Source organism: Pleurodeles waltl, chromosome 4_1 (genome assembly GCF_031143425.1).
Source record: "Pleurodeles waltl isolate 20211129_DDA chromosome 4_1, aPleWal1.hap1.20221129, whole genome shotgun sequence".
Taxonomy (NCBI): Eukaryota; Metazoa; Chordata; class Amphibia; order Caudata; family Salamandridae; genus Pleurodeles; species Pleurodeles waltl.
Genome location: NC_090442.1, coordinates 585,805,218 through 585,877,306, shown reverse-complemented (window position 1 = coordinate 585,877,306; position 72,089 = coordinate 585,805,218). Strand labels below are relative to the sequence as shown.

Below are 72,089 nucleotides of genomic sequence, written 5' to 3'. Positions count from 1 at the left end.
ATTAAAACAAAAAAAATAAAACTGATAGCCTACACTGATGACATTTTAATCTTATCTGATGACCCTCAACAGTCCATTCAGGCTCTAATGGACGCAATTGAACAATATTCCCATGTATCTGGCTATAAATTAAACAGAAATAAATCAGAAGTGAAGTCACTAAACCCACTAGGCCCACGAGCGATTCAGGACTAACACGGCAACCGAATTATATAAAGTACTTCGGTTTAGAGTTTGGATCGGATCTAATTGACACCCTACAACATAATGAGCACCTAACTCTTCAAAAAGTCAAACAACTGCTAGAGGTTGGTCTCCAAAAATCATCACCTGGTGGGGTTGCATCGAAACAATAAAAATTATGATATCCCCCATAGTGAACTACTTAGTAAGTATGCTCACCTTAGCTCTCACTGATGACTTCCACCACAAAATAGATAAAATAATCAACAACTTTTTATGGAAAGGTAAGAAACCTATAATAGCCTTACACAAATTAAAACTCCAAATTTTGGGAGATCTTAACCTACCTAACTTTAGAACCTACCAGTCAGCATTTCTTGCCAAACCAGGATCTTACTGGCTCTCACCACTCTCAAACTATACTCCTCTATGGTTTGAGGTAGAAAAAGCAATACTGGGAAAGCTAGACCCGGCAACTCTACTAACTTCGACTGACAAACATATACAATACTCCGAATATAATTTCAGAAATAATAAAGGTGCACTACTCTACATTAATAATAAACTACAAGTTAAATTGAAATCCTCTAATGCCACTTCCCTTTGGCACAACCCAAATATCAAGTACAAAGGACAAACTCTCCCATTGGCAATCATGGATAAACAAGGGCATTTACTACCCCCAAACAACTAGGTACACCCTCCAGCTCTCTCACATTTGCAAATCTACAAAATATATATCATATTGAAGACAAGGAATTCTATAACTTCCTTAAACTTGACTTAGCATTTTCAAAAACTCACCCTCTCCACAAGGACCCTTCAATCCGCTCCTTACTCCTGAAATTATTCAAAGATGGCCACTAGGTTTCTAAACTATACCATTTCCTTCAACCATCAACTACCAACTCTCTGAAGACCCTAGTCTTTTAGAATAACCAATCCGGCTCGATTACAGACTCAGAATGGACAAAAATTTAGGGATCAGTGACTCTACACAAGGTTACCCCTATTCTTTCGCAGACCAAATTCTAGACACTACATAATATTTTCTTAACACCCTCTCGCCTACACACAGTACACATAGTGGATACTCCTACTTGTTGGAATTGTCAGAAAGAGATTGGAGACCTTCATCTGATTTTCTTTGTACACAGGTTCAAACATTTTGGTCTGTAGTCTTCCTTTTTATCTCCAAACTGTTCCAAATTAATCCAAAACACAATTTTTCATACTTGATTACTGGCTTCCAAGATACCAATATCAAGTCTGAATCAGATCACCTCCTCCTTGACCTTATGCTCACTGCAGCCATCAAGTCTGTTACAGTAAACTGGAAAGCCACACACAAAACCAATTTTAAATCTTGGCTGAACTGGTTAATTCAAATATGCGGAGCTGACAACACTGCTCTCCAGCATTCCGCATGGAAATCTCACTCACAACGTATGGGGCACCTTAAATAACTTTTTTGCTTCCAGCAAACCCCAGTGAACAACTTCTTTATGTTTCATTCCTAGTACCAAGAGATAAAACCTCTAACCTTCCAGCACACCAAATTATCTACTCCCCACAGAGACAAGACCTACATCTTACTCCATTTCTCACTTTCTCCCTTGCTTCTTTTACTCTTATCTAATGTACTTTTCCTTGCACTTAATTATCCAGACCATTAGTATTGTCCATGTATGCTTACAATGCCTTGTTCTACCTATTCATTATTCTACCATGGGTTATGACAAATTATGTATGTAATTCTGCAATATTACCTACCAATTCACTTCTCTGCTGTTTTTTTCTGTTAATATATAAAAGAATCAAATCTTTTCTGAACAAAAAAAAAAAACGAAAAAGTTTTCAGGTAAGTAATAATTTTCATTATCAAAAGTAGACAATGCAAATTTCAAAGGCAATGCAGAGTGGGGGGTGGGGGTGGGCGGTGGACTGGGCGTGTCTTCGGGGGTTAGGTTGTTCAACACCAAGGGTGCACCACCAGCAACACGGGGCTAGACAGGTGCAGAGGTCAAAGTTGGTGTCAGACACCCAATGGAATCCTACGGAGACTGGGGGAACTTGGAAGTGAGCGGTTTGCAGGTAAGTACCTGCTGCCTCATGGCAAGGCCCTGGAAGAGTTTGGATCAGCACCAGGGGACCACAGGTCAGCACCAAACACACCCTCAGAGGCACAGGGGCAGCCAGGAGTAAGGGGCAAACAGTGTTGACACCCACTGATTTTCAATGAGTACCACCAGGTTCACAAAGAGGCAGCAGGCTTGGTCCTAGGGGTCGACTGTAGAGCAACAACAGCTAGACTGGTAAGTTGAGGCTCCTCTGGATGTCAATAGATCCCCAAGACCAGGGGACTGACGGTGCAGGGGTACCTCTAGGTGTCAGGTACTTCACCGGATGCAGCTCGGTCAGGGGGGTCCTCTGGATTCAGGCTGCACCGGTTGTCGTGGTGGCCAGGAGGGGTCAAACCAGGGTGGACTCAAGGTTGGAACTGCCTGGGGACTCTCTGTTCAGGTGGGCCACCTGGACTCAGGCCAGGGGTGTTGGGTGCAGAGTAGGCGGGACTCGCAGATCCGGTGGACTCGAGTTCTTTGCCGACAGGGCTGCTGTCCTCTGGAGTTCTTTGTATTTAGGTTAGGTAGGCAGGCCTCTGGGCGTTTGTAGCTGTCACTGCTCCAGCAGGAGTCACAACCTTTTTTTAGTGGCAGAAGTCTTGAGGCTGCAGACAGGCAGGTACGGCTGGGGCAAAGTCAGTTGTCATCGGGAGTCTAGATTTAGGGGCGTTACAGGGGTCAGAGGGTAGTATCCATTGGCTACTGACCCCGAGGGTGGCTACATCCTTCCTATGCCCACTCCCTTTGGGGAGGCGGGCACATACCTAACACTATTGGCTAACTCCCTCCAAAACAAGATTGAAGGATTCTGCAAAGAGGTGGTCACCTCAGCTCTGCGCACCCTAGGGGTGGGCGTTCAACCTTATGCTTACTAATTTTCCCGCTGGACCGGCCCCCAAAAGTGGGGTTTGGTCCAGGGGCAGGCATCACCACTAGCTGGAGTGCCCTGAGGCAGCATAACAAAAGGCAGGAGCCTTTGAGGCTCGCCAAGTGTTGCTGTTCCCGCAGGGTGGAGGTGTGAAACACCTCCACCAAGAGCAGGCTTTGTCCCAGACTCGTGAGAGCACAAAGCTCTCACCCCATGGGGTCAAAAACTGGTTTGGTGGTGGCAGGCTGGCAAAACCCAGTCAGCCACACACTTGAGAGGTGGGTGAAATTCAAGGCATCTCTAAGATGCCTTCTGTTTGCACTTTACAATAAATCCAATGCTGGCATCAGTGTGGGTTTATTGAACTGAAGTTTGTTACCAAACTTCTCAGCTTTCACTGAAGCCACAATGGAGCTGTGGAGTTCGTAGTGACAATACCCCTGCCCATGTACTTAGTATGGATACATTGCACTTTGAACGTCTAAGACTGGACTTAGGCACTGTAGGGGCATATTGCTCATGCAGCTACGCCCTGTGCACTTTGCCTTAGGGCTGTAAGGCCTGATAGAGGGGTGACTTACCTATGCCAAAGGCAGTGTTTTGTAGGCATGCCACCCAGTAAGGGATACCATGTCAACTTAATCTTTTTCTCCCATTAGCACACTCAATCTGCAGTGACAGTGTGCATGTGTTTGGTGAGGAGACCTAGGGTTGCGTAATATATGCTTCAGACCTTAGAGACCTTCTCTGGGAAGAGGGCCCTTGGTACTTTTTATAAGAGACTTAGTTGTGGAAACAATGTACAGTTTTAGGGAAAGAACACAGGTGCTGGGGCATGGTTAGCAGGATCCCAGCCCACACTCAGTCACATTAGCATTGGATGTGAGGCAAAAAGTGGTGGTGGTTGTGAAGGAGCGAAAGGGTGGGGGTAAGGGGGCGTGCCAAAAGAGGCACTTTCCTACACTGTACTCCAGTTAGTTTTTTTGTTGTATTCTCCAATATTGCAGAGGGCAAGGTTTCTGTGTACATATTACCTTAGCTGCAGAATCTTTTAATGAAAAATGGGTGCCATCCTACTCCAAACAATGCATTTTTTTTAGAATGAGCCTACACGACAGTGCAGCTGCCTGGTTGCAAAAGATAACACAAGAGGGCTTCCAGCCTGCTCACTGCATACTATTTTCTGGCTTTATTCTTTACTCTCCGTTACCTCCTTATCATCAGTGGCTTGTCTTGTTCATCTTGTCTCTACCCCTCACCTACAGCCCTGGCAATTTACCTGTGCCTCCTATTGGTCATTTCAGAGAGATATTGTTTTCCCTTTGGTCTTAAACACTCCATGAGTGCATTTGTTTTCCAGCACTCCCTGGTCTATATATAATAAATCCTATTATCCAAGAACATGTAAGAACTGTGGTTCTTCAGTAGTAACTTTCTTTCATATTGAGTTCTGGGGAAGGATTTGCTGGCAGTGGCCATGATTTCCAGGTTCTCACTGTAATGTCATACTGGCAGGTTCTCTACGTTGAAGTCCAATAATTAGGAACAATGCAATGAATCTGAGCAATCACAAAGGGATGCAGTATTCCGGCCCGTACTTCCACTGAGAAGAGACATCCTGCAGGGGTAGTGGACATCATTCCTTCTACTTGTGTCAGGGAGCACACTTGTTCTCTCAGAACTGTGTGCTCTGATAGATAAGGGTGATCACAGGGATAAATACACAGTCATTGAGAACATGCCCATTTCTATGCAGCCCGTGAACAGTACATTTGGAACTTTCCAACAAATATTTGAAGTGGATTTACTGAGTTTCTGTGGAATATCACATTTCCAGAAAAGCAGTATAAGTTGAGTACTCCTAATATCTTCGTATTTTCCTATTATGCGGATATCCAGGACACCAAGTATTAAGAACATAAATTCTTTCTATAGTTCTACATATCCATGCCATATAAACCCCATCCCTCCATTTAATTAGCTCCTCGACAAATCTCTTTCATGTAACGTAGTGTGGATTAGAACCTGTCTCATGCTCTGACTTAATTGGATCTTTCTTTGCACCCGTTTATACCCCCATTACTGTCTTCTTTCAGGTTGGGAAGGTTATAGCAAAAGATTCCAGTTTTAAGTTATATGCCTCCTGGAAGCTGACCAACATAACCCCTGTAGTTAGGCCACCACTATTCAGTGAACACATACACATTATGTAAGGTCACTCTGGACCCACCTGGAGTGCATGCAGAACTAGGGTATGCCAACCAATGAAAAGACTGCATTTCATTACTGGAAAGAAGAGTTCTGAGGTAAATTCTGAGTCTTGGATACAAGGTGTTCTATTGTGTGCCTTTCTGCCAGTAAGGCAATGAGGCATTTGCAAAGCCTAAAGACCCTTCAAGAGCAATGTCATCCTGAGTGGCCTTACACAAGTGGTGTAAGCATACTCAAGGATGGTGAAAGTATTTGGCCTACAGACCTTTTTCTGGCCTTAAACCAGGTGTTTTCAAAAGTGACCTTATGTACATCATCCCTAAACCAAGACTGAAACGCCTTGCAGCTAAGGGCTCTTCTGGGATGAAAATCCCCACCTACTTCATGACCTCTAGAGACTAATTCCCTCTGTGGTCATGGAGGCCCCATGTCACAATTTCACTGAAAGTTCAAAAAGCCTCCTCCTCTCTAAAGGCGTTTTTAAATAAGAGGTTAAACCAGCCTCCCTTTACTGCAAGTTTTGGCGATTAAGTCTCAGTTCACATCAGTGACTCTTGCAACTGGCACCAAAACGTTGAGCCTAACCCCTTCTATGGAGAGTATCTTTCCTGGGGTGGTCAGGTAGCCCCCATCACCCTACTTATCTCAGAGGTTGGAACACCTGAAAAGCTTTCACGGGCTGAAACAAAGCATGAGGTTTCAGCTGTACTGTTTGGGGAGCATTCAGTGATTTGGTCACAACCTGCTTTGTACTGTTGGGGATCCACAACACTTAAGTAATGAAACAAGACTTTACGTTGAAGGGGCAATCAGGTTTAACCTTTCCTGGGCCACTGGCATTAGGACTTCAGCAACAAATGCCAGAGCTTCGCCATACCACAGATAAGGTTCCTGGTAGTTATATTGAATTCTCCAGTTATTAGCAGCTTCGATTCAACAGAATTTTCCCAGGATAAGCATGGGACATACAGGGGAGCTGTGAAGTGTTCAGTAGCTCATGATCAAGCTAATCTTTGGGCTAAATGTCTATAATTAGCCTGATATGGTGGGGGGTGCTCATTAGCTGGGGTGAAGAGGTACAGATAAGAGATCATCCACCATGAATTGACTCCTAAAGGAGACAAATCAATGGCACTAGGATATGCTCCCAAAACTCTTGTAGCTGCACCAGGAAAACCGATGCCAATTTATACTCTTCCAAGAAATGTACCAATAGAAAAGATGGCAGCACCATACTCCTTGATGCAGTTTGTCTACAATATTATGGGTAAATCCCGATTTCCTTCCTGCTTCCTCTTAACGTTTATGCCTATGGTCTTTTAAGAGGGGAGAGATTTAGATGTCTGCCTCCCATGCACCAAGGCTTTTTGTTCAACAACTTCTTAGCGCTGTCCCTCTCACATGCAACATGCTGGAGCATCTGCTGTTGTAAACTTAATATTAAATCATAGTTTGCGAGTACTGGAAAAGTGTTAACTTACAGAGCTGTGTAAGTTTACCTTTGTGAATCAGGCCTCAGTGTGGTTTTGTTAATTATAGGGTTTCATACTGTTAAATTGTTTTATTTTGGACTTTGGTGCAGCATTGATATGAACCGTCAATCATTTCAAGAAGGCTGATACTCTATCGCTGCTGGTGTGTGAAGCAATGGCTTTCTTTTTTCCCTCAAAAATCAATACAGTCGGAGATACAGCAGCTAGATGGTACGACAACTATAGTACAGCTATCATGTTGCAGTAATATATTTATGGGGATTTAGGCCTTCAATTCGTCATTTTACTTGCACGTTGGCACAAGACTGGCACCACCAGTAGATCACTCGAAGACGCCCCACATTGTGTCACTGCTGGTGTGTGGAGTAATGGACAGAACGCTTTAAAACAATTAATATGGTTAGAGAAATGCTAGGGAAATGGTGCCAGGTCACCTTATATTGGCTCTTCCCCCACATAAGCGTGGACTCAAACATAAATATACAGCATATCCCTGCGTATGTAAGCACTTTTTTGGATTACATATGTGCATCTAGATATGTGCATTCCTTTGTACAGATGTGTATAATTGTGTGTGTGTGTATATATATATATATATATATATATAGATATATGTGTGTGTGTGTGTGTTCGGCTTAACAAGTGTACATATGTTTATATTATTCTACGTTTAACATGTATATAGGTGACTACATAAATAAGTACATTTTTAATATCACTATAAAAATAATTCACAATTGGAATAAAAAATGTTTTACGTTATCTTAAAGTACAGCAACACTTGAAAGTGAGTTTATTCAATACAACTTAAATCTAAATATATTACCTTCCTTATGCATATATACCTTCCATTATGTATCTCTTCATTTACTCCTAATTCAGCATCTCCAATGCACTACCCTACATCTCTCTCCCTCTACCTCCTCTGACTCATCCCAAACCTCATTCTACCACTCTCTCCAATGCACTACCCTACTCCTCACCTTAACCCTTCCAATATATCCTCCACCTCCAATCTGACTCATTCCCTTTCTACTACTCAGATCCCCAAAATAACACTTTCTAGAGACTTTTCCCTCCTTTACCCCCTCCTTGCATCACCTCAAACATCTTTTACTACTTAGATCCTCCAAAAAAAAAAAAAAAAAAAGAAATGATGTTCTAAATCCTTCCGACTCTTCCACCTTTCCTTTCCTCATGCCAAACCTACTCCTACTGCTGTGATCTCCAATTAACCACTTTCTAAACCCTTCCCTCTTCTATCCCTCCACTATCCTTTTTTCAAGTCAACTAACAGACTCACAGGTACACAGCTCAAATTAACCTCATATTTCTCTATACCAATTCATCACTAATCCTTATTCGGTGTCCAGAGTAGCGTGCTTCTCACCGAAAAGCACTTTGACGCCTCGTCAGGAAGCCTGTAAGCGCTATATAAATGCACTTACAATTATATAAAGTTATGAAGGATCCCAATATGGCGCCTTACCGGGCATGCCAAGATGCTGCAAAGAAGTCCTGCCACAACTCAATGCTGGGATGACAACTAGTACGTTCTCTGAGCTTTACTTTATTGCCTTTTCTCAGTTTTACCCTACTATCTGTGCCAACCTCTCTTCAGTCTTGGAATTGAGACACCTATGTTATATGCTGTTTTGAAGTACTTTGATACTTTTCCAAGCTGGCCAGTGCCACATTAAATGGTGCAGGGACCGTATTGTAAAGAGTCTAAGACATCTAGTGACAAACTGCAATGCAGTTTGCTAAGCTTCGGCGAGTCATGATTTTGGGTGACAATTTTTTAAATATGATTATTATTATTTTTTTTTTACAAAAATGTGATTGAGCACTGTGGGCTAAGCTGAATTGGTGTGGTTGTTTTCTGACTTACAAAATGGCAGCCTCTTTTTCTAAAGTAACCTCTGCCTGGCTAATCGTCTGATAGTATTGAATAGCCTGTATATTAACAATATTGATTGTCTTGTTTGCGGTTTGCCTTTTCTGCTTTAAGCACCACTTGCCATGTGTGTGGGACAACAAATGTTATTTTCGAAAGGGTGATCGAGGAAAATCTGATAGTTAGGTTTTGAATACACATTAATTATTATTATTTTTATTTTTTAAACAGGGCTCGAGTGTTGAAGCCTTGTCAGCATGAGATGGCATTGAGTATTAACGTCCCTTTCATTTGAACAAGAACATTAGCCTTCATCTAGGATTAAAATGGTATATCATTTATTTACAGGAGATTACTTCACTAGTCAAAGACAGCTTGTGCATGAAAACAAGTAATAAAGAAATTAATACTTTACAATTTATACATAAAGTAAGCTTAGATTGGGTGACAGCTTAGGAAGAAATATATTTAAGATATCGGAGAAAGATTATTGATTTTGAAAATTTCATTTTAGAAGCTACACTTGAAAGCTTGGAGGGATGAGTCACACTTTCGTAAACATTAGTCTTTAATCAGGAACTAGTGTAGTTTTATTTGTTTTTTTATAGAATCGTAAGAATAAGGATTATCTGGTCTTTATGAAAAGGCTTGCATGTGTTTCAAGGAATGTTACTACGTGCAAACTGGAAAAGGGGTTTGATATGACTGCACTTTAAATAGACTTTCCTACTGTTTAGTGACTAGTAGGAACCTACTTTAACTTTTCATTTAGAATTTTAAAAAATAATAATAAATAATGAGGTCCACAGATCTTGGAATGTTTATAAGTTAAGAAATTTCTATGTATTGTATGTGTAGACTCTTTACATGTAGCTCTTGTGCCTAAATGTTGTTTGAAATGATCTTCATTTATTGCTTCTAACAGTCTAGGTTATCTTTGATTGTTTAATTAATGTTCATTTATAGACAGACATAAAGACGTCTTGTGGTACCTGGCATAAAACACATTGGCTGTATATATTATATTGATGCTACAAAGCTGAATAAAAGATTAGCTTTATAAAAGTAAACTGCCTTTGGATGATACAAGTGCATCTTTTAATGGACTGGACCTGGTTTTTGAATTTTGGATTGTAAAGTCTTTTGCAATATGAATTAAAAAGAAATTGTTACATGCTGGAACGGTTGACCAAATAAATGAGAACCTAGGATCTGGAACTACGTAGAGGGTGGCAATACATATCGAGCTTGTGTTATTTAGATGTTTAGAATTTAGTTTATTGGCAAAAAGGACACGATCAAATGGACAAAAAGGAAATACAGACGCAGACTACAACACATTTAAGAACAAAGTAAATTACATTTAGAAACCAGAAGGGAACAGCATAGAAACATTTTAGCTACAGATTGTTCCAATTCAACATTAGCCCAGATTCTATAAGAAAAGTATGCAAAGTGAATGAGAAACTCCTAAAGAGTGTCCTACAATTACAATATGTTGGCAGTACATTTTATTTCATTAAATTAATATTTTAATTTGAATGCCAGTGCTGTTCCATATCTGACAGAGAAATTACCTCAAGTTTACAGTGCCACACCAGAAGCCAGGACATCAGAATGGAAAAACAAAATCCAAAAACAGAAACCAGAAGGCAAGCCTTCTTAACCTATTTCCCATGGTATTGTACCTCAACATCAGAACAGCCAAAACCCTTCCACAATACAGAGCGGAAGTGTGGAGCCACTTCTTCAGAGAGCACTACGTATTCCCATACGATAAGATTCACTGCTACAAACATCCTGCTTCAATGTAAACCATCTTGAATTGTAAATTAGGTGTGGCTCCCTTGTTCAGTGTGCCACTGATCTAGCTTGGTTTGTATTCAATATCTATACATGCAATATATATATATATATATATATATAAATAAAAAGTTTAGGAGCCAAATGCCTAGCATGCAATGTAGAAAGCGGAGTGTGAACTAGTATGGAGAAAATATGGAGGGAAATTAAGTACTGCACTGTCTAGTTTCAAATCCTATTCTATGATGTTCAACTGTGAACTGTCACAGTCTTAGTTCATGCCTTAAGGAAGCAAACAAGGTCTTTCTTGGGGCACAATATAGGTGGGATGGACAGGGCAGATTCACAACATTAGTCGCTTGGTACTGAATTATTCCTTTGCTAGATGAGCAGTCTGATGATAAATATTATCTGCAGACTTTTGACTTCGATTCTCAGAGAGAGAAAGGTATAATACAACATCAATTTCACATTTAACATGTGCAGGGGCCCACGGATGGCAAAAAGGAAAAAAAGATTGGAGTCTAGTCTTGAAATAGACACCATGTACTACAGTGGGACAAAAAAAATGAATGCTTAGGTATATAAAAACCAAATAAAAAAAAGAAATCAGCGTTTAATACACACATTGTACATTTACACCTAAATTATAAGCAAACATTGGGATGCTATGAACACTAGAATATTCTTGTTCATGTGAAATAAGACCCAAAAATTAGCCAAAACTAATTGTGGCTTGAAGCCTAGACGGATAGCCATCATGCCCTGTATTCAAGTGAGGTGCGTTCCCTCCTTAACATGGGACTTCGCCAAAAAATACATTGAGAGCATTTTATTGGACAGTCAGATTTGTTTAGCAAGCCAAAGTACTGGTTTGGAGACAAAAGCATAATACATGTTTAATATTTCTACCTTATTAGAAATAGTAGGTATACATGTTTACTAAGTGAACTTTAATAAATAATAAAACTTAAGTATCTTTAAAAAAAAATAATAATAATAAGGCTTTTTACAAGGAAATTAGATATTAAAAGTTCCAGACACCTTTCTAAATAATTATAGGAATGCTTAGTACTTTCTTAAAGCAGAACATGTAAATGGCTACACTAACATAACAATGTGTTTTCTAGAAATCACGTAACACCTTTTTCTGCAGATAATGAACACGCTGTCAAATAAATGCAAGGTGACCATTTACTTATTAATTCAAACGTTCCAAATGTTGCATTTCCTATATGTTTATTGTTCCAATTAAGAAGAGCAATTCCCTTACCTCTCTACCAGTTAAATCTTACTGCTCTGAAATGGTAAGCTACCACAAAGTTCACTTCATCACAACCTAAGCGGACCATCAATAGGTCTGGTGTTCTAAATCACAGCTCAGCTCACAGTTTTAACCTGGAATGGTGAGACAATGGGAAATGTAATGAAACAACCCTGTTCATGTGAGGCACCAGTAACTGTCCATCGGAAAAGTCAGCATATTCAATGACGGATATCCCAGTCTCAGAAAAGCACTTTAAGTGAAAAAAAATAAGTAAATAAAAGCATCTCCAGCATTGTCCCAGGGTGCATGCAAAAGTGGACACTTATCGAACCCTCAAAACAGCATAGCTATTTGACATTATATATTAAAGATTAATTATTTGACTATGGAAAATTTCTAATGTAAGCTGGTCCCCTGAAAATTATGTCTACATTGTAGGATACGCGAATTGAACCTTACTCAGAGCAACTTATTTCAACCCTAATCGAGAGTGCAAAAGCAATAATAGTTTCAGATTTAATGTACTTCAATCAAAACAGGAATTCAAGAATGTTCTCGGTATCACTGTATTGAACTGTAACTTGAATGGATAAATATGATAAATTCAGCCACAACTATCACATTTTTGAAGCTATAAAGCAAGAAATGTAAATTAATACTCCGCTTATTTGATTGGCAGTTGTGCTAACAGTAGACGGAATGGAGCTTCAAAACATGCAGCAGCAAATTTCATGAGAGGAAATCAGGAAAATGCTGGGTTTGTTAAAGGGGTTAATGAGGTTGGGGTGGTTTAATGGTAGAATACCATCATAGGATTTTTTTCTAAAAAAAAAAAGTGGACTGTGTATATACGTATTTAAATTCAAATACTTCTGGGTGCAGGGTGGGAGGGACAAATTACAAAGGCTAATTTGTTAAAAGCTTGTTCAAGGTAAAACAAGCAAACCAAACAATATGTACTGCAGGGTATCGCATTATCATTGATCATCTATGCTCTGATGCACCTCAAATTCAAATTACTTATTTAGAACAAGAAAATTAATTTAACTCTTCTTTTTTTACAATAGCACAATGTGGTTGCAGACCTGGAACATCAGAAGCATACATACTTTTCCTGGCTTACCTACGCCAGTTCATTAACACTTACATGAGAACGGTAATGGGCACGTTAGAATCAACAAGACACAGTGATTAAGTTGTGGGTGCAGTGCAGAAGACTGTGAAGAGGAAAAACATTGACATCGTCGAATCTTATTTTAATGTTTAAATACTAAACATGTTTCAATCTTGCTTTAATGTTTAAATACAACTGTCACATAGACATAATGAAATAAACACAGCAAAATAAACTGTACAAAGGCAAAGTAGAATAACAAAAAATATTTTACTAAAACATTGGATTTTCCAGACAAGCCATAAAAAAATGATCAAGCTAATGTTAGGGAGAAATCTGCACTTGATAAAGAGTCAGTATTATTAGTGAATGTGATGTTTCTTTTAAAATGTTCCCACTTATTTTCGAACAATCAAGCTTGTTCATCTATAGCATCTAAGTTACAGACTTGCCAAAGGGCACATCCTAAGTGCTGGTTAGCTGCATGAAATAATGCAATTAGCATCACCATAATATTGGGGGCGGTGAAAGAGAAGTAATCCACAAAACTAAAACAAAAATATATTTCCTGCAGCTAACGCAAGCTACATTCATTCACAGTGCTTATACTCAAACCATGATGGGAGACACAAATGAAAGCAGAGACGGGATACGGTCCTTAACACATTAATAAGCCAGATGATACACTCAGCCTCTGCTCATGCTTTACAACAATGAATCAGGACAATACAGATTTGCTTATGTGCATTTAATCACAAGATGACTGATGATGTCTGGGCTTCTTTCTCATTCTGTAATGTTGTCTAAGACTGTGTCCATTAAATGCAAACGAAAAAAGGAAGAGGTCTTGGCAGAACAGGAAAAGTGATGCACACTTGATGTTCATGATGAAATTATAGGTTATTCGTGGCGTATAGCCTAGTCCACGCTCTGGCTGTTAGAAAAAGATAAAGCTAAAATCACACAACTGTACATCCACAATTAAAGTACAAATCAAATATTTAATATACAAATAGCACTTTTTAGAGTAGCATTTTTGTATAAGAATAACACCTCTTAACAAGCTGAATTAGAAGATACATAGGTCAACACCCACCCACTCCCTTTCCGTTTGAAGAACCCAAAAAGCAGACATTTATGTCCATACACAGTACAATCTGCTGAATATGTACTAGTCTTACTGCTCAGTTAACACACTTCAAATAAATAGGATTTATTTCAAAACACACAAAAGTAACTTATAATTTGACAACTTTTTTTCTTTTTGCATCAAAGGTAAAAACGTCACAACTTAGTGCCAAGTTTTCAGTCATATTCTCAAAAGTGTTGAAGTTTACAGGTAAAAAGTAAACAGGTCTTTGGTTCAACTGATAGATTCAAAATATTTAGTTTTTATTCATTTCAAGCCAATGAATGGCTATAAAAAGGTGTGAAGTCTGATAACGAACCTAAGCAAACCATAAAGCTTGATAAATTAAAAATTCATAAAGTTAGCCCTATAACAGCAAGTTACTCAACCAAAATCAGTTCAGATGCTATTTTATTTTAACTATTCCTTTATGTCAAACTAGAAATACTATTAATATCTGGTGCACCAGCCAGTTATGTTCATATCTCAGTGCAACTGAGGCTATTTTTTTTTTAAGTCTCACCTAAGACAGGGACACGCTGTCAGTTGTGAGACACATGGTTAGCTTACGTTGGCTTAGAGCTCGCCCATTGCTAACCACTGATTAGCTTTCTCACTCATTTGCTTCCTTCCTATCAGCTTCAGTTAGCTTTCCTTCCTCTTACGATGCTTACCCCTTCCAATGGGCATGGACCCATTACTTGTGTCCTTACACTGCTCCCTTTTAAAGGTGCTACCTTTTCGTTCTGGTTAGGCGTTTTACGAGTGTGCATGCATTTTCTAGGAGACAGTGGTGGACTCTGCTCTGCTGGCAGAGTTCGCAAAGTTTTTGCCACTCTGCTTGGAGAGCAGAGTTAGGCAAAAACTCTTTCATCTGCTGCAAGGCGAAGTTTACCAGCGCCCACACCATTCTAAATGCACAAAGAAAATTGGAATATCAGAGAAACCAGGCTCTAGCCAGTAACCAACTGGCGTAAGTCTGCCCACAGCCCATTGCAATCTTTACCAGTCCAAAAATCGCCACTCTTAAATTCCCACCCCAATGAATTTAGTCTACGTTCTCTGATTCAGTGCCATATGATCCAGCCATGTTCACCATAATTACAGGACAAGAGATCCCCCCGGATTCACTGAGCATTAACAAAAGGCAACATTATCGGCGATGCAACTTGCACAATATTTTAAAATAATATGTTGCAGCGTCAACCCCAAGATGGAACTGCCAGCGATATACATTCATCACCATTATTTTTCTCTTCAAGGACAAGAGTTGCAGTTTGAGGACAGATTTGCTATTCCATCTTGGAAGAAATAGAGAAGGGATAATTTGTGGAAAACCTCGCTGAACACCTGGGGCTGAGTATGACGAACTGTCTGAGCTAGGATGACTCTGGGTGGTTTCTGGAGGAAAGACTGCGTACTTTACACCCTTTGCCAACTCTTGTTTGTAACAGCCAGCAGTTAGATAACAAAATCAGGCTTCGCATACATCTCGAAGTTATGTTACAATGAGCACAATCCAAAAGATAGAGGCCTGACAATAGGGAAATATTTTACATGCAAACCTATGAAGGGCACCCAACACTGGAAGACAACGGATTAAGGAAACTAACATTACCCTTTACCTAATATTAATGAACCAGTGATTATGCTAGCAGGTCTCTGTGTGTGTGGATCAATAGATTTATTGGAAGATTCCAACCCTTTTACAAAATTTGACACTTCATCAAGAGAATGCCATTGGGACCAACCTTAGTGGCGTCCATTTTCCTAGGGGTGATGTCAATATTTTTTTAGTTATGTGCATTATTGTGTAAAATGTTTCTTGATATATCTGTTAAATCTAAGTTTCCACAAGAAACGTATGGCAGAAATTTGCAAAAGGTTACAAAAGCTTGGGCCTTCTTCTCGACTGGGATAGAGACCGTCATGGCATCTCATGTCAAGAGACAAGGAACTGGAGGGACTGCTCCCTCAAGGCCTTGGAGCATATGGCGCATCAATTGACACAAGTCAGAGTCGTGGTTGCGCTTGAAACACCAGAGGAAGTTCAGGCGTGGGTTGGTCACCTACATTTGCCAGCAACAGGCACCACAGGACTTAAAACCAGCCCTTCTTATTGACATCCCTGTCACAGCAGGAGACAATGTCTCAGAAAAAAGCTTTGACAAAAGGTTGAAAAAGGTCAGTCCAAAAGTAACAGGGGAATAGCTCTTCTACGATGTCTGTTGATTGGTGTGGAAAGAAAAGAATGGACATCAGTATGGGGATAATTCTAAGATAAGGAACCTGCGGCTATAAGTTTGTATCAGATGAGAATATTAGACAGGCATTTAGCATGGACTTATAATGGAAGCGAAACTGAAGAGATAGTTTCATTTACTTGAAAGAAAAGAACCTGTGCCCATGTTATGCACACACTAGTTCTAAATGAAGAAAGAGCAAAGTGGAGCGAACCAAGGATAGCTGATCAAGACATGGTTAAGCAATGACAATTCAGAAAACAGATTATGGTTACAAAAGTGGGTGTCTAAGTTCAGAAAGCGAATCAGAATTGTGAAAGTTCTTCTCCGTAGTATGCAGAGTTATGACAGATGTGTGGAGTGTCAGATGTGTAGCCAATTGTGATTGTGCCATATAAATAGAATAGATTACTTCTATACTATTGTGATGGTAGATGTTAAGGTCATGTTTGATGCAACACACGAAAACAACATTTAAGTGTCAAAGTTGTCCTAAAGCTACAGGAACCAATGAGAAGGCAGAAACTTTGATGACTCAGTGGCTTCCAGTGTGAGTCACAACATTGTGGATATTTCTAGACTTATTTCTTTACAGCTGAATGAAAACAACATTTTAGAAACCTAACTCTTTGTGTATTTCTTTCTTTGTTTTTCAGGGATAAAGCCCTGTTCCTGAAAGCTGGCGATTTTAGCACCACAAACCCTTTGTTGATGCCATTTTCAGGGGAAAAACAAGCCTTCTTCTGCAGCCCTTTTTCCCCATTTTTTTTTTTTTTAACGAAATTTCCACTGTATTTTGCCTAATTTCTTGGTCTCCTTCAGGGAAACCCACAAAGTCTGGGTACCTCTAGAATCCCTAGGATGTTGGAAAAAAAAGGACGCAAATTTGGAGTAGGTAGCTTATGTGGGCAAAACGTTATGAGGGCCTACTACGCGCGAACTGCCTCCAAATAGCTGGGGGGGGGGGGGGGGGGGGGGGGGGGGGGGGGGGGTGTTTGGATTCGAGGGGGGGGGGGGGGGAGCTTTCCAGTGATCTTCTCGGCTCCTTTTTAAATGACTGTATGAAGAAACATGTGGCAACAAGTTTGCCAGAAACTAAATACTACCATGAGGTGGTTGGTCCCCATGTGCGGAGCTAAATTCATGTAAAATTAGTGGTGCAAGGTCTACCACAATAAACACTCGTATGTTTCATATGCTGTTTCTGATAGCAAGCAGGGAGCATCCACTCTTAATAGCAACCTACAATTTTAATCTAGAAGGTGGGAATGAATACAGTTGTGAAAGAGGTAGATGTTATCTTCATTTTTATAGTTCCTGAGACTGCTTTCGTCAATGTTTGTACCAAGCCTCAGTCAGGCACAGTGGCAAAAGCAGCACAAGGAGGATCATGAGTAATAGCATGCCAAATAAAGAAAAAACTCGGAGCAGACATGCCATAACGTATACAGTACCCGTTTCTATGGCTTGGGCTTCACAGGTCTTCCACTGCTCAGCTACATCGTTTGCTAATGGATCGTCTGGATTGGGGGCACTTAACAAAGCCTGAATTGATAGCAGAACTGTGCGGATCTGCAAAGCTGGGGACCATTTATCTACAAAAAGAAAATATATACTTCATGAAATAGACATGTTCAAACTGTTACTTCCTTTGTTCAGATATTTCAAATTAAGATTAAAATAATTTGTAAAGAGCATGATTTATAAAATCACAAAAAGATGGACTAGTTTGGCAGATGAGGCAGAAATACCAAGACTTACCTTTTAAAATATCTAAACAGATTCTTCCCAATTTGTCTACATTTGGGTGATATATTTTGGTCATGAAACGTACTTTAGGGGCTGCCATTGGATATTCTTCTGGAAGGAATAATTCAAGCTTAAATGCCCCTCCTTCAAACGGGGAATCTTGTGGACCTGCAATGACCACATGAAAATACCGTGCATTGCATTCATCTGGTTCTGCCTTTATTCCAGGAACAGGCTCCGCCAGTAAGCGCTGGGTTTCCTGAAAGAAAACAAATCACATTTGAATACCTTGTTGTCGACAGTGAAAGAAAAGGCTTATTATGAATGTGGCAACCATCACCTGCAAACATCAAGGCTTCATGAAAACATCCATATCCAGCGTATTTTCAAAATACATACTTTGACTAGTCACAATCCTTGGCGCTACTTCCCGAGAAAAGGACCTTTTGGAAAGGATTTATCTGTGTAACCAAAGTTTCTCAAAATTAGTTCGACAAGAACATTTGGTTTTTTTTTTAACCTAAAGATCTGTATTTAAAAAAAATGTTATTAGGGTGACAAGGTCCTAAAACAGCGTTTTCTCTTATGAAATTAGGAGTATAATATATATATATATATATATATTTTTTTTATTATTAATTATTCGGTAGACTCGTATACATTTTGCCACACGTGTTCAGCACCAGTATATAGGTGGTATACTGGTCCCAGGGAACGACCAAATAATGACTTGCAGTAGCGTGTATATTTTGCATAATGCATCCGACCACACCTTTTTTTCATGCATTTTACAAAAGCAGGTAAGAACCTTCCATCAGCTCCTCAGTCGATCCCCTGGCCATGACGTGGTGGTTGTGTAATGCAATGAAAAATAAATAGGAATGTTACCTTGCCATCTCTAGAGCCAAGGTGTTCGTTCACATAACGGAGAGACCAAAATATCATGTTACTTAATGCTGCAGCAATAATGCAGGACAGTGACAGTCTAAACACATGACTAGACCAAAGAAAACGAGACTAACAATAGAACCAATTACCATCTTCTAAAGGAGTAAGACCCAATAACTTTCAGCACACATAGGCGACACACGGTTTGATGAGAAAAAAGGCTCTAAATGCACCACTCTTCAGGCCATGTTTTAGAGCATAACAGACTATCACCCCGACGTGGCTAACAACTCAAGAACGTTTCTTTGAACAAAAAGGTAGAAAATTCTCTTCCAGAAAGTAAAGATGTTTAACTGCATGGAAACGGATTGTCTTGCTGAAGCGTAAACATGCAAAGGGGTCATCGTACAATAAAGTTATATATCGGAACTCTATTAACATTCCCGGTGGTTTCTCAGTTCTACTAAAAGACTTAGTGCTTCACGCTGATCAAGAAGTAAACCATAGATTTAAAAAAAATATGCAGGGATTATATATTTTTGTAAGTACTTCACATGAACCAATACAAAAAGCCATTCAACCAATTCATCTTCCAATACCCTATTAAAAAAAGCTCCCATAAAGTGCAAGTGTCGCTTAACGTGCATAAGCGAGCAAGCCTACAACCCTTGTAGCCCGTTTGTGTTCTGGTATGATACAGTGCCAATAGTGCTTGTCAATGCTACACAAACTGGAATGCTATCATTACCCTGTACTGTATGGACATCCAACCAGCAGTTTCCCTCAGGTACTCCTAACGTGCTTAGTTTATAAATCCTAGAAACATAACCAACCTGATTACTTTGCGGCCTGATATAATAGTGTCAATAATACCTTCCCAAGCCGGACAACACAGAATATTACCATAAAACTGTGCCGAGTGGACTTGCAACCCATAAACTCCCAGGTGGCCTTGTGTGACAGTGTACCCACTTTCTCACACGGAAAAAAAAATACCCCAGTGTTTTTCTGAGTGTCGTTTTATTAGCTCGAATACGGTACCAACGCCATCTTTCACTAACTATCTAACCTATTAGACCTGTCAAAAAAACGTAGGACCAATAGGAGAGTTCCAGTGTTTTGTAATAATCTAAGGGGCAAGCACCATTGATATAAAAATAGATAGTGCACCTTCTTTCCCCATACAGGAAGTCTGCAGCAATACCTAATGACCTACGTCAACTGAAATCTGAGCAAATATTTATGACCAGTAATTTTTCATAACTGCAGGCTACCAAAAAGCATGTTCCCAGTCCCCTCTTTGTTCACATCTGGGACATTTCTCACCAACCGCCTGGAACATTTTATTGAGTCTAGCAGAGATATTATACACCATCCAGTCATTGTAAAATATCATCCTATGAAAGTTGGACCCTGTCGGCAGAGAGCCCAAAACTAAAGTACTTCATCATTCCCAGTCCATGTCAACACCAGTACGGCACTTGCATTCAGCACATATGCCCCCTCAAGGACTGGAGTATGGGCAAGGCCAAGGTCCTGAACAGTTTCCTAACAAGAGCTTCGGATGCATTAATATCGACCAGCTTAAAAACTGAGACAAACTGATTATACATATATGGCTCCTGAAAGGGGGGTGGGGGGGGGGGGGGGGGGGGGGGGGGGGGTATTGTCACATAATGCCCCTCACCCTCGTTCACAGGCCAGCCCCAGGGAAGTAGAGCATACCTATCCTGCCTGCCCCCCCCCCCCCCCATTGCTGAAGTGTTGGCAGCCAATCAGAGCTCAGCACAAGAATTGGAGGGTTCACTCAGCCTTCGCGTCCCTATGCGCACAAATCTGAATTTGATTTAATATCTAAAAAACTACTGAACAGATTTACACCAAATATAAAAAAAATCAGCTTTGTGGACTGTAGGAAGTTGGCTCTGTATGTGCTATTTCAAAGTAAGGAATAGCATGCACAGAGTCCAAGGGTTCCCCTTAGAGGTAAGATAGTGGCAAAAAGAGATAATACTAATGCTCTATTTTGTGGTAGTGTGGTCGAGCAGTAGGCTTATCCAAGGAGTAGTGTTAAGCATTTGTTGTACATACACATAGACAATAAATGAGGTACACACACTCAGAGACAAATCCAGCCAATAGGTTTTTATATAGAAAAATATCTTTTCTTAGTTTATTTTAAGAACCACAGGTTCAAATTCTACATGTAATATCTCATTCGAAAGGTATTGCAGGTAAGTACTTTAGGAACTTCAAATCATCAAAATTGCATGTATACTTTTCAAGTTATTCACAAATAGCTGTTTTAAAAGTGGACACTTTGTGCAATTTTCACAGTTCCTAGGGGAGGTAAGTATTTGTTAGGTTAACCAGGTAAGTAAGACACTTACAGGGCTTAGTTCTTGGTCCAAGGTAGCCCACCGTTGGGGGTTCAGAGCAACCCCAAAGTCACCACACCAGCAGCTCAGGGCCGGTCAGGTGCAGAGTTCAAAGTGGTGCCCAAAACACATAGGCTAGAATGGAGAGAAGGGGGTGCCCCGGTTCCGGTCTGCTTGCAGGTAAGTACCCGCGTCTTCGGAGGGCAGACCAGGGGGGTTTTGTAGGGCACCGGGGGGGACACAAGCCCACACAGAAATTTCACCCTCAGCAGCGCGGGGGCGGCCGGGTGCAGTGTAGGAACAGGCGTCGGGTTCGCAATGTTAGTCTATGAGAGATCTCGGGATCTCTTCAGCGCTGCAGGCAGGCAAGGGGGGGATTCCTCGGGGAAACCTCCACTTGGGCAAGGGAGAGGGACTCCTGGGGGTCACTTCTCCAGTGAAAGTCCGGTCCTTCAGGTCCTGGGGGCTGCGGGTGCAGGGTCTCTCCCAGGCGTCGGGACTTTAGGTTCAAAGAGTCGCGGTCAGGGGAAGCCTCGGGATTCCCTCTGCAGGCGGCGCTGTGGGGGCTCAGGGGGGACAGGTTTTGGTACTCACAGTATCAGAGTAGTCCTGGGGTCCCTCCTGAGGTGTTGGATCGCCACCAGCCGAGTCGGGGTCGCCGGGTGCAGTGTTGCAAGTCTCACGCTTCTTGCGGGGGGCTTGCAGGGTTCTTTAAAGCTGCTGGAAACAAAGTTGCAGCTTTTCTTGGAGCAGGTCCGCTGTCCTCGGGAGTTTCTTGTCTTTTCGAAGCAGGGGCAGTCCTCGGAGGATGTCGAGGTCGCTGGTCCCTTTGGAAGGCGTCGCTGGAGCAGGATCTTTGGAAGGCAGGAGACAGGCCGGTGAGTTTCTGGAGCCAAGGCAGTTGTCGTCTTCTGGTCTTCCGCTGCAGGGGTTTTCAGCTGGGCAGTCCTTCTTCTTGTAGTTGCAGGAATCTAATTTTCTAGGGTTCAGGGTAGCCCTTAAATACTAAATTTAAGGGCGTGTTTAGGTCTGGGGGGTTAGTAGCCAATGGCTACTAGCCCTGAGGGTGGGTACACCCTCTTTGTGCCTCCTCCCAAGGGGAGGGGGTCACAATCCTAACCCTATTGGGGGAATCCTCCATCTGCAAGATGGAGGATTTCTAAAAGTTAGAGTCACTTCAGCTCAGGACACCTTAGGGGCTGTCCTGACTGGCCAGTGACTCCTCCTTGTTGCTTTCTTTGTTCCCTCCAGCCTTGCCGCCAAAAGTGGGGGCCGTGGCCGGAGGGGGCGGGCAACTCCACTAAGCTGGAGTGCCCTGCTGGGCTGTGACAAAGGGGTGAGCCTTTGAGGCTCACCGCCAGGTGTCACAGCTCCTGCCTGGGGGAGGTGTTAGCATCTCCACCCAGTGCAGGCTTTGTTACTGGCCTCAGAGTGACAAAGGCACTCTCCCCATGGGGCCAGCAACATGTCTCTGGTGTGGCAGGCTGCTGGAACTAGTCAGCCTACACAGACAGTCGGTTAAGTTTCAGGGGGGCACCTCTAAGGTGCCCTCTGTGGTGTATTTTACAATAAAATGTACACTGGCATCAGTGTGCATTTATTGTGCTGAGAAGTTTGATACCAAACTTCCCAGTTTTCAGTGTAGCCATTATGGTGCTGTGGAGTTCGTGTTTGACAGACTCCCAGACCATATACTCTTATGGCTACCCTGCACTTACAATGTCTAAGGTTTTGTTTAGACACTGTAGGGGTACCATGCTCATGCACTGGTACCCTCACCTATGGTATAGTGCACCCTGCCTTAGGGCTGTAAGGCCTGCTAGAGGGGTGTCTTACCTATACTGCATAGGCAGTGAGAGGCTGGCATGGCACCCTGAGGGGAGTGCCATGTCGACTTACTCGTTTTGTCCTCACTAGCACACACAAGCTGGCAAGCAGTGTGTCTGTGCTGAGTGAGAGGTCTCCAGGGTGGCATAAGACATGCTGCAGCCCTTAGAGACCTTCCTTGGCATCAGGGCCCTTGGTACTAGAAGTACCAGTTACAAGGGACTTATCTGAATGCCAGGGTGTGCCAATTGTGGATACAATGGTACATTTTAGGTGAAGGAACACTGGTGCTGGGGCCTGGTTAGCAGGGTCCCAGCACTCTTCTTAGTCAAGTCAGCATCAGTATCAGGCAAAAAGTGGGGGGGTAACTGCAACAGGGAGCCATTTCTTTACATGGACAAAGTGCTACCTTTCTGCTAAATTTGATGTAATTCCATCCAGGGACCCAGGGTCACCCACCCCCTTTTCTCAGACCCGACTTGGATTACCCTGAAAGGTTCCAGGCAGCGGCCGAAGTGAGCGTCAAATTATTTTGGAAAATTTGGTGAAGATTCATCAACTGTTTCCAAAGAAATAGGCATGTCAAAAAACGCTTTTTCTATAGAACGTAGGTCCTAATTATGTAGTGGCGACCGCCACTAGGTGATGCACACACACACCCCATACATATCTATACATACACACACACACACTCTGCCAACTCAGACCTTGTCACCACACACTCACATGCATATGAAAATATGGCAGTTTTTTTTTTTTGTTTTTTTTTTAAACTTAAGGTTCTAAGATAGCGAAAGCCAATCTTGGAGCTACAATAGAAATTATTTAAACATGAATTTCAAACATTTTGTAACATTAACACCAAATTGCACAAAGTAGTTAATGTTTTTCTTTAAAATGACTGCAATGGGAGAGGCAGAAGAGCAACACCACAACATATGCGTAAATTTGGGTGCTTGTGGGGACAGCAAGAGAGTCAGAAGGTGTATATAAAAACAATGTATCCCCTAAAAGATGTGTTCTGATGTGTAAAGGTAAGTTTATTTACCAAGATTATCTGGCAAGTGGACAGCTTGCATTCGCAGCAACAACTGGCAACTCTTGGTAACTCTGCAAACATTATCTCAAACTGTGGTACTTAAAACACCCTGCTAAACTCAATTAAATTAAACTCAATTAAACTCAGCACAGCCTTACACATATACCTCCCTTAACATTACATAAAAAAAGAAAACACAAAGAAAAGCAAGACATAATAGAAAAGAGCACTATATACGGATTTATACAAAAACCATGATACAGAATAGAATTTTAAAGTTCAATTACACCATCACATACAGGGAGTGCAGAATTATTAGGCAAATGAGTATTTTGACCACATCATCCTCTTTATGCATGTTGTCTTACTCCAAGCTGTATAGGCTCGAAAGCCTACTACCAATTAAGCATATTAGGTGATGTGCATCTCTGTAATGAGAAGGGGTGTGGTCTAATGACATCAACACCCTATATCAGGTGTGCATAATTATTAGGCAACTTCCTTTCCTTTGGCAAAATGTGTCAAAAGAAGGACTTGACAGGCTCAGAAAAGTCAAAAATAGTGAGATATCTTGCAGAGGGATGCAGCACTCTTAAAATTGCAAAGCTTCTGAAGCGTGATCATCGAACAATCAAGCGTTTCATTCAAAATAGTCAACAGGGTCGCAAGAAGCGTGTGGAAAAACCAAGGCGCAAAATAACTGCCCATGAACTGAGAAAAGTCAAGCGTGCAGCTGCCACAATGCCACTTGCCACCAGTTTGGCCATATTTCAGAGCTGCAACATCACCGGAGTGCCCAAAAGCACAAGGTGTGCAATACTCAGAGACATGGCCAAGGTAAGAAAGGCTGAAAGACGACCACCACTGAACAAGACACACAAGCTGAAACGTCAAGACTGGGCCAAGAAATATCTCAAGACTGATTTTTCTAAGGTTTTATGGACTGATGAAATGAGAGTGAGTCTTGATGGGCCAGATAGATGGGCCCGTGGCTGGATTGGTAAAGGGCAGAGAGCTCCAGTCCGACTCAGACGCCAGCAAGGTGGAGGTGGAGTACGGGTTTGGGCTGGTATCATCAAAGATGAGCTTGTGGGGCCTTTTCGGGTTGAGGATGGAGTCCAGCTCAACTCCCAGTCCTACTGCCAGTTCCTGGAAGACACCTTCTTCAAGCAGTGGTACAGGAAGAAGTCTGCATCCTTCAAGAAAAACATGATTTTCATGCAGGACAATGCTCCATCACACGCGTCCAAGTACTCCACAGCGTGGCTGGCAAGAAAGGGTATAAAAGAAGGAAATCTAATGACATGGCCTCCTTGTTCACCTGATCTGAACCCCATTGAGAACCTGTGGTCCATCATCAAATGTGATATTTACAAGGAGGGAAAACAGTACACCTCTCTGAACAGTGTCTGGGAGGCTGTGGTTGCTGCTGCACGCAATGTTGATGGTGAACAGATCAAAAAACTGACAGCATCCATGGATGGCAGGCTTTTGAGTGTCCTTGCAAAGAAAGGTGGCTATATTGGTCACTGATTTGTTTTTGTTTTGTTTTTGAATGTCAGAAATGTATATTTGTGAATGTTGAGATGTTATATTGGTTTCACTGGTAATAATAAATAATTGAAATGGGTATATATTTTTTTTTTGTTAAATTGCCTAATAATTATGCACAGTAATAGTCACCTGCACACACAGATATCCCCCTAACATAGCTAAAACTAAAAACAAACTAAAAACTACTTCCAAAAATATTCAGCTTTGATATTAATGAGTTTTTTGGGTTCATTGAGAACATGGTTGTTGTTCAATAATAAAATTAATCCTCAAAAATACAACTTGCCTAATAATTCTGCACTCCCTGTAATCTGTATGCCAATCTAGCAGTGACCTCCTCCTGCTGCACTTATCATCCTTCACTACATAGCCTTTTCCACTGCCATGCAAAATCTTCCCCAACAGATCCAAAATATGAAACTTGCCATGTTCTTAGGTACAGCAGAAATACAGAAATGCAGTCTTTGTTTCACAATCTTACATCTGACAACACCACTACTCCATTTCTCACTTCCTTTACTTGCACTGTATGTGAGAAACTAGCATTAAGGAGAGGGGCAGGAAGCAGCACAGAGTGCTAATTGCGATCTTTTATTTTGCAGCTGTTTAGGGCTACTCCTGATGACCTAGGTAGCATTCAATGGACCCAAATGGGGTCAGTTTTAGAACGACTGGAAGACTACTATTGGTATTCACAGTTTATTTTAGTGTGACGTGCAAACTCCTTTCACACAGTTATGCAGATTAGGTGTATTGGTCCGGACAAATTGTCAAGATCCTTGTTGAACGGGAGGACAAGAAACTTGTTGACCATTATTTGTTCACAACTTGGAGCTGTTTTTGATTACTGCATCCATTAGCAGCCTTGACGTCCTATTTTTAATCATAAGAAGGGAGCTCCCTTGGCAAGCGAGCCAAGACGGTGGGCCCAATCTGACGGAGACCTGTAGTTCAGCCCGGTTTATCCATCAGAATAAAGGCCCACCCTGCATACTATTGAGCGGAGCCTCCGGCACATCAGAGGTTTAGACTGTGAAGGTGAGGGAGGCCCGGGGCCCTGTCAGAGCTGTCGCGCCACATGTGGGGCTGCCGGAGGCGGCCTCCCTAGTGAAGACAGGGGGAAGCGGACCCAGCTGGAGGAGTGAGCCGAGGCCACGTGCAGCCTGTGGAGGAGGCTGTGATTAGGTGGGCATCGGCAGTGGCGCTGGCACTTGGGTGCTAGATCGGCCCATGAGCGCCGGTGCGTCTCTGCTGCTCACCGACCTCTGGTGGTCTGTGACGGACCTGGGACATGTTGTGACTTTGCGTGCAGGCTAAATGGAGCGTGGTCCTGCCTCTCCATACACTGGGCTCCGTGCGGCTACTGGCGCGGTCGCGCACCACGGACACCATTATTTGTTCACAACTTGGAGCTGTTTTTGATTACTGCATCCATTAGCAGCCTTGACGTCCTATTTTTAATCATAAGAAGGGAGCTCCCTTGGCAAGCGAGCCAAGACGGTGGGCCCAATCTGACCGAGACCTGTAGTTCAGCCCGGTTTATCCATCAGAATAAAGGCCCACCCTGCATACTATTGAGCGGAGCCTCCGGCACATCAGAGGTTTAGACTGTGAAGGTGAGGGAGGCCCGGGGCCCTGTCAGAGCTGTCGCGCCACATGTGGGGCTGCCGGAGGCGGCCTCCCTAGTGAAGACAGGGGGAAGCGGACCCAGCTGGAGGAGTGAGCCGAGGCCACGTGCAGCCTGTGGAGGAGGCTGTGATTAGGTGGGCATCGGCAGTGGCACTTGGGTGCTAGATCGGCCCATGAGCGCCGGTGCGTCTCTGCTGCTCACCGACCTCTGGTGGTCTGTGACGGACCTGGGACATGTTGTGACTTTGCGTGCAGGCTAAATGGAGCGTGGTCCTGCCTCTCCATACACTGGGCTCCGTGCGGCTACTGGCGCGGTCGCGCACCACGGACACCATTATTTGTTCACAACTTGGAGCTGTTTTTGATTACTGCATCCATTAGCAGCCTTGACGTCCTATTTTTAATCATAAGAAGGGAGCTCCCTTGGCAAGCGAGCCAAGACGGTGGGCCCAATCTGACCGAGACCTGTAGTTCAGCCCGGTTTATCCATCAGAATAAAGGCCCACCCTGCATACTATTGAGCGGAGCCTCCGGCACATCAGAGGTTTAGACTGTGAAGGTGAGGGAGGCCCGGGGCCCTGTCAGAGCTGTCGCGCCACATGTGGGGCTGCCGGAGGCGGCCTCCCTAGTGAAGACAGGGGGAAGCGGACCCAGCTGGAGGAGTGAGCCGAGGCCACGTGCAGCCTGTGGAGGAGGCTGTGATTAGGTGGGCATCGGCAGTGGCGCTGGCACTTGGGTGCTAGATCGGCCCATGAGCGCCGGTGCGTCTCTGCTGCTCACCGACCTCTGGTGGTCTGTGACGGACCTGGGACATGTTGTGACTTTGCGTGCAGGCTAAATGGAGCGTGGTCCTGCCTCTCCATACACTGGGCTCCGTGCGGCTACTGGCGCGGTCGCGCACCACGGACACCATTATTTGTTCACAACTTGGAGCTGTTTTTGATTACTGCATCCATTAGCAGCCTTGACGTCCTATTTTTAATCATAAGAAGGGAGCTCCCTTGGCAAGCGAGCCAAGACGGTGGGCCCAATCTGACCGAGACCTGTAGTTCAGCCCGGTTTATCCATCAGAATAAAGGCCCACCCTGCATACTATTGAGCGGAGCCTCCGGCACATCAGAGGTTTAGACTGTGAAGGTGAGGGAGGCCCGGGGCCCTGTCAGAGCTGTCGCGCCACATGTGGGGCTGCCGGAGGCGGCCTCCCTAGTGAAGACAGGGGGAAGCGGACCCAGCTGGAGGAGTGAGCCGAGGCCACGTGCAGCCTGTGGAGGAGGCTGTGATTAGGTGGGCATCGGCAGTGGCGCTGGCACTTGGGTGCTAGATCGGCCTATGAGCGCCGGTGCGTCTCTGCTGCTCACCGACCTCTGGTGGTCTGTGACGGACCTGGGACATGTTGTGACTTTGCGTGCAGGCTAAATGGAGCGTGGTCCTGCCTCTCCATACACTGGGCTCCGTGCGGCTACTGGCGCGGTCGCGCACCACGGACACCTGGACTAGACGCCCAATGGGACAGTGCCGTGTTGAGCAGAGGTTGCTCGTGCAGCTGCACCCCATTGTCTTTGATGCGCATGCAAGCCGGCCTGTCATGCTCCTTCGCTTGTCACCCACACACCGGCGCTGGACCCTGTTGATGGCTGCGCCCTGCACGGAGGGGGCTCCTGTTTGAACTCCTGGCTGCCTACTGTTGTTTCGTGGGCCAGAGAACAGAAGATTTACTTCCACTTGGAAGCACCCAGATGTGCTGCGTCGACTGGTCACCTTGCCTGCCTCCTACGAATCTTTGTGCGGTTTGACCTACCTTGTGGCGCAGACGAGACAGAGGGGGCTGCTCATGCTGCCGCGTCCTCCCTTCAGACAGCGAGTGCAAGCGGGTCCCCCCCGCCAACGTTTGCTGAGGCCTTGCTCATGCCTGCAGTGACGCCCTGCAGCAGCATACACAATTTCCTTGATACAAACATGGCAGGCACCGGCCGCCTTCGCTCTGGGACTGGGGTTAAGCCCTCATCAGAAGCACTACATCCGAATAGTTACAAGTTGAACGGTGTGTTGGCAGCAGTAGAGCGCACAGGCGCTTCTTTGTAACAGGCCCGCACATCTCTGGAGGGCAAAATAGATAAGGTGACCTTACCTTGCTGCATGCGGACCACCTCAAGCTGGCAGACAGAACATGCACACTCGAGGACAGGCTTGGTGAGGTGGCACCCATGACGTCTCGGCTAGAGTCTTCACTGCAAGACGCTCTAACCCGAATAAGCGTGCTGGAATACAGCGTTGAGGACAGTGAAGGCTGCACCAAAAGGAACAACATTCGGGTCATAGGCCTCCCAGAGGGCGTGGAAGGCCTGGATGCAGTCGCCTACTCTGAATCCTGGCTTCGGGGGCTAGAGACGGAAAGATCCTTGATGCCTTTCTTCTCTGTGGAGCGTGCGCATAGGGTCCCTACCAGGGTGCGGCCACCAGGGAACGGACCAAGTCCCTTTCTGCTCCATCTACTTCACTATGCAGAGACCTTATCCTCCGAGTGGTCAGGTCGTTGCCCCCGATCAGAGTGAACAATGCCCAAGTCATGCTGTTTCCCGATTATACGCTGGCTGTACAAAGGGAACGCACCTCATATCTGCCTTTAAAACGTAAGATCCAAACCCTTAACCTCACGTACTCCCGCCTATTCCCAGTTAAACTTCGCATAACAGCCAAGAACAAGTCCCACTTTTTTACCACACCAGAGTCAGCATGGGAGTGGCTTGAATCTACTGGTCGCATTTGCGGACGGGACACAGACGGATCCACCAATAATGCCAAAACCGCAGGAATCGAACAGCCACTCCGAGGAAGGTGAAGCATGTCCCCGATCTGGAGCAGATCATACAGGAGCGTCGCTGCGTGTTGCAGTCGGCAGCAGCTAATAATGTACTCCCGGTTGTTTCGGAAGCGGAGACAGAACTCTCACAATGCAACGGTGAGGAACCTTCCTCTCTCGAGAACTCATCCGATGGGACTCCCTACGCACTTGGAGATGACACCCCAGACGCCAGATGATCTGCTCTAACGTCTATACATTAACATCTGCCTGCTGATTTCACCCCCAGAAGGTATAATTGGGAGACTGTTTCCCATCTATAGAATCTGCAGCAATTGAGGGGAGTGGTACCTGTGCTACCTATTCCATGACCCGATGGAGACTGGCTGCTATGAAACGGTCCCTGGGCGCCGGCAGTGGCTCCCTGCTGGGTGCTTTGCACTCCTATACTCATACATTTATTCGTTTTGCCTCCACTGGTCCCTCTACATTCATATTACCCGGGGAACCTGCTCTATCTTGTGATCACATACAACTCACTTTGCCTACCCCACTCTCCTAATAGTGGAGACCTGTTGTTCGCACCCGTTTTGTTGACTCTACGGGTTGCTCAGTTTGGGCAGATACCAGTTGTCCCTCTGGTATTTTTTTTTGTTAGTTTTGGAATGGAGTCTGGAACCTCCCAGCCTACCGATCTGCCCGAGCCCTGTCGTTGTTAATACAACTTTTCAAGTATGTGACACCCAGCTGATTAGTCGCTATCATTACCATGGCCCACCATGAACTTCTACTCTGCTCCTACATGGAATGTGCGCGGCATACACATGCCTACGTGCATATAATCCATATACTCATATCTTAAAAGACACTCAATACACATAGCTTTCTTGCAAGAAGCACATCTGGCACAGCCCGGGGTGCCTCACTTGCAGCGACAATGGAGGGGACAGCTCTATGCGACAGGTTACTCTTGCTACGCCAGAGGTGTTTTAGTTTGGATTAGGCTGGGCACCCCCTTTGTGGCAGAGAATCAAATTATTGACGAGCAGGGGCGCTAAGCCTTGGTGCGTGCCGGCCCTGGTGTTGAGCTCCACATATGCACCAAACTCAAATCAAGCCTCCTTCCTCTACTCCCAGTCCAGTCAGCTTTTGAGATGAAGTGGCTACCCTTGGTTACTGGGGGAAGGGGGGTGGGGGGAACGTGGAGAAGAACTACAATAGTGTGCTGGATCCCAACTTGGACCGATCCTTCCCTCCGTTGGTTGCCCACGGCGACTACTGTGGTTGCTGCACGTGCACTGAACACCTGCTCCAGAGTTGGTGTCTGCTAGATATTTGGCGCCACTGTAACGCTACCGCCAGAGTCTACTCATACTACTCCGTCCGCATCACTTGCATGTTCGTCTTGATAGAAATTAGTTGTGCATAGAAGTCTATCCTGCAGTGGTGGATACAGACTATTTAGGTGGTACTCATTCGGATCACAACCCACAACTCCGGCGACTATGGGACATCTCTCCCTCAAGTATCCCTACTTGGAGGCTCGAGCCTGAGCTCCTGGAGGATGCAGCATTTAGAGCTTTGTTGGATGGGAACTCCCCGAATACTTCGAACATAAGAGGCACGGCATCCTCGGGTATCATTGAGTGGGGTGCATTTAAGGTCTTCGTTAAGGGCCATTGCATGGGTACGCAGTGGAATCTGTGACGCTCTATTGAAAGTGCTCTCACAAAGGTGGAACTTTGTTGCAACTTGAGCAGGATGATACTCAAAACCCTAAAGGGATGGTGCAATCAGCCCGGGTTGAGCATATATCCCTTTTAGAGAGGCTACGTTGCTTAAACTATGCGGCCCACTCAGCGTGCAAGTCGGGCAGGCTTTTAGCCTGGCTGACCCGGCGGGAGCAAGACCAGGGTCTGGTTGTGGAGCTATGCTCAATGACCGGGAGTGTACTTTATACTCCCTCGGAGATCCATTCTGAGTTTACACAATACTACGGCACACTCTGCAGCTCTACTGTACTGCAGAACCAGCAGGCCTGTGAAGATTTGCTCTCATCAATTACCCTGCCCTGCTTGACGGACGCCCAACTGGAGGAACTGGAGGAGCCGCTGACGCTTTCCGAGATCCAAGGCAGTATTTGTGTCCTATCTGCTGGCAGAACCCCCAGTCCGGTTGGCCTTCCGGCCAACTTCTACAAGACCTTCTCTGCAACCCTTGTGCCTCACCTCCTTCGTTTATACGAGGAATCTGCACAAGGGGCATCTCTGTGGGCACCTCACAGAGGTACTGTTGGTATCGCTCCCTAAACCTGGCAGGGACCCATCGGAACTTGGCTTCTACAGACCACTGGCGATGCTCAATACGGATTATAAAATTCTAGCTCAGGCTCTGGCGAAATGCCTGGCACCCCTGGTCTCGCAGCTAGTTCACACTGATCAAAATGGATTCATACCCGCGCAAGCTACTTCTCATATCAGGCACCTATTCCGTATCATGCGATACTTGATGCAAGACTTTCCGCGAGCGGGGTGTCTGGTCTTTGACTTGCAAAAGGCATTTGACTCACTGGAATGGCCGTATCTCTTTGAATCTTTACGGCAGTTTGGCATTGGCCCACACTTCTTGTGAATGGTGAAACTTATATAACTGCCCTAGGATTCGGGCCAAGATAGGTGGAAACACCTCGGGACCCAGGTGGAGTGCACAGGGGCACGAGAGAGGGCTGCCCCCTTTCCCAGTTACTGTTCTCCCTAGCGATGGAGCCGATGGCCGTGGAGCTTCGCAGCCGGGGTCTGCACTGGAGCATGCCGCTGGGTGACGGTTTACATACCGTAACACTATATGCAGATGACCTCCTGTTGTATTTTATACATTGATAATATCCCTTTGGTGATAGGGATCATCCTGCAGCACTTTGCAACTCTCTCAGGCCTGCGAGTCAACTGGGCAAAATCATGCCTTTTCCCCTTCGACCTGGAGCTTCTGAATCCGGGGCTGTGCCTTTCTGGCATTGATGTCCCTTGGCAGCCACGGACGCTCCGATATTTAGGCATCCAAATGTACCACTGGAGGGAGGGTCTATACGACGGAAATCTTGGAAGGGCAGTGGCATCCATTCACTCTCAAATGACCTTCTGGCAATCGCTGCCACTTTCGGTTGCAGGCCAGGTTGCCCTCCTGAAGATGATTGAGCTACTGCGATTAGAGAAATAGTTTAATAATCTCCCATACTAAAGCCCAGTTAGACTTTTTTAGGGAACTGGAGCTCAGATTAAGCTAATTTATCTGGAATAAGGGTCGCTGCAGAGTAGCATTGAAAAAAACCTCTACTTACCTTTTGAGCATGGTGGCCTTTCGGCACCAAACATGGAACATTACTATTTGGCCTCGCAACTTCAGTGGGTGTCCCGATGGATAGCGGAACTTCATCTTTCTAACAAGGCGACCACCTCCAAGCCCTGGAGACTTGCGCAACTAACACATCTTTTCCACCCACTCACACACTCGGCACACCCTGAGGAGCTCTTACTTAATGTAGCTCATCGCTGTTACCACAGGTGCCTATATCTCACAAACGGGGCCATCCTATTTGTCCCTGGCCTTGGCCTTGGTGCTGCTGGGTACATCTTGTGGCCCTGGAGTCACATCTGCCATTAAACTCCGGCCGTGGCATACTGTGGAATTACACGCTGGGCGACCTCTGTAGCGATGACAAACTGACTCCATGTCCTATACTAGTGGCTGAAAAAGGTCTCCCAGTGGGACAGTTCCTGTTATATAAACTCGTTGTTGAGGTCATTATCAAGCAGATGGAGAGACCTGTCAACCGCGCCTCCAACTCATTTACTAATACAATATGTGCAGGTTATGGGGCAGGGCAGGCATCGGATTGTATGGTTCACAGACGCGCTTCGAACTCACACACAGCATGATCACAGTGTGCTACGCACTGCATGGGAGGGGGACTCTGGCATTCCCTAAACAATGGAGATCAGTCCTGTCCAGCCATACAACTATCGCCCGCAACTCCAGATTCCGACTCATCCAATTCTATATTATTCATAGAGTATATCTTACCCTGGCCCGCATTAATAGATATTTCTGCCGCACTGACGCAGCCTGCCCCCGTTGCACACATATAAATGTGGATCTCCTCCACATGATGTAGTCTTGCCCCTCTTACATAACTACTGGGGCGCTGTTGTGGCGTGTTTGTCGACACGCACATCGCGCCTGCTGCCACACACGGGAAGCTTTCGTGTTAGGCCTATTTCCCAGAAGCACTGACAGCAAGGCTACCGCCAGATTCCTAGACCTTGGGCTTTTAACAGCCAAACAGTCGATAACCAGGAGATGGAAAGCTGCCGAAGCACCAACTGCGATAGCCTGGAAACACTCCTTTCTGACCTGGGCTCCATACTCCATTGAATTCTCTTATTGTATTTTACTGTTTTGCTTAACATTTCCTTAGCATTCACATTTACACACAAATCCAGTCATTCTCACTGCCATCTAGCGGAGCAATAGAGTTACTAGATGCTTTAATGTATATATTCAAGCACATGTAGTTAACTAATTAATGCACAAGTCATCAATGCTAAAGCTCCAGAGACACTACTGGTTGTAATATGTAGTTCACATGTTTTGGTAGCCAACAACAGTTCTTCGTACTAGACGCTGTTCACTATACCACCCAATGTGAATCTCATGTGCCTCATAAGATATGTGACTACTGTAATATTATGCTATGTGGAATGTCATCACTGTAATGTTATGTTATTGTTAATAAACAAAGATTCATGCAGAAATAAAAAATAAAAAAATAATAAAAACCAAACACACACACACACACACAAGGGAGCTCCCTCTATTATAATTTGGTTCTGGGCATTTCTCAGTTATTATTTGGCACTTAGCCACCAATCTATACTCCGAGCACCTTGTCCAACAGCAGATTCAAAACAACTCTGGCAAAGTGTCCCCTTTCAAGGGCCAGTTGGGCACTGCAGCGCCAGACCATTGAGGAGCGAGCCCAAGGATGAAGTTTGACATTCAACTGGGTGTGTGAAGGCTCTTGCTCCTGAGCAACAGGATCCCCTTAGATCCCAGAGCTTAACTCATTTCCGACCATGCCTCCCCCTTGGGGTTACTTTCTTTTGCTTTCAGCTTACTACTATGGGAACTGCAGAATTTGAGTATAGATGTGTAAGTAAGGAGCATGTATGCTGGATCTAGAACTGCTCCTAGTTCCTCTGTTTAGAGGCATGTTCTTAGATACAACAGAAATGTAGTCTTTGTTCCGCAGTCTTACAACACCACTACTCTGTCTCATTTCCTTCATTTACACTGAAAAATGAGAAACTTAAGAAACCGTTTTAACCCATAGGTTTTTTTTTAATCCACACCCAATCCCCACAATTCACTCCAAATCTCTGTCTTTTCTTCTGCTTGGATGCTATTGTTTTTTTTTTATGTAAAGAGCTTCTCGCATCAAAAACACAGTTTTACTTCTGGGAGCCAATTAGTTTCCTCCCCATCCGGTCATACTTGTTTCAGCAACCCTATCCCTTATGTGAAATAAAAGTGCAAATATGGGGAGTTATCATTGCCCACAACCCATTTCTTAAAGTAGACTTCCAATCACTCCAATTCACTAAATTCAACTGCATTTGATGTTTTATGAGTCACCCTCCCCAACAAGTCATTAATCCTACTGTGATACAGTGATATTCTGACATGTTTAATCCCCAAGGAGTGCAAGACGTCTCATTTAGCTTGAGGCCAACTGAATGACACTGTCAGTCACAACAGAAGAAGTACAACACTCCCTTATGAAAAATTCATATGCGCTAATTCGATGACACTGCAGACTTTTTTTTGTAATATTTATTTATAGTTTTACATAAACAACAAGAATATAAAGTTCCCTCTTCTGCCCTTACAATTGTATCTCAAAAAACGTTAAGTAATAGTGGATCCACGGCACTCGAAGCATTCTCCATGTCACGAATCTCAAGAGTCCTTAACGTTCAAGCTGAGTGAGCCGGAAGATAGGTGTCCAATGTTTATATGCAGCAGTCCCCTGCCAAGTGAACTCAGCAGGCCGTCAAGCCCAAGGGCCGGTCTCTAAACATATAAGGCAGAGAGGGAGAAACAAAAAGCCCAAAAAGGTAGAAGGGAGGAAAGGAAGAAAAAGCCGGGAGGAGCAAGCAATTCTCTCAACAGCCGTTCCACATGACTGCAACCTATAGAAGCGGGAACAGCACTCAGCAACAGGCTCTTCAGACAGACACAGATTCAAGGTATGATCGCAGAGGCGCCCAGATATCCTGTGGCCTAGAGCCAGTCGGCATCAGCTCCCAGTAATTAGTTAATTGCTCCTGGCAGAACGCAGCATCTCGCAGCCAATCCAAGACCTGAGGAGACAGAGCCCGGCCCCAGCAAATTGCCACCCTGCGCTTAGCCAGCAGCAACATCATGTCAGCCAAGCGTCCCATCGCAGTCTGCACTCCACTCATCTCACCCAGCAGTGCCAGCAAGGGAGACAGAGGAATCTCCTGTCCAATCATCTCAGAAAGTGCACAGAAAACCGTCCTCCAGTAGGCATACACTTCCGGACAGGCCCACGCCAAGTGCAGAAAATCAGCGGCGGGGGCCCGGCATCTCGCACAGGTGTCATCCGCCCGCAGCCCCTTAGCACACAGACTTGTGTAAAAACGTGTGGTGTAACACAGACTGTGTAAAAACGTAACCTGTAGTTGGGTGACAGCTCCTTCATATACGCACAACACGCTCTCCAGGCATGCTCTGCAATGTTCTCCCCCACATCCTCCGCCCACGTCACCCTTACTGACAGCCCCGTCTTCTCCCCCTGCTCCTGTACACAACCATACAGCTTTATGATAAGCCTCTTAGGAGACCACGCACTCCACAGCACCTCCAGCGCGCGGCAGGATGCTGGGGCCGCAGGCGAGCCGGAGAAGCGAGCACACAGCATGGCACATATCCGCAATACGTAGAAGCGATAGAGCGCAGTGGCAGGTCCATCGCCCAGGACCTCCTCGGGGGACATCAGTCTATCTTCAACGAACCAATCACCCAGGGTTGTCAAATCAAAGGCCTGAAGAAAACTCCGGAGCTGCGAGTCCCGAAACATCACCTCATCCCCGGCCGCCGCCACATGCATAGACGGCGCAAACGGCACATTCATTCCAGAACGCTTCAGTAGGTTCGACCAGGCCCGGACCATGGAAGCCACCGTATCTATGCCTCGAGGCCGAGCCCTGTCCAGGCAGCCCAACACTCGTTCAAGTCCGTCAGGCCACACCGCGTCGCTTTCAGGGGCCAGGTGCGGCAAATAGTGGATCGGCCTGATCCAATAGTACGCAAAAAGGGCCTGCGCGCAGTAATAATATAGCTCCAATTAGGGGCCGCGAGTCCTCCCATCTCGAACGGCAGCACTAGTGTTTTCCAGGCTATGTGAGGTTGACCCCCCCCGCCCATACCAATCGGATCAGCGCGGAACAAAGGTGCTGCAAGAAACTGACCGTAAGCACCAGCGGGAGGTTAATGAACAGATACAAAAACTTTGGCAATACAATCATCTTTGCCACCGCAATCCACCAAGTTAGGGACAATGGTAATGAACGCCATGCTGTAATTCGGTCTTCTGTCTACCATAATTGGCCAGCCAGAGTGTCTCAACATCACAGCTCAGCCAAAGGCCTAAGTATCTAACAGACCCATCCGCCCACGCAATAGAGTAACGAGACCGGCAATCTGCTGTTCCAGACGACAGAGGTAACACAACCAACTTAGCCCAATTTATCACCACTCCAGAGATACCGCCAAACCTGACAATCTCATCCAACAACACGTCTAAGTTGCGTGAAGGGTCGCGCACATACAGTGCCACGTCATCGGCATACATGGCGATCAGAATCGTTCTCTGGCGGAACGGCAGCCCCCGCGCACCATGGTGCTGTCTCAAAAAGGCCACAAGAGGCTCCATGGCGATCGCAAAAAGCAATGGCGACAGGGGGCATCCCTGCCTAGTTCCACGCACCCCCGTAAAGGGCTCCGACACACAACCGTTCACCCGTAAGCGGGCCACCGGCTGCGAATATAACAAGCGTATCCAGTTCACAAAACACCTGCTCATTCCCACCCTTTAAAGAAGCGCAAACAGATATTGCCAGAGCAATGAATCGAAGGCCTTAGTAGCATCTAGGAACACTGCCGCAGCCACATCATTGGTGGAAATTGAACCAGCAACGGCAAAAAACGTACGCAGGTTATGTGCGGTGGACCGCCCTGGGATAAACCCTGACTGATCCGGTAGCACCAGTCTCGTCATTAGAGGCTGCAGCCGAGCCGCTATCATTTTAGCCAATACCTTGCTGTCAATATTAATCATCGATAGAGGTCAATACGAATCACAGCTAGCTGCAGCCTTACCAGGCTTGATAATTGTAACAATAAGCGCCTTGCGCAGAGAGGCTGGGAGGACTCCCTTCTGCAGGGCCTCACCATACATCTCTAGTAGATAGGACGCCAAGATGTCAGCATATCCTTTGTAAAACGCCGGAGTCAACCCATCCAACCCAGGGGCCTTGTCTCCTGGAAGGCTCCGAATTGCAGCCTTTACCTCTTCTGTAGTGAAGGGAACATCCAAATATTCCCTATGCGCCCTGTCGAACCAGAGGAGACTAATGTCCGAGAAATCTCTGAATCACCTCCACGGGAATCGCAGAGGGGACAGAATAAAGATCCTGATAAAATGCAGTGAAGACCTTCAAAACCTCAGACGTATCCATCACTCGCTCCCCACTCGAATCATCCATCTCGGTCATGTAGCTGCTAGCCAATGGCCTGCGGAGTAAACTCGCCAAGGTGCACCCAGCTCTGTCACCCTCTCCATAGCGCCTGGCCCGTGCAAATTTCCCTAAGAAATGTAATTCTCTCAGAGACGTCTCTTCATATGCGGAGACCGCAGTCCGCATGGCCGCCAATGTATCTCCCGACCAGTCTGACACCAGCCGGGTCTCCAGATCCTCAATCTGGCCCTCCAAGTCAGCCAGCTCACGACGCAGCACGCGTAATACACTGTGTTGCTTTGAAATGCATATCCCGCGCACAACTACCTTAAAGGCTTCCCACAGCGTGCCAGCCGACTCCACTGAGCCCACATTCTGTTCAAAATAAAGGTTGATGTCTCGGTGCAGCTCCTCACGGAACACCTCATCTCTAAGCACCCTGAGCAGCAGCCTCCAAACATAGGTCTGAGCAGGCCCAGCTCCACCCGCACCGGGGAGTGGTCCGACAGCGTACGAGCCAAATGGTCAACCGAGCGGGTCCATAAAGCCACATCACGCAAGCCTATCCAGCGATCTAAGCGCGACCAACTATTATGCACATAATTTACACAAGTGCCCTCCCGGACCGCAGGATGTCTCCTCTGCCACTGGTCCACCAACCACGCATCCTCCATAACTGCAGACAGGATGCAAGCAGCAGCAGTACGCTGCACCCGAGCCGCACTTTCTCTATCAAGAATAGGATCAAGGGTCACATTGAAGTCTCCTCCCCATATCACAGCTCCTCCCCCCAGAGACTCAATCAATCGCCAGACCTCACTAAAGAACTCAAGGTCATCTGTATTAGGCCCATACACCGACGCTAGGCGGCACGGCTTATCCATCAACACCCCACTAAGCAGAACATATCGCCCCAGCCGTGGCACTCTCCAATCCATCCCGCCTTTAAGTAAAATATTCTCCACTAGGTGCGTCTCCTGTAACATGCATATATCTATACTCTGCCTCTTAACATAGGCCGACATAAGGCGCACCTTCTGTCTGTCATTCAAGCCACGCACGCTCCAAAGAATCAAAGATGCTCTGATCGGTGTCATCCCCGCTCCCCAGCAGACATACAGCAGAATTCTATCACTCCTCCATCCCGGCCAGACTTCCTCATCCACAGAAAGAAAAACAAAAAATTACGCATTGCAACAATCCCAAGATCCCCACCCCTCCCCCCCCACCCACACAAACCTCCCAAACGGGTTGAATGCATAACCCTCCCCCCAAAAACCACAGTTACCCAAACATGTAAATAGTGGGGACTCATCCAGAGGGTGGAAGTTAACCGCCCAACCTGCCTAGTAACGGCAGGGAGGGCAGACAAAGGGCCCAACGCAAAAGGAGTGTCTTCAGGACGAGCGGCACAAAGTTATCTCACAGCCAGATGCAGTGGCACATTCTCTGCTAGAAGGCGTCCGCGTCGATCAGTCATTTTCACTCAGCGACTCCCACTCAGCGGCACGATCCTCTGCAGGCACCGCCTCAGACCTCCGTGGGAGAGACTTCACATATCTCGCCACCAGCTTCAGATCCGTAAAGAATTGGAGACCCGTCATGTTGCATCTTTAGCTTCGCCGGGTATATGAGCGAAAACCTAGCAGCCGTTTGGGGCAGCGAGCGCTTTACCGGCAAAAACGCCCTGCGTGCTGCCTGCACGCCAGGGGTGTAGTCCGGAAAGAAGTTTAATTCAGTGTTTTTATAGACTACCGGGCGGCGCTCCCTGGCCAGTCGCAGAATTGTGTCTCGATCCCGATAATTTAGGAGTTGGATGATAATAGGGCGCGGGGGAGTCCCAGGCGGGGGCTGCGGCCCCAGCGATATTTGCGCTCTCTCCACTACCAGCAAGCGGGCCAACTGACCGGGGAAGAGATCGGACAGCATTTCCTCAACAAAATCCTCCATTCTGCCCATGTCTGTGGATTCGGGAAGTCCTATCAGCCTGAGGTTATTCCGGCGCGATCGGGCCTCCAAATCTTCATTTTTAGCCTGCATGACCTCCAGCACCCTCTCCATGCGCAGCAACTGCTCACTCTCACCTCGCGTCCTCCAGCCCGGAAGTACACGCCTCCAACTGGTCAAGACGGGAATCGTGCTCGTCCAACCGAGTCTTAATGCGATCAAGTTGCTCTATCACGTGGTCTAGCTTCCCATCTATGCCAGCCAGGCTGTTTTTAAGTCCAGAAACATAGCCTTGACCGATCCATCCGTCGCAGACTCCTCCGACTGAGCAGCAGGTGCACCCCCCCCCTCTGTTAGCCCCCCTCAAATGAGAGCATAGCTTGCTTCTGCTCCGCCTTCCCCATCACTCAATCAGTAGGCCGTCGCCAAATATATATCACCAACCTCAGTGTAAGTTCAAGAAAGGGAGCCAGGTATACAGTTCACTCACGCAAGTTCCACCAGGCTTCTGCCAGTCAGCCCCGTCCGGCTCCGGTCCTCCAGGTCGCACAACCAGCTCCACCACACCAGCAGTTTGTACAATGTTTGCACCAAAGGGGCACCGCAGCCCCACTGACCTCTAGGAGACTGACCCAAATCACAGGGGCCAGCTCACGCCGAACTGCCACTCCACGTTGCTTTCCGCGCCAATCTCGGAAACTTCAGGCCAGCCATCAGCAGCCGGCCACGAGGCCATCCAACTCCAGCCAGGGGTGGGGGGTGGTGGTTAGTCCGACCGCCAAGCGGCCCCCCAAAACCCCATGTACCAATGTGTGGCATCCAAGCAGTCTTCCAGCAATAGGCGGCACCCCAGCCGTCCAGCGCATGGAGCCGTCTGCCCGTCCGAGGCTGCACGGCGGGCAGCTCCGGAAAAGAGACCGCCAAGCTCAAAGGGGGGCTGCGGCACGACACCACCGCCGAACAGCCCCCTCCCAACGCGCCTCAATGAGCGCAGCCCCAGGAGCCCTCCAGAACTCCCCAGGGACAGCGCGAAGAGGCCCTGCGTCCGGCGCGGCGGCTGAGACCACGCCGCACAACGAGGAGGCCGGATTTTCCCCCGGCGCCGCCGATCTGCCTCCGCTCACTACAGTGAGGGGGCAACGCCGATCTCAGGCGCCCACCCGCCGCCTCACTGCTCAGCTAGCTCCATCCTGCCCAGGTAAATAAGTTAATTGGGCCCCTGCCGGAGCAGAGCCTCACGGAGTGCCGGCCATCTTGCTGGCTGGTTAGCTCCGCCCCCCATGACACTGCAGACTTGATCTCTAGCCATTTGGATGTGTAGTCAATCATGACCAAAGCATGTTTTGCAATTTCACCATCACACCAAATGGACAGGAAAGAACAAGCAAGATCTTGAAGGAATTAAATGTGCATCAGGAGTATGGAATTTAATTAAAAAATATCTACTTGTCCACGGGACAGGTTGCTTCTTAAATCTACTTGTCCTGTAAAAAAAAATATAAAAATAATAATAAAAATAAAAATAAAAATACTAATAAAAATAATAATACTAATAATACTAATACTAATACTAATAATAACAATAACAACAACAACAACAACAACAAATCTACTTGTCCCTTTGGTGCCATGTAGTGCAGTGACAAATTATGGAAGCCATCTCATTATGTAAGAGCTCTGATAATAGCCTCTCGGATTATGACAGGGCTACTCCTATTATAGGGCTTCAATACTTGCAATTTCAATCCCTACTATAGCAATTTCCTTATTTTGCCACCTTTCCACAGATCTACATACTGGGGCTGGAGGAAGCAGTAAGTAATAGTTCCAGGGCTGGAATTCCTTTGAGCCTGCAAACCTGCATGTTTTAAGGATTCTCACTAGCTCTTCTCTTTTCCCATAATGAGAAAGGCTGGAAATTTACTCCTGACAATGGCAGAAGTAGAAGGTCTTCCACTGTTGGGGAAAAAACCAGTTGAGCGAAGTGAACTTGTAAATGCTCAATAGGCTTTTTGAGCAATCTACACATGCATATTTGCTCGTGCTAACATACAGTTCACAAATATTTTTCTAAGAATACAAATTCATGAAAGCCACTAATTCAAAGACATATACCATGGGTGCACGTTTGTGACGTTCTTTCAGAATTGGGTCCCTAATTGGGTCTAGCATCAACAAAGACATTTTGTTTTTATTAAACTTCTATTTCTCTGGCTTTACTGTGAGTGACCGCATTCTGCTCTACTACAGAGCATATTGGCACACAAAATAGTTTTGTTCAGTGCCAGGAACTAGTGCGGCAATCAGTGGTGAAACAAATCTGGAGGGACCCCCCCCCCCGCCCCTGCAAATTTGCATGTAAGCAGAGAGCATTCGGGGAGCATTATACTTAGCCTCATATTATTAAACTTTTCAAATGTGTGTACACTTTTTTTTTTATTATTGAAACCACAATCAGTATTGCAGTGTGACCTTAAAATGTTTATTTACAGCGCTCACCCTAATAATGAAGGCTTTTCATTAATGAACCATAAATACAAGTTCAAACAGCATAAACATATGGACAAAAATGACCTCAACTGCAGTTCCCTTCTGTGTAAACTGGCAAAGGGTTTGTACTGCAGGGGGTTGGCTTGGGCTCAAGGACAAAATAAATATGAAAAGGTGTTGTCCTTCACCCCAAACAATATGTCCCAGGCATCAGGCAATAGGAATTTTACATCCCTGGTGCATCTACTCGCAACAGGAGAAGGAATGGTAATCTGAGATTTGTTGCCGACTATGCAGGGACCACACTCCAGCACTAACCTCTTAGGGCCATATGTACGAAAGCTTTTTCCCCATAGACACAGAATGGGTAAAATTCTTTGGTATGTCTGGCCTTTAGTGGCTTTGTGAACACCTGACCACCAAAAACCCACTCGGATTCCAAGTGTCATCACCCTTATGCCTATATCCCCCTCCTATGCCAAAGATGGCACCTTCAAACATATTCCAACAGAAAACCACCAATAAACCACAACGGCTTATCTCTCCTTGAACACACCACAACTCACTTGTAATGCAACCACAAGGCACCAAGTCAGAAGACGAAACCTGAACGGGTGACCACCCCTCAATGATATATTTTTTGACTTCTAATACTTAGTCTTCCGCCATGCAGTTTACCCACTCAGACAAGGCTCCTTCCGATGCACCCGTTATTAGACTTACCATGCACATCCTTTAATATTATCCTCATTCGCTACAACATTTGGACCCTCATGACTCGAAGTGTGGATAAGCTATCAGCTGGGATGTTTTTTGAACCCAGAACTTACTCTAGCTTGAAAGCAAACTCTTGCAGGCGATGCTGCAGTTTTGAAATCAGTAGTATAGCATTTCCTCCGCTGCAGGTAGAAACCAGGTTGAACAAAGGTTTGTGATTAGTGTGCAAGATGAAATTCTGACCTCACAAATTAAAAAAAAAAAAAAAAAAAACACACACCCACTATAAAGCCAGAGCTGCTTTCTCGATGGTGGAATAAGTAGCTTAATATCCATGCATTGCCCTGGATCCACGCACAATTCTCCCCCACAAACCCTTCTTTGTAACAAAATCGATCCTAAACCATGATCACTAGTATTAGTTGCACTAGTACTTTTGGAAATCAAAACTATTTCATCAGATTTCTAGAAACTATCTCCTGCATAATTAATCCAGATGCCGCTTCACACTATTCCCACATGCTTCTCATTCTTTTTCAATAGTTTACACAAAGGTGCCGTCTTATCTGCAAACTTTGTAATAAAAAAACTCTACTAACCCTAAGAAAGATGGTAACAGATTGTTGTTTATAGGAGAGGGAGCTTCCTCAATGACCTTTGATGTTCTAAGTATTGGTTCAATTCTTTTCTTGGATATGAAATGTCCTAAATAATCAACCCCACCCTGTACAACTTAACATTTGGCTTTTCAAATGGATAATCCACATCTCTCAAGAAGGTTCAAGGTGCTGCATAACCTCTCGTCATGGTGGATAAGAACTTTGCCATACACCAGGATATCATCCTAGAAACACACCATTCCTTCTACTTCCTTGAACAACACATTAATGATAGACTAAAATACAGAGGACGCCAATGACAGAAAGGCAAGTTCCTATAGCAATATGTGCCCTCTGGAGTAACACAAATTTGGAGATGCCTTGAGTTCTAGGGAAACTACTTGGAGAGGCAGCGGACATATCCCAACAAATTAATAATAATAAAAATTAAGAAAGAAGAAGAAAAAAAAAAAAAAAAAATACAAAACACACACACACCACACACCTCAGCCCCCTTAAGAGTGGACAACATTTTGTTAATATTCAGACGTGGCTGGTGATTCACCCAAATGTTAAGATTTAAATCTGGAGGTCAACTCATAACCACAGTGACTTGTCAGCTTTTTTAAGCCAATACCATAGGTGCCAGCCAATTTTAACATTCAAGGGGGTGCAATTATCTTTAAATGACAGTTATTGTCATACATATGCAGCTCCTGTTTCAAACTCAAAGGAACCTTGACTGGTTAGTGCACCACAGGAATGGTCCCTTTTTCAGTACAATTGTGTGTTGAGTGTTTTAGCTTTCACAACTTCACCTCATCATTCACATCACCGACATGTCCACTCTAGACCACGAAATGGACTGATAGCTCTGGCTCAGGTTGAAAACCATATTAGTCTCCCCTTGCTCATCCCAACCCCAAAAGATTATCCCATTCTCTTGCATCCTATACCATACCCTTAAGGCTATTTTCCTCAAATACCAAATTTGCCTCAAATTTTCCCACGACATCCACTTTCTTACCTCCATAAGTAAACATCTTGATGCTAGTCTCTTCTAAAACTACACCACTCAAAGCATTCATTTTTTCTCAGATTTAGGTAAATGTAAAACTAGAATATGCCCACAGTCTGATAATGTTTCCATTTATCAAGATATTACAAAAAGGTGGTGCTCTTTTCCCAACATTCACCAAGGCAATCCGGACTATTTCCAACCCCTCATCTAATTTGGTATCACAAACACCTTGGGAACCATGAGGCTGGGATTCTCCGCAAGCTTTTTCAACCATCTCAATACATATAATCTTTGGTTTATTACTCAGCGCTTTGCACATCTGGAAAAAATGTCCTTTCCTGTTGCAATGAACACGAACTTCAAACTAATGCAGGACACAGTTTACTGTTCCCCAGATGTACTTTTCGACCACATCGAAAACACATACCATCTCCAACAATCTGTACACTTTTAATGTCATCAGCCTGCATTTGACTTCAGTTAACACTCAGTTTGCCCGGAGTCTTCAATATATTTACATTTATCCCCAAAAGAATTAAAAACCATACTCACAACTAACATTTCTTACATACAAATCTCTGAATTTTCTATTCCTTTAGCTATACTCAAATCAGTTTGTAAAGCAGGATTTTTTTGTAGGCAACCATTTCTGCATCATCTTATTGTTCATTCTTTCAGTAAGAAAATCTAATGATTTCACCTTTGAGATCTCGATAAATGCAGGTAATAGACAAAGTATACATAAAAGTCGGCCACTGCTTCTCTAGTTTTTTTTAATTAATTTTTTTAACAGGAACTTATGCCTTTCAAGCACCACGTTTTAATGCGACAACCTTTTGTCCAAAATTCTTAATACAATCCTGAATAAACGACAAATTCAATAGCATCACCACTATCTCTATTGCACGCACTGACTTCAACAACTGGTACTGTTTTTTTAAAGCTGATCTATCCTCAAGGTGAAGATAATGTACCAATGATGCCTATTTTTAGGTCGAGCGTACAAGCGCTTTGACCTGTTGTAAGTACTGTGGGCTTTTAACCACACCGATCACTCATTCGTTCCTAGGCTTGCCTTTCAAAAATCACTTGATGGCATTGGTAAATGCTTTGGATTTGTCCCACCTTGAGGCAGATTGTGTCATGTCTTGCAGACTGCGCATGTTACATGGATTATTGCATGATTGTTGATATAGTGCAGCCTGGGCAAACTATTTTTTCTTTGGTCTCTCCCATTTGTACTGCATGTCGGCCATGGCACTCACAACACGAACAGGCACAAGCGTGAACTCGATTGGCAGTATAGGAGTGCTACTCACATTGTTCACAGTTACCTAATCAAGAGTCATTTCTTGTGGCTCTCCCCTTAAAACCATTTAAACGGGTAAATGCTGTACGTAAAACAGAAATACTTAAAATTAAAGTAGCTCTCCTGGTAAAGCGATACTACAATATTCACTGCACTAACATTTTTGCTTTTTAACTCAGCCTGTGGAGGTCTTCGGACAATGGGACCAACACCAAAACGTTCAGCACAACACACTGTCTAGGTCATCTCTGGGTCCCCAAAATAATAACCCCCCCCCCCCAACCATTCAGTGTCTTTAAAGGCTCTCTCATGGCTGGAACATTTGTTTTACAGAAGGGAATAGCCTGTGCTTTAAGGGCCTTTTTTGTAATATCACTGCTATAGGCCTGCTACCACTGAAAATGTGTAATGCAATATGCTCTCTGGGGCTAAATATATGGATACACTGCATTACTTTCTACCATTTTTGTGTAGTTATGCTCTCTAGGGGCCAACCATACAGTTACATGACCATGTTTCTTACAAATGCTAGTTTCATTGTGGTGTCCTCTAGCAGCGGTTATAAGCATTACAGTCATATTAACATAATAAAATATTTGTGGCACAGAAACTTGCCCCATAGTGCTGTGCAGGGCATTACTTTTACAAAGCAGTTTGGTCATAACTCAGCCTGTGGTGGTCCTGGAACAATGGGACCACCTTCACAACATCAACCACAATGTGATATTTCTGTGTACATCATCACTAGGTTATTGGGGTACACCAAAATAATAACCCCTAACACCATTCATTATCATTTTTAAGCTCTCTCTTGGCTGGTACTTTTGTTTTACACGTGAGAGGAGTTATGTTTTGTAGGCCTTGTTTGTAATATCATTGCAATAGACCTGCTAGCCTTGAAAATGTGTAATGCACTATGTCCTCCGAGGGCTACATATATGGTTACACTGCATTACTTTGTCCCATACTTTTTTTGTATGTGGTTATGCTCTCTAACAGCCAAATGTATGGTTAGATGACAATGGTTCTTCCATATGCTATTTTTATTATTGTGGTGTCCTCTGTTCTGAGCATTGTAGTCAACATACCATAATATTTGTGGCACAAAAACTTGCCCCATAATGCTTTGCAGGGCATTACTTTTATGAGAAAAAATGTTTTGTAACTCAGCCTGTGGAGGTCCCAGGACAATGAGAAAACCTTCAAAACGCTCTGTCTACATCATTTCTGGGTCCCCACACGAGGTTAGTGTGGACCCCAAAATAATAACCCGTCCCACCATTCAGTGTCTTTTCAGCTTTGTCTTGACTACAAATTTTGCTTTACAGCTGGGAGAAGTTGTGTTTTAAAGGCCGTGTTTGTAATATCATTGCAGTAGGCCTGCTAGCCCTAAAATATTCTCTGGGGGCTAAGTATATGGTTACACAGCATTACCTTCCTGTTTTTTCCAAGAGGCTATGCCTTCTAGGGGCTAACAATATCGTGACATGACCATGTTTCTTACAAATTATATTTTTGTTATGGTGCCTTCTGAGGGCTGTTTTGAGCATTACAGTCTAATGCCTTAAGTTTAATTCTGATAAAGGTTTACACAATGCTTGTGTAAGTTTTAATAATCTCTCCGTATTACAATTATGACCATGATTCAGGCCAACTTAACATCCTTATTAGACTATGACAGTTTGAACACTGTTGATATGTTTGGGTCACCCTTCTAGTTTATTTCTCCTCTGTGGCTGTCTTGTGTCTTTTTTTAGGGAATTGTGATAGCCAGCAAGCAACTCTGATGGTGGGGTGGTGAAAGTGGTATTCTATTGGAATTAGCATGGCAGATTTAAATTAGGTAACATTTACATTTTTTGCTGTAGATTGAGGAAGAAGGTAAATGGAAGTGCTTTAATTATATGCAGGGCCACTGGAATAATATGGCACGAAAAGATGAAATGAGGCAGGCCTGACCAATTCATGTGGCAAGAAAAGTCCAGTTATGAATTCACAATGTCAATAGCTCTTACTCAAGTAAATGCAAGAGCTATTGCATTGCAAATGCTTGTTGTTTCTGCAGTGAAAATGTATCCATTAATTGCATCCAGATATGCTTCTAACGATTCACACCACTGTTGCCAATTTAGGGATTGCATGCCAGGAACAGATAATTAAAAAGGTAGGAGTAGAGATACTCCTTCCATAGCAGCATGGTAATACATTAAAAAAAAAAAAAAAAAAAAAAATGGGTACAGAGTTGCTGCTTAAGCAGAAGTGTACTGGATTAAGGAAAGCAAAGCAGAATGCTGGAATATGCTAAAAAGTGAGAATAATCATTTACTAACATGCTACTTATTTTTAGTGAAACCTGTTTGCAAACATGCACAAGGTCTCCCGAAAGTATGAGAAATAATCCCTTTGTGAACAAAATGGAAATATACCAGTTAATTTATTTCATTCCACAAGATTGGAGTCTCTGGCTGATGGTCCTTGCTGCACATTACCCTCCACCAGCACCATCAAGTCTCCTACATCTGCATGCGTGGACTAGTATTTTTTTTAAGCCAAGCCATGCCTCAGGCATTCACAGTCTTAACATGGAATGTTAAGGGCCTATTAAACCGTGTGTGTGTGTTGGGGGGGGGGGGGGGGGGGGGAATATTTCAATTCCTGCAGCATTACTCTCCACAGGAAGTAATGATGCAGGAGACACATCTAGGTACCAATTGTCACTTTCGAGCCCGCAAGGATTATGACAAGGTATTCCATGGCAGGGGTTCCGGGTGAGCACAAGACACCCAAGATAGATACCGCTTACTGGAGGGCTCCCTGTTGACGCCCTTCCACAAGCGATGGCAATTATGGAGAGCGACTTCAATGACATTTTGGACTACGTGATTGGTTTGGAAAAGAAGGTTTTACCCCAGATACAGCCGGTGCTTGAAGGGCTGGACAAAGGGATTTGGCCTTAGTGATTCATGGTGGGTGTGGCATCCCACCGACTCTGGCTTAATGTACACGTCAGCCGTTCACGGCTCCCTCGTCCACATAGACTGCCTGCTCTTGCCAGCTAATGACCTCCTTCGTAGCTTAGGATCTGAGATCCTGCCACAAGGAATAATATTGGAGCATACTCCGGTTTGACTTATCACCCGGGGGGCCCGCCCTATTTGGGTTCTTAATGCCTGGTTACTTCGGGGTGAAGAGTTCACGGAGCACTCATCTGCCGAATTCAGAGTACTACTTTACACTAATGGGGGCTCAGTGGACTCTGCCACAACTCTATGGGAGGCGGGTAAGACTTATAAGCAGAGTGTGGCCCACCCCTTTATCGGAGGGGTCGACCGCGGGAAAAAAAAAAAACACAGAGTTGAATGATAAGAATTCGTTGGTGAGGTTTCGAACTATGATCGCAGGGGCACTTACAGTTCTAGAAAGGCATCATGCAGAATTAGATAGGACTTTGTTGCGTCACCTATGTCTGGACCAAGCCCACAAGTGTTGGATGGCGTCCACGTGACGGCTATACAAATGGGACGACAAACAGAGTAAGTTGCTGCACTGACTTGCTACACACCACGCGGAGAACAGGGTGATACCCTGCATTGTGATGAGTTCTGGGACATGGGTGGAGGCAACGAAAGTGATTTCTGATGTCTTTGCCCAATACTGTAAGGAGCTTTAGGCCCATAAACCACATCTCGAAAGCACCACGGCGGTCCCCTGATGGAGGAGCTTCCGCTGCCCAGTCTTTCTCCTTAAGAAAAGACGGCCTTAGACCAAGATTTCACCACAGTTGAAATTGGGGAGGCACTGGCAGACCACAACTCTGGGAAAACTCTGGGACCCGACAGACTCAGAGTTATTTCACAGGCTAGACTCCAACTTGATTCCACCCCACCCCCCCCCATAATTGTATATCGAAGAGATATCTTAAAGCCAGTTCTCCCCAGAGACTGACCAAGCCACAATTGTGGTTTTACCCAAATCGGATCCTGCCCAGACTACCTGTGCCTCTTTTTAGCCTATATCCCTCATCAACAGTGCGGTAAGATCTTAGCCAATCAACTACTAAATGTCCTCCACATCATGGTCCACCTGGACCAATTTGGGTTCCATTCTCCAACGAAGTACCAGACACTGTACCCATCGCGTGCACATAGTACTGTCCTGTATCGGAGCTCTCGGAGGCCCCGCAGCCCTCCTGAAGCTAGACTTGGATTTACTTAGATGAGGTGCCTGGAGATATCGGCCTTGGTCCTCCGTTACAGGCATATGTGAGGGTCCTCTATGCGGGGCTCAGGATAAGTGTCCTATCAGACCCCTTTCCTGTGCGCAGAGGCACTAGGCAGGGGTGCCCGCTATCTCCACTATAATTTGTGCTTGCCATTAAGCCGCAGGCAGGGTGGATCCGGCGTGATTCCCAGGTATAGGGCCTGGCAATGGTGGACTGCATACCCCGGCATGCGGACGATGTTCTCTTGTTTATGTCTAGACTGGCTGAGATGGGGCCTAGAGTGCTTCAAATCCTTAGCGTCTTTGGGGAAGATTCGGGACTTCGGGTTAACTGGGGCAAGTCAATTTTTCCAATACAAGGGGACTGTCTGGACGAGGCCTGGCAATCGATAATCCAAGTGCATTAGCTTGGGAGGAAGACGTCTCCAGGGAACTAGACCTGGCATGTAACTTGACATCCCTGTGATGCGCGGGGCCAAACAAGACCTCTCACACTGGCTTTACCTTCCAAATCAACACTGCTTCCCATTCCCATTACTGACCACAGCTTCCCATTACCGACCCACCCACTCTGCCGGCCACACTCTCGACCCAGTCTTCCCCGCCAGCCGGCATGTTACCTTCAGCCACACCACCGAACTCCACTGGACCACTTCACCTTCAAGAAACATACCACGCACCACCACCCTCAACAGATCCCACGCCGCAGCTGGAACAAGGTTACCGAAGACCAAGTTATCTCCACCCTCGCCAGAGCACCACCATCACCACTGACCCCAACACAGCCGCCCTCAACCTCAGACAACGGATAGACGACTGCGCCAACACCCTCGCCCCGATCAAGAAACCCTCCAACAACCACACCAGCACTAGGCCATCTGGTTCACCACAGACCTCCAGGCCTCCAAGCAGGTATGCCGAAAGCTCAAGAAGAAGTGGCGCCACGAACAAACAGAGAGCAACCACACTGCCCTCAACAACGCCATCTGCAAGCACCACCAGCTCATCCGAACCACCAAGAGATCATTCTACAAGGAACGCATTGACAACAACGCTCACAAAAGCAAAGAGCTCTTCAACATCATTAAGGAACTCGCCAACCCCAGGCCCTGCTCCAGCAACACCCCACCTTCGCAAGACCTCTGTGACTCCCTCTCCTCCTTCTTTCACCACAAGAGCATGGACATCCACAGCAGCTTCAACACCTCAACCCCCACGTCAATCGCTGTCACCACAAACCCAGACTCGCCAGACCCCAGCCACACCAACCTTCTGCTCTCCTGGACCCACATCGACAATGAGGATACCATCAAAACCATGAGCACCATCCATTCCGGTTCACCCTCTGCCCCCACCATGTCTTCAACAGCGCAAGCCCCATCATCACCCCCCAACTCCGAATGATCGTCAACAGCTCCTTCGAGTCCGCCACCTTCCCGGAAAGTCAACGCCCTGCTAAAGAATCCCAAAGCAGACCCAAGAGATCTCAAAAACTACCGGCCCATCTCCCTCCTCCCCTTCCCAGCAAAAGTCATCGAGAAGATAGTCAACGGCCAACTGACCCGCTTTCTTGAAGACAACAGCACATTGGACACTTCTCTATCCAGCTTCCGTAGCAAACACAACACGGAGACCTCCCTCATTGCCATGACAGACAACATCAGGACCAAGCTCGACAAAGGCGAAACCGCGGCCCTCAACCTCCTAGACCTCTCGGCTGCCTTTGACACCGTCTGCCACCACACCCTTCGCATACGCCTCCACGATGCAGGAATCCACCACAAAGCCCTGGACTGGATCACCTCCTTCCTCTCCGGCAGAACCCAGAGAGTACGCCTCCCTCCCTTCCTCTCTGGACCCACCGAGACCATCTGCGGCGTTCCCCGAGGATCCTCACTCGGGCTGACCCTTTTCAACAACTACATAGCACCACTCACCAACATCGTCCTGTCACACAACCTCAACATCATCTCCTACGCTGACAACACCTAGCTGATCCTCTCACTCACCAAGGACTCCGCCACTGCGATGGAATAAATGCCATCGCCAACTGGATGGAGAACAGCCGCCTAAAACTGAACTCAGACAAGACGAAGATACTCATCCTCGGCTCCAACCCATCCACCTGGGACGACTCATGGTGGCAGGCCACCTTAGGAACCGCACCGACACCCACCAACCATGCACACAACCTAGGTTTCATCCTGGACTCATCGCTCACCATGATCCAGCAAGTCAACGCTGTTTCATTTTCCTGCTTGAACACCCTCCACACGGTCTGCAAAATCTTCAGGTGGATCCCCACCGAAACCAGGACGGTCACCCAGGCCCTTGTTAGCAGCAGACTGGACTATGGCAATGCTCTCTATCCGGGAACCACGGCCAAGCTCCTGAAAAACCTACAATGTATACAGAACGCCTCCGCATGCCTCATCCTCAGCATCCCACGCCATAACCACATCTCAGCCCAGATGAGATCTACACTGGCTCCCCATCAACAAGGGCATCACCTTCAAGCTCCTCACCCACGCCCATAAAGCACTCCACAACGCTGGCCCTGCCTACCTCGAGGGTTCCACCTTCTACACTCCCACCCGCCAACTCCACCAACCTTGCCCTCGCCACTGTCCCTCGCAGCCGCAGAACCACAACCGGCGGCAGATCGTTCTCTCACCTCACCGCCAAGACCTGGAACTCCCTCCCCGTCCACCTGTGACAGACCCAGGATCTACTGACCTTCAGGAAACACCTCAAGAACTGGCTATTCGAACAGTAGCACTCTTCCCCTCCCCTGACCCCCCCCACCTTCAGCGCCTTGAGACCCTAGCAGGCGAGTAGCGCGCTCTACAAATATCTGATTGGGTGCACAGGGTGGGGTGATCTAGCCTAGAGGCAAACTGGCCCTACCCGGTCTTGACAACATACTCCACATATTCTATGGTGGCCCAATTCCCTCTGGTATTCCAGAGGTCACCCAGGTGGCTTTTAGGGTGTGGAGGGCAGCCCTCTGCCAGTTAGGATGGGACCATAGACTTACCTTGGAGACCCCACGTTGAACGGGAAATTGGTTGTCTTTGGTGTCCTCGCTAGAGGGATTTAAAGGATGGGACTCTATTAGACTGTCACAACTTGGCAATGTTTGGGACAGCTCAGTTCTATCATCTGCAACTCTATCACGTCCTGCAGGTCAATGGTGACAAGCCCCAAGATCCCCTGGAATATAGTCCCCTAAAATATAAAATTCTCGTGGGCCACCTGGGCAAATGAAGGGTATCCCAGATTTATAAATCCCTAGTGCTACACTCCCTAATCTCATTGCTTCCACTGAAAGAACGATGTGAGGACTGGGCTGGGGTCCCTGGACGAGGCAGATATGCATGCATCGCTCATTGCACTTTAGCTATTTCAGCCAGACTCCACTTCATTCAGTTTAAATACTTCCACCAATCCTACATGACCCCCCTCTTCACATGTAGCAATGGGGTTGGCGGATTCCCTGGCATTTCTTTAATATTGTAAGGCAATGCCCACTGATACAGACATTTTGGACTACTATGATAACTTTGTTGTCTGTCGTGGTGGGCATGCTTATAGACCCTGATACAAAAATGACTTAGCTTGGGATTTTAGGTAATTCGAATGTGATGGGGGGGGGCGATAGGTTTCCGGTGGGTCTGGGCATGCTACTAGCTAAGATAGATATTGCTCATAATCAGAGGTCCCCAAAAGCCCATTCGATAGAGGTATGGATAAAAGGGATGGATTGGTGAGGCAAGATGGAAGAAACAATCAGAGGCCCGAGGACACCCTAGGAAATTTGATAAAGTATGGAAGAAATGGTGGGACCATCACAGACTAGCGACCTACCCTTCATTTACTGCATCCCTGGCTTACTCTGTACAAGGAAAAAGGTTGTTTACCTGTAAAATGCTCACAAAATGTTCTTATAAAAATAAAAAACATGGGGGTGGTGGTGTATAATTGTAGGTATGATTTTGAGAGGTTTGAAGCCCAGTGAATAGATTGTGAAAAAGTAGTTAATCTTATTCTGTCACATTTTGAAAAACCCGCTCGCTGTCCTGATGCCAATTTCGAATTATGTCTAGGTTGTTGAAATGCTGACCTAAATTTGAGTCAAGGACTACCTCTAAAAACCTAGAGTTAGGAGGAAAACCTTTTTATGCCATGGCCCTTCTTTATTTCACAGTTGTTGCACATGGTCCTCATTTGAGTACAACTGTTACTTATTCACTTCACTGTAAAAAGACTTTCCCACAATTAACGTACAGACAGCTACAATGAGGTGGTGTGGGACTCCTTTACAGCTTTTCTTCTAGGCAAACTATAAATGGGCAAGGCCTGAGAATATATAAACACCAATATTGTGAACTGAAAGGCCTTAGAGAAGAAGATTAACTGATCTCTTCCTAGATCCCTAGTGCAAAAGATGGGGACCAAAAAAACTTGAAGAGTTACAGGCAGACCATTGGTGATTTATGGAGGAAGCTTTTCTGAGGAGATGGAAAATAAAGTCCAGAACTTTGAATGTAACAAGTTCAACAGAACCTCTCTACTTTAGTAGAGAAGGTAAGAAAGATGACACAGCTTTATACAGGTGTTTGAGAACCCAGTATATTCCCCTAGGACGGTACTGGCTGGAGTATGCCTTTCTCAAGGTACTCTGTTAGCATAAGGAGAAGACGAACTGTCCGATCAAATCAGAATTAGGATTGGTTAGGGAAGCCCAATCTACCTTTTCTCACTATGAAACGGGAGGAATTAGAAAGTCCAAATTCTTGTAAGAGGAATAAGATGCTGCTGGTGCTTTAATGGGAGGGTGAGCAGTTGGTCCAGGTGGAGTGCCAGCAGAGTTACAGAATACATTGGGTGACACATTGTGCATCCTCTTTTTAATATGATATTGGCAGGGAATAAGATTATCACTCCAAAATTAAAGCCAGATAGGGGCTTTCAGCACTGAGACGGATCTGCTAAGGTATTTTCAGGAACTTTAGCCAAGAGATTTAATAGATGTATATTTTATGTAGAGTGTATGAACGTCAGAAGAGGTTTATTCCAGGTAGTCATCTTTATGACTCATACACAATGAATGAGCAGACGTAACTGACAGTTGCAAATAAGGCCCCATTAGCGACCTGCACGGTTGTTGCAAAGCTTTTTACCCTGGCCACATGGTCCTCTTTGTGTTGGATAATACAATGTGCTAAATTTGCAGTTAACTATCTGCCAGCAGTTCAGGCTAGGAGACAACAACCCCAAAGGTTAGAGGCACCCCCCAGGCTTACCCTGTCACTGCTATTTATCTACTGAGCTGTGGCATTTGTGGTGGAACACTAGAATAACTGCTCCAGTGCAGTGGATACTGTAACAAAATAACCCTTTACCCAGCCTTTCTCGTAGTACAATAAGCACTTACAATGTAATGGGTCTCGCGTTTGAGCTATTAGTGTTGTAAATTCCTAAATGGACTTTTCTTGCCACATAAATTGAAAATGACAAGTAAAACAGTTGACATAGGCAAGCTGATTCAAAGCGCCATGACCGCCATGAGCTTGAGCACGAAGAAGAAACAGAAAAGGAAAAAGAAGTTTGCTCACAGTCAAGACATATTGGCAAATGTGCAATTACTCATGTAACAAGGTTGATGGCCAAGGCGGTAACAAAACTGTCCCAAGGAGGGACAAACAAAGCACTTTCCAATGATAACCAAGGTGTTTTGAATGTTTAACCCATGAACAGGTGATAGTGATGGGCATGCAGGGGGCTCTGTTAAAAGTCCATGAAAGATAACAACATGTCAGAGCACTTCCGCACTCATCTTAAGAATCAGATCTGAGCGGTACAATTGAGCAGTGGGTTTGTAATTTAATAAAAATGACTACTTGTCCATAGGACAAGTTGCTTCCTTAATCTACTTGCCCTGTGTAAAAAAAAAAAAGTACCTGTCCCTTTGGTGCCATATAGTGCGGCGACAAAGTATGGCAGCTCTCTCATTATGTAAGAGCTCTGATAATGGCTTCCCCGATTATGCCAGGGCTAATACTATAGCAGGGTTTAAATACTAGTAATTTCAAGCCCTACTTTAGCAATTGTCTTATTTTGCCACCTTTCCGCAGATCTATACGCTGTAGTAGGCAGTACGCAATAGTTCCAGGGCTGGAATGCTTTTGAGTCTTTGCAAATCTACTTAACTTGCATGTTTCAAGGATTCTCACCAGATCTTCGCTAATATTTTCCCATACTGAGAAAGGTTGGAAATGTACTCCAGGCAAGGGCAGAAGTAGAAGTTCTTCCAGGGTTGGGACAAACATAGTTGGAGGAAAAGTGAACTTGTAAATGCTCAATAGATTTTCGCATGAGCAAATCTACACATGCATATTTGCTTGTGCTAAAATACAGTTCACAAATACTTTCTAAGTGTACAATTTCCTGGCCTACTTGTGTAAATTATTGTGAATTCATGAAAGCCACTAATGCAAAGACATATCATGGGTGCACTTCTATGACTTTCTTTAAGAATTGGGCCCCCGGTTAGGTCTGGCGTTTACTAAGACACTTTTTGTTCATTCAAATTCTATTTCTCTTTCATCCATTCATTGGCTGGCTTTACTCTAAGTGATAGCATTCTGCTCTTCCACAAGGAGCATATTGGACCTCAAAATAGTTTTATTCAGTGCCAGGAACTACTAAAAATTTTTTACAAAAATAATAATACAAAAAAAATAAAAATAAAGAATGTTTGCCATTGTCTGTTCCAATGGTGAGGGCCTGCCAGCTACCACAACAATAAAGTGTTACAAAAGCCATGTCAAAACAAGACAAGCATTGACAAAACCGAAAGACTAACAAATATTGGATCAGCTAGCTATGCCAGTACTTGTTTATTTTCAAGTTTCCCATAACCTTGTTGAAAATGGTTCCATGGATTTTCCATTATGAATATTTTTGGAAATACTAGCATGCATCAACACATTTTACTAAATGCTACTTCAAAAAAAGATAGTACCAAAAATTTCACAGTGATTTAGTAAAACCTTTTTTAACCTACTTGCTTTTTTTCTGAACATTTTATTTTGAAAGGAAAGAATCATCAAGATTGCTTACAGCCTTCTGCAAACTTTTGCATCTAATCAGAAAGCATTCTGGGAGCATTATACGTAGCCTTATATTGTTAAACATTTCAAACGTGTCTACACTTATTTTTATTTTTTTTACTGGAACCACTGTCAGTAGTGCAGTGTGACCGTATATTTATTTAGAGTGCTCACCCTAATCGTAAAGGCTTTGCATTAATGAACCATAAATACAAATTCGAACATTAGCAGATGGACACACATTACCTCAACTGCAGACAGTTCCCTTCACTGTAAACTGGCAGCTGAAGGGTTTGTGCTGCAGGGGGTTAGGCCTGCTTGTCCCAAGGACAAAATAAACATGTAAACTTGTTATCCTTGACCCCAACCAATATGTCCTGTATATTGGGTTATAGGAATTCCATACCCCTGCTTGCGTAGCAGTAGTTCTCAAATAGGATGAGGCAATATCTTAGTAGAGTGTTAGTAAAAGGCTGAAGTTATGGTCTGGAACTCCCCAGGTATTTGAGTTAGTGTTTTGTGCACACTATTTACAAAAGGGTGTAAAAGATTATGTCTCACAACCTTAATACTAATAAGAAAGTAGATGCGCTGCTAAAAACTGCAATGCCCTCAGAACGCACCTAGGTATGGGAGTATCAAGGAGACACCGTACCATAAAATGCCCTGTTGTCCCACTTTTTGAAAAGTCAGGTGTCTCCTGTGCACCTAAAGTCACATAGGATACGTATTCAAATTCATGACTTCTTCTGTTTCAACTGAACGGTCCCAGTAAAGCAACCCCATGTCTCCTTTTCTGTGGAGGAAGACACATTTAATGGCATCAATCCTGCAGGAACTATGTTACAACATGAGATCAACACTAAAAGGATTCTGGAACAGAAGCATGATTCTTAATTAGCTGGTATTGCTTTTTAGACCCACTACTGATATTGATGTATGTGCTAAAACGTACTGTTTGGATAATTTGAGTGCGAGATGCATTTTGCGTAATTTCAAGTAATCATGCTACAGCAAATTACGCAAGTGACACACTCTTAATTAGAACAAAATAAAAGTCACAAATGTAACGCATTATGTCCTTTTATTACAGCACTATCAAGTTGGAATACTACAATCCCAAAAACTTACACAGAAGCTACCTTTTAAGGCTTCTCTTGAACTTATTCTGAGTAGAAATGAATTAAACATCTACACTATGAATTAGGCTCTAACCACACCAAACTGCCTTGTCTCCAGATAAGAATAGTTTTAAAAACAGTCATGTTGAACCTGTCTTCTATGGCTTTCCTATAGGACAGACTTTCGTCCTGCAGGGACATGACACTTAGGCATACACCTTCACTAGCTCTGTGTAATGCTAAATTTATTATTTACTTATCACCAAAGACACATTGACAATTTGTAAACCAATGACAGTCCTTATCGCATACAACCAGCAGGCCCAATTTACCATATCTGGCTCTCACTGGATTGCCAATAGCATCCTCCACTCACAATCGTTTATAGATGCTTTGATATGGTCATGTTCAGACAATACAAGTTGGACAGAACAATAATGGTTCATGAGCACGCTGTGGCACCAAATCCACATTTAGCTGCCAAATCGTAGCCAAATCAACAGCAAGCGCCACACTAACATAACCTATAGAACCATACAGGTAAACAGAGCACAAACAAACCCTAATTCGCCAGCATGGCATCAAAAACTACCTACCTGGGCAAAGATAAGCACATAGAGAAAACCTCAGTCCAATTTACAACAAACTACCTAACCAAGAAAAATATAAAAGTGCTGCAGCACATTATCCCCTACACAAACATCTCTAGAAGAACCTCAAAACGCAATTTACCTTCATGCTCTTCTACATATAACATTCTGAAACAAAATATTAAACATACGCTACATTAATTTTACACAAATAAGTCACTGTTGAGAGAAAGTCTTCCAAGATTGAGAACGTGCTACCATATTAAGGAGATTGTATTATTTATACATCTGTATACAGCAGTAACAGACCCTCATTATGACTTTGGCGGTCTTTTTACAAGACCGCCAAAGCCGAGGGCGCTGAAAGAACACCAGTGCTGGCAGTCTTAAGACAGCCGCATTAGGGCTGCTGTCAGATTTCCACCCAAAACCAATCAGAAATCCGACAGCAGTTGTGCTGGCGGTCGGCTGGGAAGAGGCGGTCCCACCGCTGACACCGCCACACCAAAAGGACGCTGCACACCATATTACGACCCGTAATACAGCGTGGTGGCGCCCTGATGGCGGGGCGCTGCCGGCAGGGGAAGCACCAGAACCCACCCACCCCACCCTCCCCGGACGACCTCCTCGACAGACATGGTAAGTGATTGTCCGACAAGGGAGTGGGTGTTTGTGTGTGCGAGTGTTGTGAATGCAGGGGTAGGTGGGTGGGTGTATGTTGGTGAATGCAAATGGATAGGGTGAGTGCATGTGTGCGGTGCGGAAGGGGGGAAGTGAATGGATCTATGCGGTGCGGAGGAGGGTGACTGGATGCATGCAGGCGGGGGCGTGAATGTGGGTATGCGCTTGGGAGGATTGAATACGCGCATGACAGCAGTGTTTGTGTATGTATGTCAGTGTGAATGGGTATGTATTTCGCGTTTGCTTTGGTGAATGGGGGTGTGTGTGTAGAAGTGTATGAGTGCCTGCGTGCAGGTATGTAGGATGTGTGTGCGAGTGTATCCTGGTGACAGGAATGCTTATTCAAGTTGCCAGGATGTAAGACTGACAGCTTTTTCTGGCGGTCTCCAACATCATAATCCTGCTAGCGGTATTACGGCATCCGCTGTGCTGGAGGTGCGCACCTCCAGCCCAGCAGACCGCAGAAAAGCAGCAGGCAAAATATCGGCAATATGGCTTCGGCCAAACCGCCAAACTTATTATTTGGGGGTCTTCACCACTGACTAGTCAGCAGTGAGACTGCTACTGCAGCCAATGAGGGACATAGTCTAGAATACAAAAGGATGATGGACGGACGGAGTGCTGAAACTTGTCATACACTCATCCCAAGTCACAGATCTGGGTTTAATCCATTGTTCTTTTGCTCACCATGCCACCCCAGTTTGGACACAGCCATGCGCAAATCAGTCTTGACCCTGTCCCCATGGAACCAGTCCAGCCCAAACTGCCAGGCCAGGTCCTCCCTGGATTAACCCCAGATCTGTGACTGGGGGTGAGTGTTTGAAAGGTTTCAGCAATCCGTCCATCATCCATTTGTGTTGCTAAAGTCACCCTAAGTGGCCAAGGTATGCCCAGACATGGGTCCCTTGCTCATTGTGCCACTGGATTCAACCTAGCCTGGCTGATGAGGGGCGATACCCTGAAACTGGTACCAGGATGCTTGTTTCTGGTCCAGGGAAGACCTGGCCTGGCAGTTCAGGCTGGACTGTTCCCATGGGGAGCAGGGTCAACACTGATCTGCATACGGCTGGGTCTAAACTGGAGTGGCATGGTAAGCAAAATAACAATGGATCAAAACAAGATCTGTGACTGGGGTAGAGTGTTTGAAAAGTTTCAGCACTCCGTTTATCATTCTTTTGCGTTGCTGAATAACATATTCTAACATAATATGCTAGAGGCTGTGACAGTCGTGTCTATATTTCCACAACTTTGTAAGATCCTAAAGAGAAAATACGAGCCAGGGTTGTTTTCTCCAATATATCCCCACCCCAAGTTATATTATTACAGGAATTCCAGAAAGTATTGCAAAAAGAAGTTAAAAAAAAAAAAAAAAAAAAAAATCGATGTTACCTTGCAGTCTCTTGTAGACTTTGATGCTGAATCTTTTGCATAGAATCAGAAAATACTATGCAAAAGGTTCAGTCGACAAATTTGTTGAATCATCCCTTAGAAGAGTCTAGGGCATCAATGTTAGCAACTTGAGCTGTTCCAAATATAGGTTATACATTTCAGACTTGCTCGAATATTCTGTCAGTAACTTACAAAGCAGGTGGTTGTTTCTCTTCTGGAGCCTATGGAGTAACAGGTGCAACTTATTTAAGGCTTATGCTGCAACGTCAAAATGTTTCCCACTAGACAGCAGTAGTCGTGACAAAACGTGGTTTAGAAACTTGAAAGCTGATTATGCTCAGAAATACGTTAGTGAATAGGTTTTCGTAAGTCAGAAGCTTTATAGTTCTCAACTGCAAAGGAGAGAAAAGCAAGCACAGAAAATATCAAGCCCATCCAGCTATTCAACCGAAACTGGTAAAGCCAGCCGTGCCACCAGAATTCTACAAGCAAATATAAAGGAGGACTCTCATCCGGTCAAGGATTGTCATACTTGATGCAGCCTTTATAGCATCTCTCAATCAATTTGAATATCCACGCTCACATACAGACTGAAACTTCCTTAAAGTTACTTAGATATGTAACATCTTTTTTGTAATGGATAAAATTATGCACAGAGGAAAAGAATAAACAGAATGCAATGCTTCAATAATTGTTTTACGCTATTTGAGAAAAAAAAAAATTCTATTGTAAGCCCACATTTGTTATTAAAAGATAAGCTGATTCTTAAAGTGGGAATTACAATCAATTAAAAACATGATTTACAAAGCTGGCACACTGACACCAATTAAGCATGGAGAGGCTGCAGATACAGATTTATTTCACCGCCGATATGTAACAACTGAAACATATGTTAGATGGAGGTAAAAAATCCTTGACAAAAAAATAAAACTATGCTATATCCAATAATACAACTGTTCTGCCCTGCAAGCCAACTGATCTGATTTGTCCTCTTGTACAACTGCTTGGAGCCTGGCATTTAGCAATGTGAGCTTACTGCTCAAAATATCCACACATTGATTTAAAGATATAGGATTGCATCTGGAGCATGCACTTTGCCTCTACTAGTAGAAGTGTAAGCCTTCCTATAGAAACACTTGCCACAATCCTCCCCTCGAGAAACTCTACCCCAGATCCCAAAGCTAGCCAAGGTGAAAACTGTCACATTTTGAGGTAAGATCCTATGAGGACTCTGAACAATTAAAAAGACAATCTTGTCACAATGGTTTCAAACTCAATTTTATTTTGGAAATCACAACCATTAACTTTGGAGACTCTTGTTCGCCAACGAACTGCTGTAAAGCATATTCGCCAATAAACATCAGTGATAAAACAGCTGTTATTCATTTAAGAATTGTGAAGTAACCACTGGGTCCACCGGGATCAAGAAAAAGTCCCACATCAAGCCAGCAATTACTGTAAAGATAGGGAGAGGTGAGCCCAACAAAAACAGTGATAAGTCCATCTCAGAATAGCCATTCCTGACCATCTTGGTTCATTGGCAAAGGACAATAGATAGTGGATAGTTAGACTACGGACTCTGACCTATTTGAAGCACAGGCCTAGTCTCTTTCAGACCAATGGGCTAGGATCTTTAGGGAGTCTGCTTGGGCTACACGACTCAATAAACCAGCCCTCCTCCAAGTTCAGGGGGGACATTTTACACTGTATCCATCCTCCTAAAAATATTTGTCATGATAGAAATCTTGCGTATATCACCAGGAAGATTTCCTACATATGCCACACACTGCTACCTTGGTTGAAGTTGTATCTCAAAAATAACTTCTACTCCAATGGTATTAGATCGTGTCAGCAGGCAATTATGTTTTGTCATAAAAGGTTGACACCACAAAACACGACTTGCTTGGTTAAATTTATTTTGAAGACTGAACACCTCTTAAAGCATGCGGCAAACTAAGATGGTTGACCAAGCCATCAGTTCATGTCTGAATTAAACACTGTCAGCTCCTGTTACGAGTAATGGACACAGCCCTTCTTTCAACTTAACTCATATCACCTAGTCTCCTGACCAGACATACTATACTTTAACAGCCCCTTTTATACGAGTAATCAATCTAGCACCTTTCTAGATATTTGTCACGTAGTTCCCCCTGGGTTGGAATAACACACCTGCAAGTGGTTCGATGTTAATCTTGCATGTATTACAGTATTTCCACTGAGTGTAAAATCCGTCATTACAGTTTTATTTGTTTTCTACACAATTAGTGAGAAATATGGTTTCTATTTGGATATTTTACGGCGTGTCTAGTGCTTACGTGGCGATTGCAATCAATTGTATTAATTTTACAAATAATGTATAATAATAATAATAATAATAATAACAGTTGCCATCTTCATGGCAATGGCGTTACCGCAAGTGTGAAATACTATAGCGGCACATGTAGGTCTGGACTAAAAATTGCCTCACATAACCTAAAGACGAACGCGCGTGGAGAGGAACCAAGCAAAAATTAGTGACGCCTGCCCAGCGTGTAGATACAGCTCACCATTTGTGTATAGCTCTTACCACTTTCGGTAGTTTGGAATTTCCGGTATCGGGTAGCAGTGTGTTCCGGTCTCCGCTGTCACTGTTGGACCTCGGGAAAAACAACTCTGAATGTGATACGTCTAGCAAGACCACTCGTTTTCGGACGCACAAAACATCTGGTCTGATAAGGCTGCACACGCTAAATAGTTGTATCGCAAGGATGCTCCTCGCCCAAGTTGTCGGCGCCTACAACTTTAAAGCGGACACGATGCCCCCTGAAGAACGCTGCACCCCATGCGTGGGTGGTACACCTGAGAAACATATAGGTCGACCCTGCCGTGATTACTATACTAACTGTGGATGGCACCCCGCCCTTTCGCCCCGTGCGCGTCCCGAGGTGTCACTGTCAAGATGGCCTCGGAATGCCAAGCAGCGAAGAGACTATGTAGCACCTTCTGCGTGACCCTTTATCCCTTGCAGAGGTTGAACAACGTCTTAGACAACAATCGTGTTGCTCGGACCCATTCTGGTGCATTTGGACCACTCCACTTTCGCCGCCCCAGCGCAGAGCCACGTTGGCCCAACAGTGAGCAAGTCCTGTCTCTGCACCTCACAAAAATACTCATCGCGGACACCAGAGCAAACAAAAGGCTTCTTCTGGATTTAGCGTACCGACCCATGACCTCTTCTTCCCTTCATTCCCCGAGCCCGGTTTCTCCGCCATGCTGCATTGGGGGTGGGGTATAGCTCACCCAACCCCTCCTCCCCTTCTCCCATCTACTAGCCCTTCGTGGACGCTAGCAGCGGCTCAGAACGCACCCCTTTGCAGTGCTACGACCAGACCACCCCGAAGCCCATACACCCCCAACAATTCCACTTTGTGCCCGTGTGCCGCGCCTCACCTTGATAATCCTGCGGGGTAGCCCTGCCATCTTGTCTCAATACAGAACTCCGGCTCTGACTCTTTGCGCTCGCGCGCATAAGTGGAAGCCCGGCTCTGCCACTTCCGCTCAACGTCATCACTGACACCCACAAGTCGTGATATGCTGGGAAATGGAGTTCTAGGCCGTCTGCTCTATTTCCTAAACAAAGGCAGACCTTGACCGGGTATCAGTAAGGAAAGTACGTCATTAGTACGAGAGGCAATTTAGAGTTTATGCTGGGTAAAACTATTAGAATAATTATATCAGCATTAACGTGGCTGTAGAGCCAGCTGGGCCTTTTGCCTGACTCCATTATGGCAGCCGCAGTTGATGTTCTACACCGCAAGGAACTCTAGGGTCCTCCTCGCAAGGTGCAAGGTCCTAGAAGGCAAAACGCTCGTTTAGTAATTATGCTAGACCATGAAATTAGTAAAGTCGCAATCTGTTTATAATACAAATACTTGTCTCCGCGTATTAACCTAGCAGAGATTTCAGTGTTTGACCGTTCTGGGAACTAACACAAATAACTATATATATATATATATATATATATACACATATACATGTTTGAGAGAGACGTTTTGCGAAGGCAGTATCCATTGGACGAGGTGTATGTACTCAACATTCACTGTACTATCCATGCACAAAGCTATTCATAAAATTCGCTACCCTTTACAGATATTTTCCCGCTACCAGTAACCACCTTTATCACACGGTGAATGTGGAACAGTTTAGCTGCCTTGTCTAAGTTTTGCTATGGAATTTAATGAAACAAATTGAATGTTCTGGCACACATGCCAACATTCTAGAAGAGGAAAGTAGGCGATTTAAAGAAAATAATCTAGAGAAAATATTTTCCCTAGCAAAGCATTTCTCAGTTATGCTTTTAACAAAGTCAATGTCTTTTCACCCAGTGTAAGGGGTAGAGAAATGTGGTAACTAGGTGAGATTAGCAGAGATATGTTTCTATGAATGCTGGTAACCATGTGATGATGTATTCATGAAACACTGAATGCATCATCTCTGGAATGTGTAACAAGTCAGTTAATAGCTGACTCAAGTGGAGTAAGGCTACAAATCTGCTGGCTTGGTTAGGGATAATAAATTTGAACTTAAATAAAAGAATTGTTTATCAACTGATGGCGCCTCCAAATCAATTATACTGCCACATGTTGGCAACAAACAATGTGCAGTGGGAGACGCTGGAGGTGAAAGAAAGTGAATCGCAAGCCTGGTATATTACCAAAGAAGAAAGCCCTAACATAGCAAATCCATCTGACGGACAGTGAACTTTGAGAGAAAATGGGTCATCGAGAATAAAAAGGGTAAAGTATATATTTCCAGATTTAATCATATTGTCACCTGAGATATTAACAGCAGTGAGATCCTCGCGCCCTGCAGCTCGTGGATCGAGGCCAGTGCGGCACACTCTTTTCACTCATGAGCACCTCAACACCGCACTCTGACGTTTGACGGGTCACGCGTCACTACGACAGGAAGAACGTTACAGCATCTAGAGTTGCTAAGCAATGACATCTCTAGGAAAGGAAAGAAACAAAACAAACTTTAAATGAGAGTTTCACATGGTGATACGCACACCAACAAGCGTGTCCACACAGTGATATGCACACTGATAAGCGTTTCCACAGGCAAGCGTGTCGTATCCAGACAGTGATACGCACACTGCTCATACTACATTTCCACAATATTTACTTTGGAGGAAAAGCGTATCGACACAGTGATACGCACACTGGTAAGACTACATTTGGACAATATTTATGTTTAGAAGAAAAGCGTATCTACACGGTGATACGCACACCGTTAAGACTACATTTTCGCATATTTATTCTGGAGGAGATGTATGTCAAGCAGAAAAATTATACTACATCAAGTTTCTAGTTTGATGAACAGTGTATCAATTAGTCATACACACATCACCCAAGTGTATAATGTGGTACAGTATGTGGTGTGGTGATAAGTGTGGCAGAGACAAGATGTATACTTCATCAAATATTTGGGTTTGCACATCTCTAAGCATTGTTTATTTTTGAGGTATTCTCTGAGGAAAATCTTATAGTGTATGATGCAAAAAATTCCGGCGGCACCATTCTTTTTAGTATCACCAGGTGATTCCCCCAGTACACTGGCAGAAATGGAAGAACATTTTCTATAACTATGCCAAGGCATGTGGGACATCACTTAGTGCAGAAAGGAAAATGTCTTTAATGATGCATTGTTTGGGCACAGAAGGGCAGGAAATATTTGAAATCTTACAGATTTATTGGATAATGATGCAGCAGGCCTTAATGAATATTCACTTTGTACAAAAAAAAATAGATTTACACTACTTGCCCAAGATGAGCACAGCACTTGAATACTATCAATTTAGGAAAATAATGCAATGCCAGTGTGAATCAGTAGAACAGGATATAACTGAATTTAGTAAACTAGCTTCGCATGTGCATTTGGTAATTCATATGAAGAACGATTAAGAGATCAGTTTATGCTAGGATGCTCACTAGAGAAAACAAAGGGAAATATGTAGCAGAAAGACAACCCCTCCTTGAATGAGGTGTTGGTAATTGTGAAAACCAATGAACACTAAAAAAAGTGTGTTGAGGTTTTTCATGGTGCCATCACAGATAAAATAATGGCGATAAAGAGAAAAATATTGTGATAAAAAGGGTACAAAGCAGTGTGACGGAGAGTAAAGTAAAAACACTGGAGAGTAACAGTAGCATGAAACCAGAGAAAATATTTACAAGAAAATGTTTTAGGTGCGGGAATATTGGACATATAGCCAACAATAACGATTACCCGGCTTGGAAAATAGTTTGCAAAAACCTGTGGGAAGAAAGGTCACTTTACAAAGTGTTGTAGGTCAAAACATGGTGCAAAAAAGTGAGGGAGATTGAATATCAAGAAGATATATGTGATGTATATTCAGTAAGTGAAGTCCAGATTTTGCAAACAAAACATGGGTCCCCCAATGATCCAATGGAAATGATTTTGGTAAATGGGCAGGAGGTTAAGATTCTATTTGACTCAGGTGCCAAGATAACATTGATACCTAAAACATTTTATGACCATTGTTTGAAAGGTAAAGTCAACTTGATGAAACCGGATATTAAACCCAAAGGGTACGGAGGAGAACCAATTAAATTGCTAGGTTATTTCTGGGGCACCACTGAATTTAAAGAAAGAGTAGTACCAGCAAGAATAATATTTCTATTAAAGAAGACTCATTGATTAGTTGGTTTTACCAACATGATTTATATGTGTATTTAGATCCTAATGAAAGTCCTCCAGTCAAACTCAGAGAGATCGCCACAATTAAGAGTGTGTCAGAAGATGGGAGTGGATGGGTGAATACATTTCTGGAACTGTTTAGAAAGGATTTGGGCTGTCTTAAGAATTTTACGCATGAGATCAAACTTAAGTCTAACGTTCAACCTAAAGTTGCAAAATTGAGAAGAGTTCCAATAGCTGTAAAAGAGAAGATGAGGGAAGAAATTGAAAAATTAGTTAAGGATGGCATTATTCAAGAAGTTGTAGCCTCGGAATGGGTAGCACCTGTAGTAATGACACAGGCAGGTAATGGACATGCCAGATTATGTTTTGACTTGAGAGAATTAAACAAGTCTGTGATTGTGGATCATTATATACTTCCTAATATTGGGGAAATGCTATGCACACTGAATGGTGCGAAACATTTCTCTAAACTTGATCTAATGTCAGCATACCACCAAATAAAACTACATCCTTCATCTCAAGAACTCAACATATTTGTCACGCCGTTTAGTACATAAAAATTTCTCAGGATGAGCTGCGGCTTAATATCAGCAACCTCTGTATTTCAAAGAGCAATGGAAATATTTTTTTATGGAATAAAAGGGGTGAAGGTGTATCAAGATGATCTAGTGGTTGGGGCTGGTTTGTCTTAACATGGTGAGAGATCGGAGGAGGTTTTGAGCAGATTGCAGAAGAGTGATTTAACATTAAAATCTGAATAATGGAAGATCAACGTATCTAAAATCGAGTATTTAGGTCATGAAATATCGGAAAGGGATATTCGACCTAGAGCTGGATTAGTAGATACTATCAAGAACTTACCAACCTCACAAAGCAAGGATGAGGTAGTAAAATTCTTAGGTATGGGAGAGTTTTACAGCAAGTTTGTGCCCAAGTTAATAGAAAGGACAACAAATTTGAGGAGGCTGTTAAGGAAAATAATTTAGCTGGTGTGAACAATATGAGCGCGAATTTCAAGACATCAAGAAAAGTCTAGAGAATGCATCAGACTTAGGCGGTTTTGGCACCAATGATAATATCATAATAATGAAAGATGCTAGTTCTAGTGGCTTAGATGCTGTGATGATGCAAAAATTGAATGGGGAAACTAGAACTATACTTTTCATATCAAGAAGTTTGAAATGAGCTGAGCGCAATTACTCAGTAGTGGAAAAGGAGGTGCTTGGAGTATACTGGTGTAGGAAGCTGGCTCTGTATACACTATATCAAAATGAGATATAGTGTGCACAGAGTCCAGGGGTTCCCCAGAGGCTTAACAGAGGCTAAAGTAGATAATACTAATGCTCTCTTTTGTGGTAATGTGGTCGAGCAGTTAGGCTTATCAGAGGGTAGTGCAAAGCATTTGTTGTACACACACAGACAATAAGGGGAGCACACACTCAATGATTTAATTCCAGACCAATGGTTTTTATATAGCAGAAATATCTTTTTTTAATTTATTTCTAGAACCACAAGATTCAGTTGAAGGTCAATGCTTGAATAAAAAAGTATTCCACATATGTATCAACACCCATTTGATTAGAAGTCGCAAGTTATACAGTTTTTGAATAAATGGCAGTAATCTGTTTTAAAAGTTGACAGTGCAATTTTCAGAAACTGTTCCGGGGAGGGGGGAGAGAAAAGTTAGCACTATTTGCAGGTAAGCACAAGACTTACAGTTCCAGTCTCCGGGGGTTAGGAAGTCCACAGGTTGGCGTTCCCCAAACACCCACCACCAGCAACAGGGGGCCGGCTGGGTGCAGAGGTCAAAGATGAGGCAAATTTAACATGTGCTCCTATGGAGACTGGGGGCATTCGGAAACAGAGCTCCATGCAGGTAATTATCTGCTTTTTCGGGGGGCAGACCGGGGAGTTTAGAGGAACACTGGGGGAAGTGGGGGTGCCACAGGTCAGCACCAAATGCATCCTCAGCAGCGCAGGGGCGGCCAGGTGCAGGGTGCAAACATATCATTGGGCTCCCAGTGCTTTCCTGTGAGATGCTACAGGCTGGGTCCAGGAGGTCGGTTTTGGAAAATCACAGGCTGGACAAGGAGGAGGGCCGCCTGCTGAACGTTGCTGCACTGAAGGTTGGGTTCCCAAAGGCCAGGGGGCTGCGGGTGCAGTGTACCTTTTGGCGACAGGTATATTCTTCCGGTGCTATCATGGTCGGGGGTCCTCTGGATTCAGGCGGCATGCGTTGTCGTGGAGGGCAGGAGAAGTCAACCCAAGTTGGGTACTTGCTCAGAATCACTTGGGGATCTTCTCTGGTCGGTTGGACCACCTGAACACAGGCCGTTGGCATCGAGTGCTGAGTGGTCAGGACTCACGGATACGAGGAGGCTCTGGAGTCCTTAGGGGTAGTTTCTTCTTGGACAGGGCCATTGTCCATGTGAGTTCTTGGTCCTCTGTGATGCAGGCAGTTCTCTGGAGCCTTGGCAGAGGTCACTAGACCCACAGGTGTGTCCCTTTCTTTTGCAGGGCTTTTGAAAGCCGGTAGGGTTGGGACCAAGTCAGTTTTCGTCTTCTGTCTTCTCTGCTGGGGTTTCAGCTAAGCAGTCCCATTTTTCTTCTTTCTTCTTGTGAGGTCACCAGGAATCTGAAAAACTATGTTCAGGGAAGCCCTTAAATTCTGGTTTTAGGGGCATTACAGGGGTGAGAGGGCAGTAGCCAATGGCTACTGTCCCTGAGGGTGGCTATACCCTTGTGTCCACTCCCGTTGAGGATGGGGACACAGACCTAACCCTGTTGGTCCCTGCCCTCCAAACTAAGATGGAGGATTCTGCAAGAAGGGGTCACCTCAGCTCTGGACACCTTAGGGGTGGTCCCAGCTGGGGTGGTCACTCCTCCCTGCTTTCCCTAATTTTCCCACCGGACGTGGCACCAAAAGTGGGACTTTGTCCAGGGAGCGGGCAACTCCACTAGCTGGAGTGCCTTGGCACTGTAACAAGAGGCCTGAGCTTTCGAGGCTCACTGCCAGGTGATACAGTTCCTGTAGTGGAGAGATGTGAAGCACCTCAACCCAGGACACGCTTTGTTTCTCGCCACTCAATAAATCCCACACTGGCATCAATGTGGGTTTACTGTGCTGAGAAGTTTGATACCAAACTTCCCAGTATTCAGTGAGGCCATTATGG

At 44.7% G+C, this 72,089-nt stretch overlaps 1 protein-coding gene across 1 annotated transcript; it reads right to left on the bottom strand.

Moving 5' to 3' along the window:
* Positions 1 to 13,120: 13,120 nt before the first annotated feature.
* Positions 13,121 to 65,769, bottom strand: UBE2N (ubiquitin conjugating enzyme E2 N). The gene is made up of 4 exons (XM_069228968.1): positions 65,644 to 65,769; positions 18,093 to 18,339; positions 17,786 to 17,926; positions 13,121 to 13,893 (listed from the first exon to the last, which is right to left on the bottom strand). The coding sequence occupies exons 1-4, from the start codon at positions 65,671 to 65,673 to the stop codon at positions 13,853 to 13,855; spliced, it is 459 nt and encodes a 152-aa protein (XP_069085069.1). The 5' UTR covers positions 65,674 to 65,769; the 3' UTR covers positions 13,121 to 13,852.
* Positions 65,770 to 72,089: the final 6,320 nt, after the last annotated feature.

Bases quoted from the DNA above. Each gene is read 5' to 3' on its own strand.
- UBE2N (XM_069228968.1), bottom strand. From the start codon at position 65,673: ATGGCAGGGCTACCCCGCAGGATTATCAAG. The intron at 18,340-65,643 runs GTGAGGCGCGGC...GTTTTCTTTCAG, and splicing joins TACCCCGCAGGATTATCAAG to GAAACCCAGCGCTTACTGGC. The intron at 13,894-17,785 runs GTACTGTATACG...TTTTTCTAACAG, and splicing joins AGCCCAAGCCATAGAAACGG to CCAGAGCGTGGACTAGGCTA.